Source organism: Somniosus microcephalus, unplaced genomic scaffold (assembly GCF_052327205.1).
Source record: "Somniosus microcephalus isolate GS21.2 unplaced genomic scaffold, FLI_Smic_1.0 unresolved_chr4, whole genome shotgun sequence".
In the NCBI taxonomy this organism is placed as follows: domain Eukaryota; kingdom Metazoa; phylum Chordata; class Chondrichthyes; order Squaliformes; family Somniosidae; genus Somniosus; species Somniosus microcephalus.
The window spans coordinates 11,691,114-11,763,202 of NW_028225182.1; the positions used below are offsets into that span (position 1 = coordinate 11,691,114).

Below are 72,089 nucleotides of genomic sequence, written 5' to 3' on the forward strand. Positions count from 1 at the left end.
TGGCGTATTTTGGATATAACATTAAACTGATGCCCGTCTTCCCTCTCAGGTGGCGTATTTTGAAGAAGAGTGTTTCACTGGTGTTCTGGCTAATATTGGTCCCTCAACCAATATCACTAAACCAGATTGTCTGGTCGCTATTTAATTACGAATATACTTTCCCTTCAGGAATAAAATCCCCACGGGAAAAGTGGTCCAATCATAGCTAAGCAGAGACGTAAAAGATAATATTCGATTAAAGGAAGAGGCTTATAATGTTATCAAAAAGAATAGCAAGTCCTAGGATTGGGAGGATTTTAGAATTCATCAAAGGATGGCCAAGACATTTATAGAGAGAAAATAGAATATGAGAGTAAACAAGCAAGAGACATAAAAAGCGATTGAAGAAACTTCAATAGGTATGTAAGTAGGAAGAGATTTGAGAAAGCAAATGTGGGTCCCTTACATCCAGATTCAAAATAAATTATAATGGGGAATAGCGAAATGCCAGAGTCATTAAACAGACACTTTGTATTTGTCATTATGGGGCAGGACACAGAAAACATTCCGGAAATAATGGGGAACCAAGTGTCTACTGAGAATGAGGATCTTAACGAAATTAATATTAGTAAAGAAATAGAACTGGAGAAATGAATGGGACTAAATGCCACAAATCCCCTGGAACTACATCGGTGGCTTTTAAAAGAGGTAGCTGCAGAGATAATAGAGGCATTGATTTGGATCTTCCAGAATTCTCTAAACTCTAGAATATTCCCGACATATTGGAAGGTAGCAAATGTAACCCCGCTATTCAAGAAAGGAGGGAGAGAGAAAAGAGCATGATCAACCAGTTAGCATGACAACAAAAGTAGGGAAAATGTTAGAATCTACTATTGGGGACTTGGTAAGAGGGCACTTAGAAATTCATAATATGATTGGGCAGAGTCAACACGGATTTCTGAAAGGGCGATCATGATGGACAAAATGATTTTAACTTGCGAGGTAGACAAGTGGAAAATAGTAGATGTAGTGTAATTGGATTCTCATAAAATATCCGATAAGATGCCACACAAGATGTTATTAGACAAAATGAAGGCTCATGGGATTGGGGTAATATAATAGCATGGATTGAGGATTGGTTAACGGATAGAAAACAGAGAGTAGGAACAAAATCTTCAGTTTGTGCTTGACAGGCTGTAACTAGTTGGATACCGCAAGGATCAGTTCTTGGACCTCAGCTATTAACAATCTGTCTGAATGATTTTGACGAGAGGAGCGAGTGTAATTTATCTAAAATTATAACAGAAAATGCTGGAAATACTCAGCAGGTCAGGCACCATCTGTAGAGAGAGAAACAGAGTTAACGTATTAGGTCGATGATCCTTCGCCAGTTCTGACAAAGGGTCATCGACCTTAAACGTTAACTTTGTTTATCTCTGTACAATTCTCTGCCTGACATGCTGAGTCTTTCCAGCATTTTCTGTTTTTAGTACAGATTTGCAGCATCCGCAGTATTTTGCTTTTGTGTGTAATGGAAATTACCGCACTCTGTAGTTACAAACTGAATTAACAGCTGCATTTCGAAAGCATAGATAGATATCTAAAAATAAATGATTAAATCTGGAAGTGGGCATTGAAACATCTCAGTGCCTTGCTAGGCCAATTCAGTTGGCATTTACGAGCCAACCAGGACAGTCTAGTACTGGAGTCAGATATACACCAGACAGGGTAAGGGCAACGTGTTTCCCTTCTTAAAGGACATCAATGAAATAGTTGGGTTGTTACCACAATTCAACAGCTTTTGTTCACTTGTACTGAAAACAGCCTTTGATTAGCATATATTTTTAAAACTGAATCCAAATTGTGAAACTGTCATGGTGGAATCTGTACTGACATTCTCTGGATTATCGATCTAGACCTTTGGATTATTAGTCTTGTTACATAACTCTCAAATTACCGCACCATATACATCTAAACCACCATATCCTACAAACTGACCACTATCATACCACATAACTCATACACTACCGTAAACTGTAACACTGATACTACCAAACCCTTTAACGCCTAAACTGACGTACTCTAAAACCATCCACAATCGTACCCTTAAACTCAGAAACTAACATTCCATATAACCCATATACTGACTTAACCTATAGCTCCAATAGTACAGTTCATGATATCCCATACAAAACCATAACCTATACTCCATGCACTTCTTTACTTTATAAACCATTCATTAATATACCCAATAACCCTTACACAACCTACATTATAAGCCCAACATGGTTGCACCCTACAAATGGACATTAGCATACCCTATAATCGCTACACTATCATACATTCTAACTGCTACATCACCGTACCCTATAACACCTAGAATACCGTACTCGCTAAACCCCTGAAATAACGTTCACTATAACTGTTAAAGTGCAGCGCCCTATAACCGCTACACTATGGTGCCCTATAACACTGACATTACTTTACCATATAACTTCTGCACATCCGTACCTCATTACTGCATCCTATATAGCAACATTAATGTAACCTATAACTACTACATTATTCACACTACAACCCCTATGCAACCATAGCTATAACAACTACACCACCGTTCATTGTAATCCTTACACTTCCGTACCTGTAACCATTACAATACATTACCTTATAACCCCTACTCTACCGTTCCCTATAACCCCTACACTACCATAGTGAATAACTCCTGCACTACCATACCATATAATCACTAGTCTACCATAAACAATAACCCCTACACTAGCATACCCTATAAAACCTACACTAACATACCATGTAACCCTTACACTACTGTACCTATAACCCCTATACTGCTGTACTCTATAACACCTACACTAACATACACTATAACCACCACACTGTCATACCCTAAAGCCACCACACTACTGTACCCAATAACCCCTACACTACCGTACCATTTAACCCCTTCATAACCATACCCTATAAACTTTACACTGCCGTACCCTGTAACTTAAACATTATCGTACACTATAAGCCCTACAAAACCATACCCTGCTGTACTCTATAATTGCTACAACACCGTAGCCGACAACACCGTAGCCTACATTATCGCACTCAATAACCCATACAGAACAGTACTCTCATACCCTACAACTGATACGCCATCGTTCCCTATAACCCCTACACTCTTGTACCCTATAACCCCTACACAACCGTACACTATATCCCCTACTCAACCGTACACTATATCCAGTACACTACCATACACTATAACCTCTACACTACCATACCCTATATCCCCTGCACAAACGTACCCTGTATCCCCTACCCTATTGTATAACCACAACACAACCATGCCTATATAAAACATACTGCTACATCAACATAGCCTACATTACTGTACTCAATAACCTCTACCTAACTTTAATCTATAACACGTAAACTACCATATATTATGACTCCTAAAGTAGAGCACCCTATTAACAATTAGCTACCATACCCTATAACCCTTGCAATAGCATACCCTATAAATCATCCATTGCCATACTTTATAAGACTTACAACGGCATGCCTATAACCATTAAAATGACGGCAGTACCTAATAAATACTAAACTATCGTACCCTATAACCAGTACATTCCGTACCATATAAGCCCGACTCTATCCCACCTATAACCATTCCACTGTCATGCTTTTAATAATTCTAATACAGTACACTATGTCCCTCACACTACCGTACACTATAACCACACACACCACCATGCCCTATAAGGCCGGCACTACTGTACCAAGAGGAAATGGTAGCTCATATTTGCCGATAATTTATTTTGGGCTTCTATCCATTGGCCACCAGTAATGTTGGTACAAGTTCGGCAGGAAGCCCCAGATATACGGTAATTGCTCGGAGCTGCTCATGCTTTGATTCCAGTCATTTTGTGCTACCGTCAATTACGCATTTATATCCCAATGAGATTTGGCAGGATCTGCCCGTATGGTACATCAAAGAAGGTCCTCTCCTCACCTGTTACCTGGCTCACTGACACGTGAGGCTGAAGTTCCTCCTGTCCTGTCCTGCTCTTAACTTTTGCCTTAACTTTGGTGAACGTTCGTTTACTCACTTAGATGGGGTTTCCATCGAAATTCCACGGAAGTTGTGGCAGCACAGTGGAAGAACCCCGAGAACATTCACCTCAATGGTTTGCGGTAGAGCTCACGTGGCAGCGGTTAGGGTTGTGTCAAGGGTCTGAATCCATTCTGCGCTTAGGATTAATTAAGGCCAAATCCATCAGCTACCACCAACCCTTTCGAATCCGCTAACTTCGGACAAGCCAGCAGTGAAACCCATGGCTTTCTGTGACTGTGCAACATATTAGTGCCTAACAGCCTGAACCTCCTATAGCGCCCAATGACCGGGTTCAGGAGGAGATAAAATTCAATAACTAAGGAATGCTTATGACACGGATACCAATCGAATCCAACACAATATTTAACACTATTTAACTAAAAGGAGCATTTCCCACACACACATATGCTGATATTGGTTTGACCTGTACAGATTTTGGAGAAACAAACAACCGGACAATGACAGCGAGTTCAGTGCCCAATGTCAGATTGAGAACTGCGCTACCGTCAGTTTTGGGGGGATGGAGTGCTGTTTGTTGCGCTACGGTTCTGAAGTGGATTTTTGAACGGAAATCAATGGCTTCTGCTGTGCAGTGTTAGTTTTGCAGACTTTGCTGTGATTTGAACAAAATCAGACAAAGAGAAGAACAGCAGAAATGCCCAACTCGCCTGATGATTTTTATACTTTTCTGCATTAATCCCGAAACTGCAAGAAATCTACAGCAGTTCAATCAGGGAGTGAAATATTACTGGAGAGACGGTTGTGCAACATCTTGAGTCAGTCCCTGTCTCCCGCAGACACCGACTGATAAACTCCACATTCTCAAGACACTCTTTTTATGTTACGATGCACAATTCCAAAGCTTTCCCATTGATCGTTTATTTTAGTCACGATAAACTTTTGGTTTTATTGAACCAGATAGGCCCAAAGCCTTCTGCTTATTAGTTGAACATAGAGTTGATGTGAAACATTAACGGAACAAATTTGTCGTTAACATAAGCCTACCCAACGCCTTAGATAATGAATATCAATTGAGCTGGCTTTAATTATCAATGTTATGAAAAGTGTCTCAGCCTCACTTCTTTCAACAATAGAAGTGGTATTGCCATAATAACATAGCATTGACAGAGCTACAATAAAACTTTGTTTAATTACTTAAAGCTGAGAAGTTTGTATATTCAAAAAGTATAACGTGCAGCGTGCTGTCCGATATAATATGGGATACTTTATTTTTCTTTTCATTCATGTGATGTGGCTCTGCTGGTAAGGCCAGCATTCATGGTCCATTCCTAGTTGCCCTTGAGAGTGCTGAAAGGCCTTCCCAAACTGCTGCAGTCCGTGTGGTGAGGGTACTCCCACAGTGCTGTTAGGGAGGGGGTTACATAATTTTGATCCAGCAACGATGAAGGAATGGCGATATGTGTCCAAGTCAGGATGGTTTGTGACCTGGAGTGGAACTTGGAGGTGGTGGCCTTCCCATGCACCTGCAGCCCTTGTTCTTCTAGGTGTTAGCGTTCGCAGGTTTGGGAGGTGCTGCTGAAGAAGCCATGGCAAGTTGCTATGGTGCATGTTGTAGATGGTACATACTGCAGCCACGGTATGCCGGTGATGTAGGGAGTGAATGTTTAATTTGATTGATGGGGTGCCAATCAAGTGGGCTGCTTTGTCCTGGATGGTGTCGAGCTTCTTGAGTGTTGTTGGAGCTGCACTCATCCAGTTAAGTGGAGACTATGCCATCACACTCCTTACTTGTGCCTAATGTCCTTTAGGGAAGGAAATCTGATTTCCTTTACTGATCTGGCCTATATGTGACTCCAGACACAGAGCAATCTGGCTGACTCTTAACTGTGCTCTTCAGTGGCATAGCAAGACACTCAGTTGCAACCAACTGCTACAAGAAACAATAATAAGAATAAAATCGGAGGGAGCACCCGGCATCAAACTCAGCAAAGCTATCGACAGGACAACGACACACCCAGCCCAGGCGACACTGCAAATTCCTCCTCACCAACATCTGGTAACTTGTGCCAAAATTTGTAGAGCTCTCCCACTGATTAGTCAAGCAACAGCCTGACATAGTCATACCCGCAGAATAATGCTATTACTCCAGTGTCCCAATCTCCTCTATCACCATCCCTAGGTATGTCCTGTCCCATGGGCAGGACAGGGCCAGCAGAGGTAGCGGCACAGTGGAACGCAGTCGGGAAGGAGTGGCCCTGGGAGACCTCAACATTGAATCCAGACCCCATGATGTAGCAAGGCTTCAGGTCAAGCATGGACAAGGAATCCTCCTGCTGATTAGCACCTACAGCCCTACATCAGCTGATGAATCAGTATTCCTCCATGTTAAACACAACTTGGAAGAAGCACTGAGAATAACAAGGACACATCATTTACACAGGGTGGGGGACTTCAATATCCATTAACAAGAGTGGCTCGGCAACACGAATACTGAGCGAGCTGGCTGAGTTCTGAACGACATAGCTGCCAGTCTGGGAGAGAGCCAACATGAGGGGAAAGTCTAATGGACCTCGTCCTCACCAATCTACCTGTCGCGAATGCATCCGTCTATGACAGCATTGTAAAAAGTGACCACAGCACAGTCATTGTTGAGACGAAGTCCCGTCTTCACACTGAGGACAACCTCCATTTTGTTGTTTGGCACTACCACCGTGCTAAATGGGACAGATTCAGAACAGATCTAGCTGCTCAAAACTGGGCAGCCATGAGGCACTGTGAGCCACAAGCAGCAGCAGAAATATATTCCAAATAAAACCGGTAACCTGATGGCCAGGCATAATCTTAACTCTACCATTACCATCAAACCAGGGGACAAATCCTGGTTCAAAAAGGAGTGTGGAAAACCATGCCAGGTGCAGCACCAGGCGTACATAACAAAGAGGAGCCAAACTGGGGAAGCTGCAACACAGGACTACATGCATTTTAAATAACGGAAGCAGCAATATATTGACAGGGCTAAGCGAACCCACGATCAACGAATTAGATCAAAGCTCTGCAGTCCTGCCACATAGAGTCGTGAATGGTGCTGGACCATTAAGCAGCTCACAGGAGGAGGAGTCTGCATGAATATCCCCATCCACAATGAGGGTGGAGCCCAGCACGTGAGTGGAAAAGACAAGCCTGAAGTGTTTGCAAATATCTTCAGCCAGAAACACCAAGTGGATGAAGGCATGTGCTCCAGAACTAGCCACGCATCTGGCCAAGCTGTTCCAGATCAGCTACAACACTGGCAGCTATCCAACAATGTGGAAAACTGCCCAGGTATGTCCTAACATAAGAACATAAGAAACATAAGAAATAGGAGCAGGAGTAGGCCATACGACCCCTCGGGCCTGCTCCCCCATTCAATAGGATCATGGCTGATCTGAATCTAGACTCACGTCCACTTCCCTGCCCTCTCCCCGTAACCCCTAATTCCCTTATCTGCTAGGAAAATGTCTATCTCCATTTAAAATGTATTTAATGTTACAGCGTCCACAGCTCTCTGGGGTAGCAAATTCGATAGATTTACTACCCTCTGAGTGAAGAAGTTTCTCCTCATCTCAGGTTTGAAAGGGTAGCCCCTTATTCTAAGATTATGCCCCCTAGTTCTAGTCTCACCCATCAGTGGAAACATCCTCACCGCATCCACCCGATCAAGCCCCCTCACAATCTTATATGTTTCGATAAGATCGCCTCTCATTCTTCTGAACTCCAATGAGTAGAGTCCCAACCTACTCAACCTTTCCTCATACGTCAACCCCCTCATCTCTGGAATCAACCGAGTGAACCTTCTCTGAACCGCCTCGAGAGCAAGTATATATTTTCTTAAATATGGAAACCAAAACTGCACGCAGTATTCCAGGTGTGGCCTCATCAATACCCTGTATAACTGCAGCAAGACTTCCCTGTTTTTATACTCCATCCCCCTTGCAATAAAAGCCAAGATTCCATTGGCCTTCCTGATCACCTGCATACTAACTTTTTGTGTTTCATGCACCAGGGCCCCCAGATCCCATTATACTGTAGCACTTTGCAGTTTCTCTCCATTTAGATAATAACTTGCTCTTAGATTTTTTCTGCCAAAGTGCATAGCCTCACACTTTCCAACATTATATTGCATCTGCCAAATCTCTGCCCACTCAATTCGCCTGTCTATGTCCTTTTGCAGGTTTGTTATGTCCTCCTCACTCACTGCTTTCCCTCCCATCTTTGTATCGTTGGCAAACTTGGATATGTTGCACTCGGTCCCTTCCTCCAAATCGTTAATATAGATTGTAAAGATTTGGGGTCCAAGCACTGACCCCTGTGGAACACCACTAGTTTCTGATTGCCAGCCCGAGAACGAACCATTTATCCCAACTCTTTGTTTTCTGTTAGATAGCCAATCATCCACCCATGCCAGTATATTACCCCCAATCCCGTGATTTTTTATATTGATCAGTAATCTTTTGTGTGGAACCTTGTCAAATGCTTTTTGGAAGTCCAAATACACTACATCCACTGGTTCCCCTTTATCCACGCTGTATGTTACATCCTCAAAGAATTCGAGCAAATTTGTCAAACATGACTTCCCCTTCGTAAAACCACGCTGACTCCATCCTATCAAATTATGTTTATCCAAATGCTCTGTTACTGTTTCCTTAATAATGGACTCCAACATTTTGCCAACCACAGATGTTAGGCTAACTGGTCTATAGTTTCCAGCTTTTTGTCTACTTCCCTTCTTAAATAAGGGTGTTACATTAGCAGTTTTCCAATCTGCCGGGACCTTTCCTGAATCCAGGGAGTTCTGGAAAATGAGCACCAATGCATCCACAATCCCTACCGCCACTTCTCTCAAGACCCTAGGATGTAGGCCATCAGGTCCGGGGGATTTATCCACCTTAAGTCCCATTATTTTACTGAGTACCATCTCCTTAGTGATTTTAATCGTGTTTAGCTCCTCGACCCCCATTGCCCCCTGTTTGTCCAGTGTTGGGTTATTTTTAGTGCCCTCTACTGTAAAGACTGATACAAAATATTTGTTCAGCATCTTTGCCATCTCCATGATCTGCACCACTAGTTTCCTGGTCCCATCCTCTGAGGGACCAACGTTGACTTTAGCCACCCTTTTTCTTTTTATATAGCTGTAGAAACTCTTGCTATCTATTTTTATATTTTTTGCTAGTTTACTTTCAAAATCTATCTTCCCTTTCTTAATTAATCTTTTAGTTATTGTTTGCTGGTTTTTAAATGCTTCCAAATCTTCTATCCTCCCACTAGATTTGACTAATTTATATGCCCTTGTTTTCAGTCGAATACTATCCTTTATTACTTTACTAAACCACGGATGGCTGTCTTTTCTTTTACTCCCCTTTTTCCTCAGTGGAATATATTTATCTTGAAAGATGTGAAATACCTCCTTGAATGTAGACCACTGCTCTTGTACCGTCTTACACTTTAATCTGTTTTCCCAGTCCACTTTAGTCAATTCGACTCTCATACCTTCATAGTCTCCTTTATTTAACCTTAGTACGCTGGTTTGAGATCCAACTCTCTCACTTTCAAACTGAATTTGGAATTCAACCATATTATGGTCACTCATTCCAAGGGGATCCTTTACTAGGACATTTTTTATTAATCCTGTCTCATTACACAGGACCAGATCTAAGATTGCCTGCCCCCTGGTTGGTTCAGTTACATACTGCTCAGGAACCCGTCCCTAATACACTCTATGAACTCTTCCTCAAAGCTGCCATGCCCAATTTGATTAGTCCAGTCAATATGAAAGTCAAAATCCCCCATGATTATTGCTGTTCCCTTATTACAAGTCCCAACTATTTCCTGATTAATACACCGACCAACAGATTTGCAACTGTTAGGAGGCCTATATAATATGCCCACTAGTGTCTTTTTCCCCTTATTATTCCTTATCTCCGCCCAAACTGTTTCACTATCCTGATCCTTTGAACCAATATCATTTCTGACGATTGCAGTGATTCCATCCTTGATTAACATAGCAACCCCACCTCCCTTTCCTTCCTGTCTGTCCTTCCTAATTGTCAAATACCCTTGTATGTTTAGGTCCCAGTCATGATTATCTTGCAGCCATGTTTCCGTAATGACCACCAGATCATGCCCATGTGTAGTTATTTGCACCGTCAACTCTTCAATTTTGTTACGAATGCTACGTGCATTCAGATAAAGAACTTTCAAATAAGTTTTCTGACAATTTATTCCTGCTTTTACCCCTTTTCCTACTTTACCTTTATCATTATACATTCTGTCCCTTCCTGACACGCTCTGGTTTTTAATTCCCCCACTGCTACCTTGCTCTATTGCCTTCTCCGCTGTCATTTTTATTTTTCGCTCTCTTAAATCCTCCCCCCCACTAATTAGTTTAAAGCCCTCTCTACAGCCCTAGTTATTCGATTCGCCAGGATTCTAGTCCCAGCACTGGCCAAGTGAAGTCCGCCCCAACGGAACAGCTCTCTCCTGTCCCAGCACTGATGCCAGTGTCCCAGGAAGCAAAACCCATTTCTCCCACACCAGTCTTTGAGCCACGCATTTAACTGTATAATTTTATTTACCCTAGCCAAATTTGCACGTGGCTCAGGTAGTAATTCAGAGATTATTATCCTTGTGGCTCAGCTTTTTAATTTGGCCCCTAGCTGCTCAAACTCCCTCAGCAGAACCTCCTTCCTTGTCCTATCTATGTCGTTGGTACCAACATGGACCACGACAACTAGATCCTCCCCCTCCCACTCCAAGTTTCTCTCCAGCCGAGAGGAGATGTCCTTAACCCTGGCACCGGGCAGGCAACACAGCCTTCGGGACTCTCGCTCTCAGCTGCAAAGAACTCTATCTATCCCCCTAACGATACTATCCCCTACCACTACAACATTTCTTTTAACTCCCCCCACTTGAATGGCCCCCCGCTCCACGTTGCTGTGGCCAGGTTGCTCATCCTCCCCGCAGTCCCTGTTCCCATCCTCACAGGGAGAAAGAGCCTCAAACCTGTTGGACAGGAGCAAGGGCTGTGGCTCGTCCAACACTACCTCCTGGATCCCCGTACCTGCCTCACTTCTAGCCACACCATCCTGACCCTGGCCACGGACTACATCTGAATTAATTAATCTAATTAGTGTGACTACCTCCTGATGCACAGAGTCCAGGTAACTCTCCCCCTCCCTAAAGTGTCTCAGTGTTTGAAGCTCGGACTCCAGCTCTTCAACACGGAGCCGGAATTCCTCGAGCAGCCACAACTTACTGCAAATGTGATCACCGTGAGCATCAATGGTGTCCACCAGCCCCCACATATTGCAGCAGCAACACATCACCTGATCTCCCATTCTGTGTAATTAAATATATTTATTAATATTATCTTTAAATACCCTCTGCCCCGATTCTAGATGATGAATATCGCACCTTAGGAACTATAAACCACAGAGTTTACGCTTAAAAAAGAGAGAAATACTTACCAACCAATCACTTACCCGCTTTCTGGTGACTTCACACTTGGATTACTTTTTACCTCTCTCCTTCCCTCCGAGTTCCGAGTTCGGTGACTGGTAAACCTATTTGGTCTCTGGGTCCTTTTATAGCCCTGCTCTGCCGCTCGAGATTCCCGCCGACGCTGTGAGGCCTTACCTGGCCTCTGGGGCATTTTATAGCCCTGCTCTGCCGCTCCAGATTCCCGCCGATGCTGTGAGGCCTTACCTGGCCTCTGGGGCATTTTATAGCCCTGCCCTGCCGCTCCAGATTCCCGCCGATGCTGTGAGGCCTTACCTGGTCTCTGATCCCTTTTATAGCCCCGTTCTGCCGCTCGAGATTCCCGCCGACGCTGTGAGGCCTTACCTGGTCTCTGGGGCCTTTTATAGCCCCGCTCTGCCGCTCGCGTTTCCCGCCGATGCTGTCAGGCCTTACCTGGTCTCTGGGGCGTTTTATAGCCCCACTCTGCCGCTCGAGTTTCCCGCCGACGCTGTGAGGCCTTACGTGGTCTCTGGGGCCTTTTATAGCCCCGCTCTGCCGCTCGAGTTTCCCGCCGACGCTGTCCACAAAAAGCAGGAGAAATCCAATCCAGCTAAATACTGCCCCATCAGTCTACTCTCAATCATCAGCAAAGTGATGGAAGGTGTCGTCGACAGTGCTATGAAGTGGCACTTATTGACCAATAACATGCTCACTGATGCATAGTTTGGGTTCCGCCAGGTCCACTTTCTGCAATTGCCGTGTAAGAATATTGTCAACACTCCTCAATGTTCTTCTGTAAATGGTTCATCATCAAATTAGCAGAGAATATTTAATCCACAAACTGGATGATTAATGCTACCGATTGTGAATGTGTGTACTTGTTACTGTAGCTGATGCAGAAAGACCCCGACAGAGGGAGAGTGAGATAGATATAACTAAGCACAGTGATAGATAGAGAGAGATAGCTGCAGAGGGTAGTAGTGAGAGGTATAATTGTGTGGAGCTTGCTGACAGAGAGAAACTAAAAGAGGGAGAAAGAGAGTTATAATTGAGTAGAGTGAGTGAAACAGAGATAGACAGGCTCCGAATTTTAAATCTAGGTGGATTCGCCGCTCAGACCTGAGTAAAAATTACATTCAAATCTCAATGATATCATTGAGCTGCAACATGTATATGTTAAGAAGGACACTGTTGGTTCCGGACACGTGTCTTTGCTGCTTGCTTAGGAGAGCAGCTGAAAATTGATGATGTTGCGATCATGGTGGCTTTCGGAGAGGTAGGAGTCAGGGCGCCTTTAACTGCCCTCCTACCAGGTTTCTGCTGAGCTAGTTGGTTAAAATGACCCCCACAATAACTGAGGGAGAGATAGGGAAAAGTAACAGAGTGCAGTGAGTACAGATGGACAATAACGGAGCGAGACAGAGAGTGGTCTAACTGAGTATAATGAGTGAGACAAAGTGACGTGTAAAGTTGAAGATAGAGAAAGCTGTAACTGTGTTGTAACAAGTGTAACTCGAATTACAGCACCTTCAATCACAGATTTAGACAGCGTAATACAAATCCATTCTGTCAGAGGCTGTTCAAAATCTTTTTGAAATTGGGAATAAAGGCAATATTCCCTCCAGTTGTATTTTGACGCCAACGTACACGGAGCAGAGCATTTTCTCCCATGGTGTGAAAATGTAACGCTGGGTATATTGTATTCTGTTTAACCCATAATCTTCAATCCAACATTCCACAAATCAGCAAAGCACGGGAGAAGTCTCCGATTGCCTAAGAGATGGATCAGTGTTTGGCTGGTGGAGGGGCGGTGGCAGTGATGGAGGTCGGCAATTTTGGGGTGTTCACTCTGCGCCGTTTAACTGCAGAGCCCAGTGTGGGACTGATGTTTGTTTCACAGCAGATCTTCACAGTCAGCAGAGAGAAGAATTTATCACCCACCAGTCTGATGTGTGTACATAAACAGAACTCAGATCTCACAAGGTTGTACACTGACCCAGTGATCCAGAGTCTCCAGATAGGTCCACATTTAGAGAACTATTAGCTGGGATTGGGTGTACACAATTTCAAAGCTTGCAGATGAAACGAAACGCGAACAAGTGATAAACAATGGGAAAGATTTCAGACTTCAGGAGGAAATAGGCAGACTGCTGAAATGGGCAGAGCCATGGCAGATGAAATCAAACGTAAAAAAGTGTAACATGAAGCATTTTGGAAAGAGGAATGAGGGGAGACATTATATAATAAATGCTACAATTTTAAAGAGGCGCAGGAACAGAGAGACCTGGGGTGTACATACAAAAGCCTTCCAAGGCGCCAGGGCAAGCAGAAAATGCTGTTACCAATTCATGCACGATTCTTGGCTTGATAATTAGAGTTGTAGAGTAAAACATCAAGAAATGATGCAAAATATTTTCAAATCATTGGTTAGGCCTCAACTGGAGTATTGTGTCCAACTCTGGGCACCTTACATAAGGAAGAATCTCAAAGCCTTGGTGAGGTTGCAGAAGGTTTTCACTGGAATGGTATGAGGGAGCAGGGAATTCAGTTAGGTGGAGAGAATGTCTTTCATGTCATTAGATCAGAGAAAGTTAAGGGGAAATTTGCTAGATGCTTTCAAAATCATTAATTGTTTTGATAGATTAAATAAGGAGAAATACTTTCCACTTACATGATTGCCGGCAACCAGTGGACACCGATTTAAGATCATTGGGAAAATTGTTAGAAGGGAGTTGGGGTATAAAAAAATTAAGTCGTGAGTTTGTATGATCTGTAATGGATTGTTTGAAATGATAGTTGCTGCAGGTTAATTAGTAATTTTCAAAAGTGAATTGGATAAATACAGGAAATGGAGAAAGTTGCAGGGCTCGGCTGAAAGAGCAGGATTTGGGTTTAACTGAATAGCCTTTTCAAAGAGACTTCACAGGCACGATGGGCAGAATTAGTAATTAAGCAGGTTTAATTGTCTTTGATTCTATTATTACAATGTAGACGCATCATTTACTGGTGAAGAACTAACTCATAGGTTTCTGTCAGCTGTCAGGACAGCTTTATATTTTTAAACACAAATCACCCTGAATCGTTTTCTTAGAATACCCCGGATGTTTACTGCCTTTTCTCTACCCCAGAAGGCAGTTACTGCACTTCACTGACTGGTTAAACTACTGAGCCTGATTTATTTACAATCAAATGAGTATATTGAAGTAAATAAAATGCATTAAAAATTTCTATTATAGAATAATAACCAATCGTATATATTATATTTTCTAGTCAGACAAATTATTAAATTAAAAAGACATGTTCAGAAATATTTCAGTTATTCTCAGCAATTAATTTGCAATACAATTCCTGAATGATTAATTATGCATAATGTAGGGAGACAGGTTTTTAATAGTTGAGACCTTAAAAAGCATCGATTTAAAATACATCACCTGGCTGGAACAGGGTGGAAACTTCTTAAGAACATAAGAACATAAGAAATAGGAGCAGGAGTAGGCCAATCGGCCCCTCGAGCCTGCTCCGCCATTCAATAAGATCATGGCTGATCTGATCCTGACCGCCAATCCACTATCACAGAACCATCTCCTGAATCTAACAGAATTAGACACACGAAATAGGAGCAGGATCAGGCTACACGGCCCCTGGGCCCGCTCTGCTACCCACAGGGCCATGACTGATCCGAACCTAGACTCATGTCCAAATTCCTGCCCGCTCCCCGTAACCCTTAATTCTCTTTACTTCTAGGAAACTGTCTATTTCTGTTTTAAATTTATGTAATGATGTAGCTTCTACATCTTTTTGGGGCAGCATATTCCATGGACCTACCACCCTCTGAGTGAAGTAGTTCCTCCTCATCTCAGTTTTGAAAGAGCAGCCCCTTATTCTAAGAATATGCCCCCTTGTTCTAGTTTCACCCATCATCGGGAACATCTTCCCTGCATCCACCCGATCCAACCCCTTCACCATCTTACATGTTTCAATAAGATCGCCTCTCATTCTTCTGAACTCCAATGAGTAGAGTCCCAATCTACTCAACCTCCCCTCATATGTCCATCCCCTCATTCCCGGGATTAACCGAGTGAACCTTCTTTGTACTGACTCGAGAGCACGTATGTCCTTTCTTAAGTATGGACACCAAAACTGTACGCAGTATTCCAGGTGCGGTCTCACCAATACCTTGTACAACTGAAGCAATACTCCCTATTTTTATATGCTATCCCCCTAGCAATGAAAGCCAACATTCCATTGGCCTTCTTAATCCCTTGCTGCACCTGCATACTAAACTTTTGAGTTTCTTGCACCAGGACCCCCAGATCCCTTTGTACTTCAGTACTTTCAAGTTTCTTGCCATTAAGATAATAACTTGCTCTACGATTTTTCCTGCCAAAGTGCATAACCTCACACTTTCCAGTATTGTATTCCATCTGCCAAATCTCTGCCCACTTACTTAGCCTGTCTATGTCCCCTTGAAGGTTTTTTATGTCCTCCTCACTCAGTACTTTCCCACCCATCTTAGTATCATCTGCAAACTTTGATATGTTACACTTGGTCCCCTCCTCCAAATCGCTAATATAGATTGTAAAGAGTTGGGGACCCAGCACTGACCCCTGCGGAACACCACTAGTTACTGATTGCCAGTCTGAGAATGAACCATTTATCCCAACTCTCTGCCTTCTGTTAGATAGCCAATCCTCTATCCATGCCAGAATATTACCCCCAATCCCGTGATTTTTTATCTTAAGCAATAATATTTTGTGTGGCACCTTGTCAAATGCCTTTTGGAAGTCTAAATACACTACATCCACTGGTTCCCCTTTATCCACCCTATACGTTACTTCCTCAAAGAGCTCCAGCAAATTTGTCAAACATGAGTTCCCCTTCATAAAACCATGCTGACTTTGTCCTATTAAATTATGATTATCCAAATGTCCTGTTACTGTCTCCTTAATAATGGACTCCAAAATTTTACCTACTACAGATGTTAAGCTAACCGGTCTATAGTTTCCAGCCTTCTGTCTACTGCCCTTTTTAAATAAGGGTGTTACATTAGCAGTTTTCCAGTCTGCCGGGACCATTGCCGAGTCCAGGGTTTTACACCAGGCCTGATTTCACTCCTCACTGGGGTTGAAAATCCCCAAGTCATAAGCGCAAAAATGGCGGCAGCAAATCAGGAGCCCGTTTTAAATCCCAGGCGATTCTCTATTCTATAGAAGTCAATGTAAAATTTTATGGGGGAATGTAGAACGGGTTGTGAATTTTTTACCGGTCGTATTGTGCTGCCGCCCAAGGCGACGTTCGCCCCCATTGTCCAATTGGATATAAAACCGGGCCTGGTGTAAAATGGGCTTCCTAACCTATGCAGCCCCATTCGTCCCAACAGGGTTTATTTAAATCGGGTCTTTGAGATTTGGACTGAATACCGTGAGGTATAACTGCACGCAGGACTAACAGAAAACTGAAGCTACAAGTGGAATGCTGCAATGTTATTTCTTTGAGATAAAAGCGGATTGAGGGGAATGAGCGACTTTGTTGAAATTCCCGTTAAAAGCAACCGTTTTGCTTCACTAAGTATTACAAGAACAGTTTGAACATAAGAACTGGGAGCAGGAGTTGGCCATAAGTCCCTTCTAGCCTGCTCTGACATTCAATAGGATCAGGGCTGATCTTCAACCTCAACTCCAGTTTCCCCCCATATAACTTAATTCCACTAGAATCCAAAAATCAATTTATCTCAGCCTTAAATATACTCAAGACTGAGCACACACAGCCATTTAGGGTAAAGAATTCCAAAGATTCACAACCCTCTGACTGAAGAAATTCCTCCTCATCTCAGCCCTAATTGTCCATCCCCTTATCCTGAGAATATGCCCCCTAGTCCTACACTCTCCAGCCAGGGAAGCAACCTCTCAGCATCTACCCTGTCAAGGTCCCTCAGAATCGGAGAGCCATTAAATGTTTGCATGTAAAATATGTCGTGGGTTATACAATTAATAAAGGTTTCTTTGCAATCCCAAGACTATTTCGATAATTACATTTAAATTATTCTAGAGCAAAATATTTTTTTAATTCATTCACAGGATGTGACCATTGCCGGCAAGACAGGCATTCAATGCCCATTGCCAACGTATTTTCCAAGGTAGCAAGCCAGATACTGTCATTCTATGTGACACTGGGTCCCTAAAAAAGAAAGATAGAGTCATGCATATATAGTAATATACAGTTCTAATCCATAAACATTATATCTGGATATCTGTATGTGTATGCATACATGAAATGTAGAAATTAGTAGCTATTGATACTAAATAGAGACAGAGAAAGATTTATAGATTATTATCTACTAAAAATATATATATCTGTTTCTCTGTTTGTGTGTGTAATTATAATATTTAGATATTGCTAGACCAATGAAGTCAATGGCCACAATGTTTACGGGGAAGCGGAGAGGGTGTGGGGGATGCACACAGAACAAAGAACCCGGTTAGACCGGGGACGAGGAGGTCTTTCTGAATTAAACAGCAGGTCCCCATTATAGTTTTTTCTCCCGTTTGTCGCCTTGTTACCGGTCAAGTAGACATCCTGGCAGAAGGCCGGGTGTGAAAACCAGCGGCAGGAGGTCACAGCCATGGACACTTGGCATCAGCCCCCGGCAATCTGGAGTGGGGAAGGTCAGTGATCTGGACCTGGGTGTTGGGGGTTAAAGAGAACATCGCGGGAGTGGGGACAGTCGGTGATATGTGCTTGAGGGGTAGAGAGACGGCAAAGCGGGAGGAGTAGGTCGGTAATCGGTGCTCGTGGGGTGGCGGTGGTTTGATGGGAGGGGTCGCCATCCGCTGGAGGGAGAAAGCTGCCATCGGGGCCGGAGAGGGGGGAAGGGTCGCCGATCGTGGCAGGTGGAGAGAGAGGTGGCAAACGGCAGAGGGAATGCTGACCGCTTCGTTGTGGGACCAGCGAGAGTCCTGGTCCTGCTGGCCCACAGGAAGTGCTGAAAGAGGCCATTACATTATGGAGCCGGCAGCTCCCGCCTCACTTTCACTGCTGGGATTCCCCACCCCTGTGAAACTCCACCAGCATCAGAAAACGTTAAATCCCTCTCCCAATTGCATTGTAGAAGCCCGATTTAAATATTTTAATTAAGTGTCCCAGCCCTCTACTGCCCGGGGTGTCACAAAACCCAGCACCAAACAGCAATGGTCGCCTTTTTTTCTTTTTTATGTACCCCGCTCGCACCCACCCCCCCACACTGCCCCGCCCCCCACCTTGCACCACAGACAACCTCCCGCCCGTCGTGGGGGGGTTAACATCGAGGCCAATGGAACTGAATATCGGGCAGAGCGCCTGACAGGCCAAAGAATGTAGGCTGACTTTTTTTAAATCCCCATCCAGCGAATTGCTACCCCCATAATATATAAACTGAAAAAAAAGGAATATGTATGTTCGGTTATATTTCAATTAAAAACAAACATATTTTTCCACCATTCTGAGAGACGCTTGCAAAAGCTCCAACACAGGCATCACATCCTCAGCATAGCGGAGAAAATGAGAAGTAGCGAACCCCGCCTCCGACAAACGGCACTGTTGCCTTTTACACCACCCCTGAACAACACAGCTTCACAGAAGCTGCACACTGATGGTGGAATGGAAGCTGATATCAGTTATGCAGAATTGAAGTTCTCGCAAACTTCTCGACAGCAACAACTTCCAGCACCTCCGTCCAGCAATGCAGGTACAGGAGCCGTTTCTTCAGTAAATAGCAACATAGCTTTAGGGTAACCAGGCAGTTACTGTTGTTGCTCTGTGGCATTGTGCCGACAGGTACGTCCCATTTTAATTATCACCTTTGAAATTTGTGTCTGTTTAACTCTTAGATACTTGAACGCTTTGGAGTTGCATCGAAGACATACAGTCCACAGGGGTCCAGGCACGAAGCCTGATCTGTTCAGGGTTTGCTGGTCTGGACACGGTCCTGACAGCCGCATATTAAGGATCTGAGGACTCTCATTTTAGCGGGGACGGTTAACGGGGGATTCAAGCTGCAGATTGCCATCCAGTTACTCTGTCCAGAAACAGTGGGCAAGAGGTTCTAATGGGAGCTGTATTGGACGGGATTCCCGTCCATGCTTAAATATCGTTTGAACTGGCCGGCTCCAACATGAACAATGAGAGCTCGGGCCAGTGACCAGAAACGTGACGGATATCAGTAAAACAATGTTTAGACTTTTTTGAGCTGTGCCTAAATGTTTTTTCTTCTGAAGGAGGGACTGGGGTGGGGAGTATATTGGAAAAATCATGGATTGTTCTATAAGCAAATGCATTTATATGTATTGTAACTCAATCTGGCAATCTCTCTATGTATATATATGTGTGTGTATATACATGTGTATAGTAACTCAATGTGGCACACTCTCTCCCTCAACATATATATCTGTATGTGTGTGGGTATGTGTGTGAGATTGTGTGTGGGTATGTGTGTGTGTGTGGGTATGTGTGTGTGTGTGTGTGTGGGGGGGGTATGTGTGTGTATCTGTAATACAATCTGCACTACATTTCAAGCAGTGTAAATTCTCAGTGAGCCAAAGTTCACTGCTGTCTCTAGGCAGCCTACCATGGCGGTTTTTCAATTCTGCACTGCCAGGAACAGCAGCAGGAGATTTTGATGAATGAAGTAGACCATTTTTTGTTGAACTTCATGTTTTTGAATTTTATTTATGTACAGAACCAAGCTATTGCGGGCATTAGTATTTCCGTTATTTTCTAAAGTAACTTCCTGATTTGATTACATGTTCACCGTTCACAACAGCTGTTTCCTGTGCATCCGGAGACCAAAGGGAAGTTGCAATATTTTTACTGCAAAGTTGTTTTTATACCAAATGTTTATTTCACAACTGGTTCGTAAAAAGCATATATTTTCCCATAAGATTTAGAAGTATTGCTGCCCCATTATTATCCAGTAAATGCACTGTCCGAAATGGTACTGAAAAATACTGGTTACAAGGTGAAGCATACAGGATAGAAAAATGAACTCAACAATTAAGCAGGTGCCATAGACAGATGGAAAGGTGTACTACATAGGTGAGAAGATGAAGTGGAGATGAGAGAACCTGAAATGACAAGTGAGGAAGAAAATGCTACAGATGAAGTAAACCGATCAGAAGGCAAACTGGACAGAAAGAATGATCCAGACAGGAGGAACAGTGAAATAGACAGCTGACTCGGCGACCCAGACAGAAAACACAGTGACCTAGGTCGATGACATGGTGCATTAGACAGATGACACAGTGACTAGTCTTGGGACAGCATAACCTAGCCAGGTTAAGTGTAGAACTAGACAAGTGATACAGTGACCTAGACAGGTTACACAGAGAACTAGACAGGGGATATGGTAACTGGGACAGGTGAGACTGTGACGTAGGCCTGACACAGTGATTAGATAGGTACCACAGTGATGCAGACTGGTGACACAGTTAAATCTACAAGTGACACAGTGAACGAGAACTGTGATAAATTTACCTAGACAGCTGACACAATGACGTCGACAGGAGCCACTGTGAACTTGACAGATGACATAGTGACTAGGTCCTGTGACACAGTGACATAGGTAAATGACACATTGACCCACACAGGCGTCTCAGTGAACTAGACAAGTGACACAGTGGACTACACCTCTGATACTGTATCCTAGGCAGGTGACACTGTGACCTAGACCAGTGGCACAGTAAGCTAGACACGTGAACATTAACGTAGACAGGTGATCCAATAACCTAAACAAGTGACACAGTAACATAGACAGGTGACAAAGTGATCTAGACCAGTGACACAGTAACCTAGACACGTGACACAGTAACCTAAACAAGTGACACAGTAACATAGACAGGTGACAAAGTGACCTAGCCCAGTGACACAGTAAGCTAGGCACGTGACATGGTAACCTAAACACGTGTCAAATTAACCTACACAGGTGACAAAGTGACCTACACAGATGACAGCATGACCGGGACCTGTGATACAGTGACGTAAACCTGTGACACCGTGAGTTAGACAGGTGACAGAGTGAACTTGACCTATGACACAGCGACTTAGAGAGGTGAGACTGTGAAAGACACAGGTGACAAGGTGACCTATATCTGTGACGTTGTGAAATAGACCTGTGACACAGTAACTTAGACAATTGATACAGTGAAATAGACAGGTGGCACAGTGACCTCGACAGGTGTCAAACTGACCTAGACCAGTGCCACAGTGACCCAGACAGTGGGAATTTTTAATTAGTTAGGTGAATGGTGAAGGATTCAGGTGAGACAATGAGCGAGATGATTGAAAGATGAAATATTATGGTAATACGTTACGCAGGCAGGTGAGACGATGAAAGATGTGAGAGATTAACAAATCAGGTGGGTCGGTGAACGAGGTCGAGGAAATAATACCGATTCAGGTTACACGGTGACCTGGACAGGTTTGACAATGAAAGAACCATTTGATTGTGCGGCGCACACAGATGAGAAGGTGATTTATACATGTGACAAGATGAACTTGGTGGGAGATAACGTTAGATTGAAAAGTGAGAAGGTGGATTAAAGAAGTGCGAAAGCACACAAAACGGAATAGTTGGTGAACTAGATTAACTAAGAGTGTGAACTTTGACTGGTGAGTAGGTGAACTAAACATCTGAGACAATACAGCAGGTGATCACGAAGATGATTGTAGCATATTCATTCAGCACGTCGGTACATCGCCAACTCTCATGCTCTCTGCGCTCGTCATGCTGAAGGTCAGGATATTCTGGGGCCTGAGGTCAACTGTAACGGTGAGAGAGCCAATTGCTTCTGCTTATTATTTTATCATTTCCAGACCATCAAGCCACAGGTTGCAAGTATCGTGGAAATGCTGTGTGCAGTCCATACTTGTCACGTGCCCTTAATGACGGCTCGGAGGTCAACTTTCTGACCTGAATATTGGTGACGTAGCCACATCTCCGAATATGGTGGTTGCAGCAGTGATGCGATTGGAACACTGGATCAATTTGGGCCTGGTCTGCATGCGAGACAGTTCATATCTCTGATGTATCCAGGATAATTGGATTGATGCGCGTTTTATAAAGGACAAGCTTTGTTGGAAGCAAGGAATACGATGACCAAAATTTGTTGTCCACGTTCAGCTTTACCGAGCACCTTCGGGCAATTCTGTATCGTAGTTCAGGAAAGATTGAACATGACTCCTGGCTCAGAGATCCTAGATTTGTAAACCGCTTCACGCAAGCCACAGTTTTACCTGCATTCTCCAGATTAGACGGATGCGAGAGAAAGCTGCTGAGTGAATGGATCAGTGTCTTTTTTCAGTTAACTGGTATGCCTCAGGGGCCAATTATAAAGTCAACTACATAAGTCAAACGCTTAACTAGACAACTGAGAATGTGGACTAGTCAGTTAAGAAGCTGGACTACACAAGTGATAAGATTAAATAGGTATGTGAAAAAGATGAATAAACAAGTGAAAGGTGAAAGAGGCAAGTCAAAACATGAAATAAGCAGGTGAGCTGCTGAACCAATAGTAGAGTTTGTGAACTGTTGTGGTAAGAAGATTAACCAAACGGGTAATAGAGGAATTATCAGGTGAGATGGTTAAGAAATTAAGTGGGATAGTGAACAGGGCAGTTGAGAAGGTGAATGTTAGCGTTGCGTTTATAGCGAAAAGTTAGCAGCCCGGAGATCATGAATTGAAATATCACCAGGATAATCTGTTTAAACTCAATTTGATCAAGCTGGTAATTTGAGCAATAGGTGCAGAACGAGTTTGCTTCCATATTGTCGTAAAAATGCATCACAAAATGTGTAGTAGACGATGGAGAAGCAGGCCGATACAGGTCAGATATTGAACTATGTAAGTGAGAAGTGGAATTGGAGAGGCCGGAACCTGAGCAAAACAAGTGAGAAAGTGAATTACATAGTTAGGCAGTAGAAATAGATAAATGAGGAGGTGAGCTACTTAACAATTGAGAATATGAGATACACAGATGAGAAGATTGAAGTATACAAGCCAAAAGTTACATGGAAAGGAGACGTAGATAAGTGAGCAGGTGAACTGTTTAGCTGATGAGGTGTGCCATAAAAGTTCAGAAGGTGAAATAGACAAGCGAGAATATGAACGAGACAGATGAGAAAGTGAGTGGCCAGGACAGAAGGTGAACTGCAGAGGGGGAAAGTTGAAGTTCACAGATGAGAAAGTGAAATGGAAAGGTGAGCAGGTGAAACAGACAATGAAGAAGGTGAGCTGTACTGATTAGAAGGTGAAATAGAGATCTCTGAAGGTCAACTAATACAAGAGAGAAGATAACCTAGGCAGAGATGAACTGGTCAAGTGACAATGCTCTTTGGCAGATGAGAAACTGAACTAGACGAATGAAGTTGTGAAGTTGAAAGGTATGAAGATAAGCAGATGTGCACAGCTTGGAAGGAGAACCAGACAAGGGAGAGCATGAAATTTACAGTTTTCGAATTGAAATAGAAAGGTAAGATGGTGAACTACGAAGGGGAGAAAATGACCGAGGCAGTTAAGAAGGTTAAGCAAAGAGAAGAGATGTGTACTACACTGGGTGGGGTGGGTTAAAACCACCACAAATCTACTGCTGCCCAGTCGTATAGCGTGAACCTAGGAACATAGGAAGGATTTTGGAATATAGGACAATAATCGGCCTCTTGAGTATTTGCGCGAGTCAATTGCATCATGTATGATCTGTATCTTAACTCCATCAATCCGTATTGGTTCTGTAACGCTTAATACTATTGCCTAACTAAAATCTGTTGACCTTAGCTTTGAAATTTGCAACTAAATTAGCCTCAAAATCTTTTTGGGGCAGGGAGTTCCAGATGTGCACTACTCTTTGTGTGCCGAAGTCCTTTCTGACATCACTCCTGAACGGCCTCGCTCTAATTGTAAGGTTAGGCCCCTTTGTACTGTATTATACCACCAGAGGACATTGATTCTCTCTATCTGCCCTATGAAGAACTTTACCGATCTTAAAAAGCACAATTAGTCCATCCATTAATCTCCTTTAATCAAGGGAATACAAGGATAGTTTGTGCAATCTGTCCTCATAATGTAACACTTTAAGCCCCGGGAGAATTCCAGTGAGTCTGCACACCACCCTCACCAAGTCTAATATATCCTTCCTGAGGTGCTGTGCCCAGAGCTGAATGCGATACTCCAGATGGGGTCTCACCAGAGCTCTGCACAGCTGTAACATAACTTCCATCCCTTTGTATTCCAGCCCTCCTGAGATAAAGGCCAACACTCCATTAAATTATTTTTTGGTACCTGCCACTATGTTTTAGTGAATTCTGTACTTCGACCTTTGAATCTAGCTGCTCTTCCACAGATCATAGCTTCTCGCCATTTGGTAAATTCTCTGATCCCTCTTTCTTCAACCTAATGTGGTTGACTTCACACTTTCTCACGTTAATCTCCATCTGCCGCAGTTTTTCTCACTCACTTATCCTAACAATTTCCCTTTGCAACGTTCTGCTCCTATCTACATTATTTCCAGCGCCACCTTACTTAGCATCGTCGACAAGCTTAGGTATACTGCTCTCTATTACTTCATCCAAGACATTTATAAAAATAATGTAAACATGCACCTCAGTACAGATACCTGAGGGCACCACATGGCTCATCTTGCCAATTTAAGGAAATATCCATTATCCCCAATCTCTGTCACACACCACCGAACTTATTCAAGCCTATAGATTGCCTCCAATTCCATGCACTCTAATTTTTGTTAACAATCTATTAAGGAAAACCTTGTCGAATGCCTTCTGGAAGTATATATTCATAACCTCCATAGACAGTCCCTTATCTACAACGTCAATTAGCGCCTCAAATAATTCAGCTAGCTTCGTTAGACATGACTTACCGTTTACAAATCCAAATGTTCAGTCACTCTGTCCCTAATAACAGATTCTAGATACTTCCCCATAGCGGAATTTAGAGTCATGGCCTTATATTTTCCGAGTTTCTTTCTTTTACCCTTCTTAAATTTTGGAGTGACATTGGCAAATTTCCAAAGCAAGTGCGCGCTTCCTGAATGAGAGTCTTTTGGAAGATCTGACTAACGCACCAGCAATTCTCAACCTACTACTTACAAGTCATGGGCTGGAAAACATTGGGTCCTGGAAGTTTGTCTATCCTTAATCTCCTTAATTTCTCCATCAACATTTTTTAAACTTATATTGAATCTATTTAGTTCTTCCCCTTGATGTATTGTTGGATTTCCTTGCATCTCTGGTATTTTATCCTCATCCTGCACTGCGAAGACCAATACAGATTCATTATTTAGTAAGTCTGCCATTTCCTGAATTGCAATTAGAATATTACCTGCAACTATCAATCATAGAAACAGCCCAATATTCAATCCAATGAATTCAGATTTACACGCAAATGGCACATTGAAAATGTTACGAACAAATTAATTAGGAGCAGGAGAAGGTCACTCGGTGCCTCAATAACATTTCACCCCCTTGCTTATCAAGAATCTATCTACCACTGCCTTAAAAATATTCAAATACTCTGCTTCCACCGCCCTCTGAGAAAGAGAGTTCCAAAGACGCTGGAACTGCGGTGAGAAAAATAATTCTGCTCAACTCTGTTCCCTATATCTGGCTGGGAATTTTAAAATCCAACAATGATGTGAAATGTACGGGTGTATAATACGTGGTGTATCCAATATCACCACTTTTTTAAACTGAACAAATGTAAAATTAGCCCTCAGTGTTTTTCTTTCTAATGAGAGCAAGCCCAGAATCCCCAGTACTCCCGAAAACATAAACACTTCACAGGCAACAACTTTAACAGTCTATCATAAAATGGTTAACAAACCTTTCCTGATTACCATTCAATATTCTTAAAATTATAAATTCATTGCTCTGTACCTTCCTTATACAGATGTTACGTGATGCACATCACCAACAAATTAAATTTGTTGCAAATGATTTCAGTTACTCTTGAATGTATCGCAAACTCCTCTGATTTCACTGATCAGCCCAGAGCCACATATATTCCATTCTTTTGTTTCATTTTCGTTAATTCGCCAAACAATTTCTCATTGCAGATACCAAGAAATCTGTCGTCTGGAAGGCGCTGGCAATAGTCCTCCTGGTCACCTGTTGCGTTCTAATTGCTACACTTGTTTCGCAAGTAATAACTGGTCAGTAAAATTAATTTGATTATTTTCCTCTTAATAACTTCATTTTATCTCATCCTGGTTCACGTTTGAGACACAACAGGCAGGAATAATTTTTAATGCTTTCTTCGTCCTATCAAAATAGTCCTAGGAAAGGTACAGCACAGGTTATATAGAGATTAAAGCACCGCCACGCCGACCCATCAAACACAATCAGGGATGTTGCAGCACAGGTAATATAGAACATAAGAACATAAGAAATAAGAGCAGAAGTAGGCCAATTGGCCCCTCGAGCTTCTCCACAATTCACTAAGTTCATGGTTCATCATCGACTTCAACTCGACTTTCCCACCCGATCTCCATATCCCTTGATTCCCCTAGACTCCAAAAATCTATTTATCTCAGCCTTGAATATACTCAAAGACTCAGCATGCTCAACACTCTGGGGCAGAGAATTCCAAAGATTCACAAACATCTGATTGAAGAAATTCCTCCTCATCTCAGTCTTAAATGGCCTAACCCTTATCTTGAGTCTAGGCCCCGTCGTTTTAGATACACCAGCCAACTGAAACAACCTCCCAGCATCTACCCTGTCATTCCAATTCAGAATCGTTTATGTTTCAATGAGATCACTTCTCATTCTTCTAAACCCCGGAGAGTATAATCCCATTCTGCACAATATCTCATCATAGGACAGCCCACTCATCCCCGCAATCAATCTAGTGTGCCTTCATTGCACCGCCTCCAAGGCAAGTATATCCTTCCTTAGATAAGGAGACCAAAACTGTACACATTACTCCAGGTGTGATCGCACCAAGGCCCCTTGCAATAAAGGCCAAGATAACATTTGCCTTCCTTATTGCTTGCTGTACCTGTATGCTAGCGTTCAGTGCTTCTTGCACGAGGACACCCAAATCTCTCTGAACACCAACATTTGAAAGTTTCTCACCATTTAAAATATTCTGTTTTGCTATTCTTCCTACCAAAGTGAATAACCTCACATTTTCCTACACTATAATCTATCTGCCAGCTTACTGCCCACTCACATAGTCTATGTATATACCTTTGCAGACTCTTTGTGTTCTTTTCTCTGCTTACTAACTTTGTATCATCAGCAAACTTGGATACATTACAGTTGTTCCCTTCATCGAGGTCATTAATATAGATTGTCTATAGCTGAGTCCACAACACTGATCCTTGCGGCACCCCACTAGTTACAGCCTGCCAACCTGAAATAGTTCCGTTTATCCCTACTCTCTGTTTTCTATCCGTTACTCAATCCTCTATCCATGCTACTATATTGCCCCCAAGCCCATGAGCCCTAATCTTGTGTAATAACTTTTTATGTGGCATCTTATCGAATGTCTTTTAAAATCCAAATATACTAGATTCAGTGGTTCCCCTTTAACTACCCTGCTAGTTACATCCTCAAAAACTCTAATAAATTTGTCAGACACGATTTCCCTTTCATAAAACCATGTTGACTCTGCCTAATCATGTTACGATATTCTAAGTGCCCTGATACCACTTCCTTAACAATGGATTCCAGCATTTTCCCGACGACTGACGTCAGGCTAACTGGCCTGCAGTTCTCTGTTTTCTCTCTCCCTCCTTACTTGAATAGCGGTGTTGAATTTGCGACCTTCCAATCTGCTGGGATCATTCCAGAATCTAGGGACTTTTGGAATATCAAAACCAATGCAACCACCATCTCTTCAGCCACTTCTTTTAGAAGCCTAGGATGTAGGCCATCAGGTCCAGCAGATTTGCCGGCTTTTAGTCCCATTAGCTTCTCTAGTACCTTTTCTCTAATTATATTGATTACATTAAGTTCCTCACCCTCATTTGACCCTTGATTCCCCACCATTTTTGGTACGCTTTTTGTGTCTTCTACTGTGAAGACAGATACAAGATATTTATTAACGTTTCTGCCATTACCTTATTCTCCATAATCATTTCTTCTGTCTCAGCCTCTAAGGGTCCAACGTTTACCTTTGCTGCTCTCTTCCGTTTACATGCTTGTTGAAGCTCTCACAATCTGCTTTTATATTTCTTAGTAGTTTTCTCTCATATTCTATTTTTGTCCCTTTTTTTATTTTTTGTTGAATCTTTGCTTCTTTCTGAAATTCTCCTAATCCTCAGGCTTACCGTTATTCTTTGCAACATTATAAGCTTCTTCTTTCAATCTAATGCTATTCTTAACTTCTTTAATTAGCTAAGGTTGGCTCACTTTTCCCGTAGAGTTTTTGTTTCACCATGGAATATATTTTTATTGAGAATTATGAAATATTTGTTTAAACAGTAGCCACTGCTTATCTACTACCATACCTTTTAATCTATTTTTCCAATCTACCTTAACGAACACGCCCCTCATACCTATGTAATTGGCGTTATTTTAGTTTAAGAGTCTAGTTTCGGACTTAGACATGTCACTCTCAAATTTAACGTGAAATTCTATCATATTATGATCACTCTGCCCCAGACGATCCTTTACTTTGAGATTGCTAATTTACCCTGTCTCATTACCCGATAAAAGATCTAAATAACCTGTTCCCTGGTTGGTTCCATGAAATATTGCTTGAGGAAACTGTCCCGAATGCATTCCATGAACTTGTCCTCCAGACGACCTTTGCCAATTTGATTTGTCGAGAATATATGAATTTTAAAGTCCCACAAGATTATTGAACTACCTTTGTTGCAAGCTCCTACTATTTCTTGATTAATATACTGTCCAACTTTTCATCTACTGTTAGGGGGCTATATACTACTCCTGCCAGTGTTTTCTGCCCCTCGCTATTCCATATCTCCATCCATACTGATTCTACTTCCTGATCTCCCGAGCTGAGATCCTTTCTTGCTACTGTCCTTACGTCATCCTTTATGATCAGGTCTATTCCCGCTCCTTTTCAATTTTGTCTGTCCTTTTGAAAGGTCAAGTACCCTGGAACATTTATTTCCCAAACTTGACCACCTTGCAACCATGTCACTGTAATGGCTAATAGATTAATCCCATCTATCTCTTTTTGTGCCACGAGTTCGTCTACCTTGTTGTGAATGCTTCGTGCATTTAGTCAAAGGACCTTTAATTTACATTTTTAACACGTTTCCCTTCTTTGAGCTGATTCTCTGTTGCACTGCTACCTTTAAACTTTCTGTCCCTTCCTGTTACACTCTGCTTAATTTTTATCCAAATCTTTACACTGCTATATTGCCTTGTTGTTTCTCATTAGCGTTCTTAATGTAGCTTCACCTGACCCCTCCCTATCACCCACCCCCTATTTTTTTAGTTTAATGCCCTCTCTTCAGCCCTCATGATTCGATTCGCCAGGACGCTTTCCCAGCCCTGTTTAAGTGGAGCCCATCCCGACGGAACAGCTCCCTCTTTCCCCAGTCATGGTGCCAGTGCCCCATGAATTTTCACCTCGTTTCCCACACCACTCTTTGAGCCACGCATTTAGCTCTCTGATCTGCTTTAACCTATGCCAATTTGCACGTGGCTCAGGTAGTAATCTAGAGATTATTACCATTGCGGCTATGCTGATTAATTTAGACCCTAGCTCCTCAAACTCCCTCAGCCGAACCTCATTATTAGTTCTCCCTATGCCGTTGGTTCCTACATGGACCACAACAACTGGATCCTCCCCCTCGCACTCTAAGTTCTTCTCCAGCCATGAGGAGATATCCTTTACCATGGCACCAGGCAGGCAACAAAGCCTTCGGGACTCTCTTTCGCGGTTGCAGAGAACAGTATCTATCCCCACGACTATACTGCTCCCTACTCCTACCACATTCCTTCCATATCCCCCCACTTGGATGCCCTCTGTAAGGGAGTGCCGTGGTCAGTATGCCCATCCTTCCTGCAGTCATTTTTCGCATTCATAGAGGTATAAAGTACCTCGTACCTTTTGCCAAGGTCGGGGACTGAGTCTCCTCCATCAAAAGATCTTGACTCGCAATCAGAGAGTAAAGCTGCTCCGCACTGTCACGTCAATATTTCTCAGGTTTGTAGAACACGGGTAAGGTACTGAGTAAAACCTCGTGTGAACAGTCGCCTACGGCAGGTACATCAAAAGTTATATCGAGAATAAAGCTCCTAATAAGCTGGACCCTCAAATACTCCCGGGGCAAGTACAGGACGGGTTAGATACAGTTTAACGCTCTCCATACACTGTCCCATCAAACATCCCAACAGCGCACTTGAGTTGCAAACGCTCCCAGTGGAGCACGTTCCAGATTCATTCACTTGAGATTTAATGTGGAATAAATTTCCTCAACAATCTCTGTAAATTATGATGTTTTTCCATGTGCATTACAGTATCCCATAAAGCAGGTTGGATGCAACGTAAAGACTAAATGTCCGTTGTCCCCACAATACTTTCCAACTGTATTGCTATTGCATTATTGATATTCATAAACAACTATCAATATTTGTGATTTTATATAATTTTCAAAGGATTTCAGAAGCAGTGAAGCAATATATCTTAGAAACAAAGAAACATAGAAGATAGGAGCAGGAGTAGGCCATTTGGCCCCTCGAGCCTGCGATATCCATGATGTCCTCAGCATCACGAAGGCTCAAGTATGTATCGATTCGCAGCTCCAGTGCCGCAATGCAGTCTGTCAGTAGCTGCAGCTGGATACACTTCCAGCACACATGATCGTCAGGGGCACAGGAAGTGTCCCTCATTTCCTACATAGTGCAGGAGGAGCATGCCACGGGGCCGAGCTGTGCTGACAGGATTTACCCTTCAATTAATTTCAGCCGTGATTGATAGTTTGTCTTAATTTATCAGATTAATTGATGTTGTAAAAGTTTCACGTATTTTAAGGATATTTTCTTCGCATGGAAAATGATGAGCAACTTACGACCCTGGAGAAACTGCATCGTAATGTTACACATCTCCAGGAAAAATACATGGAAATCTGGAGAAGATTTTGTGATCAATTGGTCGCTCCTGGTATGTATAATAAAGATTAACATTTCAGGAATATATCCATCCGTCCAACTGTTAACATAGCCACCCACTCATCCATGTCACAACCAATTAATTCTGAGATCCATTTGTACACATCTATATCTATCTATCTAGCTATCTCGCTATCTATGTAGCTATAGATCGATCTATCAGGTAAACTGGCTACAGCAGATTGGCCGCCAGCCCCTTATTGAGGTGCAATGAAGGACAATCGTGTGGCCGATCATCTGCCATCAGTTTTGCGGACATGCCAAATTTGAGTTTTAAACCATATGTATCCATATTCTGTCTCTAATTATCATGTTTTCTATCCAGTGTCACATTTATATCTCCATCCATGCACCCAGTTATTTATTAGTCTCTCTGTTATTTTTCTAGCTGACCATCTATTTAACTATCTATCCATCGATCTACATAATACATTTATTTCTGTATTTCTACTGAATTATGTGAACAATCCCTTTTGTCTTTCAGAGTGCGATGCTGTAATGTGTTCAAACGAATGGAAGTTTTTTAATGGAAGTTGTTACTTTTTTTCAACTGTTAAACGGAATTGGATTTCAAGTGCGAACTATTGCATTGGGAATGAATCCCATCTTGTGGTGATCACTAGTAAACATGAAGAGGTGAGATTTCATACTAGTGTCAAAATCTAAACTCGATATCAATTTAATAAGCGCAAAGAGTATGGGGATGAAATTTCCAACCTGCACTCGTCCATCAGTGATTTTTGCTCCCATTAAATACATGGAAATAGAATGTTGTGCAGTCGAGCAAAGAAGTGTTTTTAAGGCGTGTTCGATCTACACCATAGAGTCCCTTGGCATGTTTTTATTCGTTCATGGGGTGAGGGCATCTCTGGCATGGCCAGCATTTATTGCCCATCCCTAATTGCCCTTGAGAAGGTGGTGGTGAGCTGCTTTCTTGAACCGCTGCATTCCCTGTAGTGATGGTACTCCTACAATGCTGTTAGAGAGGGATTCCCAGGCTTTTGAAACATCGACGATTAATGAACGGTGATAAAGTGCCAAGTCAGGATGGTGTGTGATTTGGAGGGGTAGTTGGAGGTGACCATGTTCCCAGGTGCCTGCTGCCCTTGTCTGTCTATCTCGCGGATTTGTGAGGTGCTGCCGAAGAAGCCTTGGCGATTTTATGCAGTGCATCTTCTAGATGGTACACAGTGCAGCCACGGTGCGTTGCAAGTGTCGGGAGTAAATGTTTAAGGTGGTTTATAGGGTGCCAAGCAAGTGGGCTGCTTTGTTCTGGATTGTGTCGAGCTTCTTGAGTGTTGTTGGAGCAAGTGAAGAGCATTCCAGCAAACTCCTAACCTGTGCCTTGTAGATGGTGGAAAGGCTGTGCTGAGTCAGGAGGTGAGATTCCTGTCCCAGAATACCCAGCATCTGACCTGCTCTTGTAGCCACAATATTAACGTGGCTGGTCCAGTTATGTTTCTCAAAATGCTGACAACCCAGGATGTTGATGGTGCAGGATTCGGTGATGGTAATGCCATTCAATGACTAGCGGTGGTGGTTAGACTCTGTTGTGGGAGAAATTCATTGACTGGTAATTGTGTGGCGGGATTGTTACTTGCCACTTATCAGCCAATGCCTGGATGTTGTCCAGGTTTTGCTGCATTCGGGCATGGACTGTATCATTATCTGAGGAATTGCAAATGGAACTGAACACTGTCCAATCATCAGTGAACATCCACACGTCTGCCCTTATGATGGAGGGAAGGTCATTAATGAAGCAGCTGAATTTGTTTGTGCCTTAAACACTGCCCTTAGGATCTACAGCAGCGTTGTCCTGGGGCTGTGATCATTGGCACACAGTCACAGTCACACACACCCTCGCAGTCTCACACAGACATACAAAGACAGAGGTGCACAGTCACCAACACCCACATGCACATGCTTAGAAACAATGTCACAGACAAAACCCACATAGACACAGACACAGACACACACACACTCGCACACATACAGAAGAATCTCAGACACAGACAGGCACAGAGACACATGGCTGAATGTAAGCAGCCCCACTGCGTTGGAGTCTGGTTAGGAATGAAAATTTAAAAATCTGAAACCCCACCACATCCTGCCTCCAACCTACTCACTTCTGTTTTTATCAGAGGCAGGACAAGCGGTGGGAGTTAAGCCCCTCTGAGGAGACGGGTACACAATTCAAATATATTAATGAGGTTGCCAACCTGTTTTAACCTACTTTGCCGGTTTTATAAGTGGCTGGTCGGGTTTCCCAGGCCTCGTTAAACCAAGCAGCTGAAGCAGGTGTAGAGAGTTTAGGCCAGTTATGTGCCTTTACAGCACTGCTTGTGGGCCAAGCAGAGCCGGAGTGCTTCCCCGGAGCCCAGGCTGCCCCACCATCAGACCCCCCCATAAAATACACACCAGACACCCTGGAATCGAATACCCTCAGCGATCGAACTCCACCCACCCAGATCCTCGCTGCCCCTGCGGCCTGCGACAGTGTCCTCCCCGCCCGAGTGCAAGCCAATTAGGTCAATCAGGCTGACCTCCTGGTGGGGCACGTGTCAAATACAAAAATCTCACGCTGTGGAGATAATACGCAACAGCATGCTGGGAAACCCGGTCTTACGGATTTCCCGACCGATTCTCTGCCCCCGCAATATGTAACCCACCCCAGTTCATGTCCAGGTTATAGAGACATGCCCAGACGCAGGCAAACAGAGGCTCTCACGCACACATACATACAGTCACAGACAATAGTGCAAGTGTCAAGCCCGGAATGACAGATGCAAGTAAAGTGTACAGCAATGTTCATATTCAACTACAAAGCATGTAACAATTTTCACTTGATATTCAATGGCACAACCTTTACCGAATCCCCCACCTTCAATATCTTAGTATCACCATTGACCAGAAACTCTACTGAACAAGCCATATAGATGCCGTGGCGAATAGAGCAGGACATAAAGAAGGTATTCTGTGGCGAGTGGCTCACCTCCTAACTCCCCAAGCCTGCTTACAAACTACAAGGCACAAATCAGGAATGTGTTGTGATTATCTCCACTCTCCGGGATGGGTGTAGCTCGAACAATGCTCCTAAAGTTCGAAACTATCCAGGTAAAAGTAGCCCATTGAGCAGCACCCCATCCATTGGATTATAGATTAACTCCCTCCTCCTCCACCAGCCCACCGTGCCTGCAGTGTGTGCACTATCCACAGGAGGCACTGCAGCAGGTCACCAATGTATCTTCAGAAGCATCTCCTGAACCCAGGACCTCTACCACCTAGAAGGACCGGGGCAGCAGGCGCATGGGAGCACCATCAGCTCTAATCCTCCCTTTAAGTTACATGCCATTCTGAACTGGACATATTTCGATATTCCTTCATTGTCTTGGACGAAATCCTGGAACTTCCTATCTAACAGAATTGTAGGAGCATCTTTACCGCAAGAACCACAGCAGTTCAAAAAGGCAGCTAACCAGCATCTTCTCAAGGAATCTAGCATTGGACAATAAATGTCAGCCTGTCCAGCAAAGCCCTCATCCTGAGAATAAGCAAATAAAAACAATCACACACACACACACACACACACACACACACACATACACACATACAGAAACATACAGAGACGAACACAGATACACACACACTCACTCACACAGTCGCAAACACTCACATGCTGGTTTTCTAACAAATGAAGGGGTTTGCAGTCGGCTATTATCTGATAAAGAGGCCATTCGGATGTAAAGTCTATCTGTCACAGTCTCTTTTTCTGTCTCCTTCGCTATCTCTGTCTATCTCTGTGTTGCTGCCTTTCTTTTTTCTTCTACTTTAGCAAACTTTTTTCGAATTTTCAGCATTGGAACTTACATCCCTTGTTCCTATTACCTTACTGCCCTATACATTTTTTCTACCTCCGCTCCATGAAGCCGCATTGCATTTAAATCCAGTTTCCTCACCACCTTCAATCTATGCTCATTGTCCACAAGATCTAAATCCGTCAATTCCTCAGCTCTCTCCACCTTTTAGTTGCCACCCTTGGTTTAGTGGTATCACACGCATGGGTTCAAATCCCGCGCCATTGACTTGAGCAGCTAATCCAGGCTGGCTATTCTGGGCCCCACTGAGGAAGAGCTGCACTGTCAGAGGTGACGTATTTCGGACAGAATGTTAAACCGAGGATTGTCTGCCCTCTCAGGTGGACTATGTTGAAGAAAAAAAGGATAATTTCTGTTTAATATTTATCCCTCAAACGACATCAATAAACTAGATTATCTGGTCACTATCTAATTACGAATATAAATTCGCTTAAGAATAAAACCACCACGGGAAAAGTGGTCCAATCGTAGCTAACAAGAGATGTTAAAGATAGTATTGGATTAAAGGAAGAGGCTTATAATGTTGCCAAAACGAATATCAGGCTAAGGATTGGGAGGATGTTAGAATTCAGCAAATGATGATCAGGAAATTGATAAAGAGAGGGAAAAGAGAATACGAGAGTAAAGAAGCAAGAGACATAAAACAGATTGTAGTAGGTTCTATAGGCATGTAAAAAGCAATAGATTTGCTGAAGTAAATGTGGATCCTTTACAGGCAGAGACAGGATAAATAATGAAGGAAAATAACGAAATGGCATATTCATTAAACAAGTACTTTGTATCTATCATCATGGAGCAGGACACAGCAAATATTCCAGAAATAATGAGGAACCAAGGGCCTAGTTAGAATGAGCAACGTAAAGAAATTAGTATCAGTAAAGAAATAGTACTGGAGAAATGAATGGGCCTAAATGTCAACAAATCCTCTGGACCTGATGACCGACATCGGTGGCATTTAAAAGAGTTGGCTACAGAGAAAGTGGAGGCATTGGTTTCGATCTTCCAAAATTCCATAGATTCTGCAAGGGCTCCCGTGGATTGTAAGGTACCAATTGTAATCACACTATTTAAGAAAAGAGGGTGAGAGAAAATGGGGAACTAGAAATCAGTTAGACTGACATCAGTAGTCTGAAAATGCTGGATTATATTAATAATGATGTGGTAACAGGGCACATAGAAAATAATAATAGGATTGGCAGAGGTAACACGGATTTATGAAAGGGAAATCGTGTTTGACCAATCTGTTAGAGATTTTTGAGGTTGTAACTGGCAGAATAGATAAGGGGGAACCAGTAGATGTGGTGTATTTGGATTTTCAGAAGTCATTCATAAGGTGCCACACATGTGGTTGTTAAACAAAATTAGGGCTAATGAGATTCAAAGTAATATACTAGCATGGATTGAGGATTTGTCAACGGACAGAAAACAGAGATTACGAATGAAAGGTTAATTTTTTGGTTGGCAGTCTGTAAATGTTGGTGTACAGCAAGCATCAGTTCTTGGGCCTCAGCTATTAACAATGTGTATCAATATCTTAGATGAGAGGACCGAGTGCAATGTATCCAAGCTCGCTTCAGATACAATGCTAGGTCCATATGTAAGTGGTGAGGATGATGCAAAGTGGCAACAAAGAGATACAGAGAGGTTAAGTAATTGGGAAGAACATGACAGAAGGAATATAAGTTGTGTACATATAAAGTTATCCACTTTGGTAGGAAAATAGAAAATCAGAATTTGTTTTAAATGGTGGGAGATTGGAAATGATGGTATTCCGAGGGACCTGGGTGCCCTTGTGCATTAATCACCGATAATTAACATGTTGGTACAGCGAGCAAGTTGGAAAGCAAATGGTATATTTGCCTTTATTAGAAATCATTGGAGCATAAGAGTAAAAAAGTCTTCCTGCAATTATATAAGGCCTTAGTTAAACGACACCTGGAGTACTTTGTGCAATTTTGAAAGAAAAAGAAAGAATTTATACAGCGCCTTTCACGACCACCGGACGTCCCAAAGTGTTTTACAGCCAATTAAGTACTTTTCGAGGTGTAGTCACTGTTGTAATGTAGGAAACGCAGCAGCCAATATGGGCACAGCAAGCTCCCACCAACAGCAATGTGATAATGCCCAGATTGTTTTTATATGTTAATTGGGGGATAAATATTGGCGAGCTCATCGAGGTTAATTCTTGCTCTTCATCGAAATAGTACCATAGGATCGTTTACCTTCACCTGAGAGAGCAGAGGGTTATTGGTTTAACGTCCCATCCGAAATATGGCACCTCTGACAGTTCAGCGCTCCCTCAGTACTGCCCCTCCGACAGTTCAGTGCTCCCTGAGTACTGCCCATCTGACAGATCAGCGCTCCCACAGTACTGCCCCTCCGACAGTTCAGCGCTCCCTCAGTACTGCCCATCTGACAGTTCAGCGCTCCCACAGTACTGCCCCTCCGACAGTTCAGTGCTCCCTCAGTACTGGCCCTCTGACAGTTCAGCGCTCCCTCAGTACTGCCCCTCCGACAGTTCAGCGCTCCCTCAGTACTGGCCCTCTGACAGTTCAGCGCTCCCTCAGTACTGCCCCTCCGACAGTTCAGTGCTCCCTGAGTACTGCCCATCCGACAGTTCAGCGCTCCCACAGTACTGCCCCTCTGACAGTTCAGCGCTCCCTCAGTACTGTACTGGTGTGTCAGCCTAGATTTGTTGCTTATGTCTCTGGAGTGGGTTCGATGAACCCACAACCTTCTGACTCAGAGGTAAGACTGCTACCAACTGAGTCACAGCTGACAATGTTTTGATCTTCTAACCTAAGGAAGGATATACTTGCCTTAGAGAGAGTGCAACAAAGGTTCATTGCATTCATTCTGGGATTAAGAGAATTGTCCTATGAGGAGAGATTGTTTAAATAGGATTATATTCCCTAGAGATTAGAAGAATGACACGTGATCCTATTGAAACATAAAAATGCTTAAGGGGCTTGAAAAAGTACAAGCTGGGAGGTTGTTTCATTTGCCTGGGGCGTCTAGAACTAGGGGGGTTACAGTCTCAGAATAAGCGTTCGGCAATTTAGGAATGAGTTGAGGAGAAATTGCTTTATTCTAAAGGCTGTGAATCTTTACAATTCTCTACCTCAGAGAGCTATGGATAGTTAGTCATTGAGTATATTCAAGGCAGCGGTCGATAAACATTTTCAAACTCAGGGAGTCAATGTATATGGACGGGAAGGTAGAGTTTAGGTAGAAGATCAGCCACGATCTTATTGAGTGGTAGAGCAGGCTTGAAGGACCGAATATTCTTATACTGAGATCCCGCTGTGCTCAAACTGGCTGCTGTGTTTCCGCTCATTACATCAGTTGCTAAAGTTCTTCATTGGCTGTGAAGCACTTTGGGACGTCCTGAGGTAGTGAAATGCGCTATAAAATGCAAAGCCTTTGTTCCGTTCATTTGTTGTTTCTTTCTTTATATCTGTATTTGTTTCATTCTGTTTTTATATCTCTTCCTTCACAATCAACTTACTTCAAAAAACTGTTTAACGTCACTGCTTATTATGTTGCCTTGTCTCCTTCCTCACTGTTTATAACCAATGAGCAGTGCTACAGAATCAGCGACGGCCCTGCAACCAGGTTTTTACAATTAATAATAGTAACAATAATAATCTTATGAATTGTGTAATATTTTCATTCCATGAAGGATTTTGTTAAGGACAGAGATGATGATCACTGGATTGGGATGACGGATGAGGAAAACGAAGGCACCTGGCAATGGGTGGATGGTGCAGGCCAGCTCTCTGAGCCTAAGTGAGTACCGAGAGGTGTGAGTGAATGGACAGGATGCAGAAAAACATTCCAAGGAATCTGGGTGATGCAGTGGCCTCGGGACAGATCGGATTCCTGGAATAAAATCATGTTAGTCTGCACAGCCTGCCTGTACAAGAAACACTATGGAGATCATTTTAACTTACGTCAAAAGCGTAAAATTGTCGGTATCAGACCGCCCGTGAATTCTACATCTCGACCAATTTTCCTTTCCTGTTGCCTTTGCCAAGCTGTTACAATTACCCTCTGGGATCAGGTTGTATCCTTAAAAAGCTTTCTAGGGTGAATATTTACTTTTACCGCCAGAATAAAATGGGCTCCGAGGATTGGCCGGTGGTTTTAGTTTCTGTACATTTTTCATTTCAACTGATTTCAATGTTAACCAATAACGGACAGGCTGTAAGGCGGCGGCTGATCTAAGAACGCCCGTTTTCCATCGGGCTAGAAGAAGGGAAATGAACCGCACTGCATGTAGATCCATACGGAATTAGCAACTGCAATTAGAAAGCCTAAATCTTTATCTAATAAGAGATTATTACATTTTGATGTGGGTATATGTTGCCTCATGCTAGGTACCCTGAGATGGTGGAGAACATTCTTTTCCTAATTGTAGCAGTTTGATGCATCTCAGTAGCTTGCTAGGCCAATTTAAAGGACATTTAAGACTCAACCAGCTCAGTGTCGGACTGGAGTCCGATATACACCAGACAGGGTAAGGGCAGCGTGTTTCCTTCCGTAAAGGACAGCAGTGAACCTGTTGAGTTGTTACCACAATCTAACAGCTTTATGTTCACTTTTTCTAATAACAGCCTTTGACTAGCATATATTTTTCTCAGATTTCAAATTCTGAAACTGTCATGGTGGAATCTGAACTCACATTCTCTAGATTATCGATCTATGCCTTTGGATTATTAGTCCAGTCATATAGCTCTCAAATTACCGCACCCTAAAACACCAAAACCACCGTATCATATAACCTGTACACTATCGTATCATCTAGCTCCTAAACTGCAGTAAATTATAACCTATACACTACCTTACCCTTTAACCCCTAAACGGTCGTAATGTAAAACCCATACACTACCGTAACTTTTAACACTGACACTAGCATACCATATAACTCAGACACTGATGTAACCTATATGCCCTTTAGTACGGTTTCCAATATCCCATACACTATCATAACCTATAATCCATGCACTCTTTACCTTATAACGCATACACTAACGTACTTAATAAGCCGTAGACTATCATACCATAAAAAACCAACAGGGCTGCACCCTATCACCTGAACATTAGCGCATCCGATATTTGCTACACTAGGATACACTATAATTTCTGCATCACCATACCCTATAACCGCTAAACTACCGTCCTCGACAACCCCCTGAACTATCGTTCACTATAACTGCTAAAGCACAGCACACTATAACCGCTACAATATGGCGTCCTATACCCCCTACACCACTTTACCATACAACCACTACACTGCCGTACTTTATACCCCTACACCTTTCCATCCTATATCAGTTACACTAACATATCCTATAAGCTCTGTGCTATTTATTCTATAAACCCTACACCACTGTACCTGTAACCACTACACTACCGTTCATTGCAATCCTTACACAATCTTACCTAAAACCATTAAAATACATTACCTTATACCCCTACACTACCGTACCATTTAACTCTTATTTTATCATGCCCTATAACCCCTACACTACCGTACCCAGTAACACATACACTGCCATAATCTATAACTGCCAAAACACATTAGCCTACGTTACCAGACTCAATAACGCCTACACAACTGTACTCTATAACACCTAAAATACCATACAATATAAATACTAAGGTAGATCACCCTATTACCCGTTAGCTACCGTACCCTATAACACCTGCAATACCGTACCCGATAAATAATACACTACCATACCCTATAAAGCCTACACTACTGTACCAAGAGGAAATGGTAGCTTATATTGACTGGCAATTCCCCCTGAGGTTCTACCCATCGTCCACCAGTAATGTTGGTAGAAGTTCGACAGGAACCCCCAGATATGTGGGAATTGCTCGGAGCAGAGCCTGAGTTGCTACCAGCCGGTTTCTGTTACTGTCAACGGCGCAGTTTTATCCCAGTGACCTTTGGCAGCCTCTGCCCATAGGGCACATCAGACAAGATCCCCTCCTTGCCTGTTAAATGGTCCACTGATATGAGGGGATGAAGGTCCTCCTAGTCTGTCCTGCTCTTCATTTCTTGCCCTAGCTTAGATGGGGCTGCCATCGAAATTCCACGGAACTTATGGCAGCCCAGTAGAAGAAGCCCGAGAACATTCACCTCAATGGTTTGCAGTAGAGCTCACGTGGCAACGGTTAGGGTTGGGTCAAGAGTCTGAATCCATTCAGTGCTCAGGAATAACTGAGGCCAAATCCTTCACTGGTTCCTACCCTTTCAAGTCAGCTAACTTCAGACAAGCCAGCAGTGAAAAACAGGGCCTTCTGTGACTGTGCAGCTTATTAGTGCCTAACCCCACGAGCCACCTAGAGCTCAGAATGACTGGGTTCAGGAGGAGGTAAAATTCTGTAACTAAGGAATGCTGATGACCCGTATTCCAATCGGAAACAACACAATATTAACTTTCATTGAACTAAAAGGATTTTTCCCACTCACACGTATACTGAAATTTGTTTGTTCTGTGCAGATTTTGGATAGACAATCAACCGGACAACCACAATCACCAGATTGCCCAATGTCAGGCTGAGAACTGCGCTACTGTCAGTAGTTCGGGCTGGAACGACTATTGCTGCGCCCTGGATTGCAAGTGGATTTGTGAACGAAAATCAGCCGCTTCTGTCTTGTAGCGTTAGTTTTGCGGAATTCGCTGTCATTTGCACAGAAGCAGACAAAGTAAGAAGGGAGGAATTGCCCGACTCGCCTGAGGATTTTTGTACATTTCTGCATTAATCCCGAAACTGCAAGGAATCTACAGCAGGTCTATATTGGGAGCGGAATGTTACTGGAGAGACCCTTCCAGAACATCCTGAGTCAGTCACTTTCTTCCACAGACACCGACTGATAAACTCCACATTCCCAAGACGCTCTTCTTATGTTATGATTGCACAATCCAAAGCTTCCCCTTTGTTTGCTTATTCTAGTTGCTATAAGCTTTCGGGTATATTGAAGCCGATTGGCTCAAAGCAGATCACATCTCCTTATCAGTTGAATATAGGCTGGTTGTGAAAGATTTCAGGAACAATGTTTTAGTTTCCAGAAGTCTACCCAACGCCTTAGATAATGAATACTAATTGACTTCGACTTAATGATGAACGTTTAAAGAAGTGTCTCAGCCTCACTTCATTCATAGATTTAAGTGGTATTGCCATAATAACATAGCAGTGACAGAGTTACAAAAGATCTTTGTTTCATTACATTAAAACCGAGCAGTTTGTATATTCAAGAAGCATAATGTGCAGCGTGCTGTCCAATAAAATATTGATTACTTTCTGCAAACGCATTGTTAGAATATCCTAAAAACCCGCGAATGTTCTTCTGTAAATTGTTCATCTGTCAAATATCAGAGTATATTTAATCTAGATGTTGGTGGATTAATATTGCCAACTGTGAATCTGTGTACTTCATACATTACCTGATGCAGAGAGACACCGACTGAGGGAGATTGAGATAGAAATAACTGAGCACACTGAGTGATAGAGAGAGACAGCAGCAGAGGGTGATTGAAATAGAAATAACTGAGCAGAGTGAGTAATAGAGAGTCAGCAGCAGAAGGTAATAGCGAGATGTATAACTGAGTATAGCGTGTTTTACAGAGAGAATCAAACAGAGGGAGAAAGAGAGTTATAATTGAGAAGAGCGAATCACTCAGCGGCCCCGATTTTAAATCCAGATGGATTCGCCGCTCAGGCATGAGTTAAAATTACAGTCAGGTCTAAATGATGTCATCAGGCCGCAACAGACATATATAAACAAGGACCCTGTTTGCTCCGAGTGCATGTCCTTGCTGCCTGCTCAGGACAGCAGGTTAAATTGCAGATGTTTTGATCAGGGTAACTTTAGGACAAGTAAGTGGCAGATGGATATTAACTGCCCTCCCGACAGGTTTCTGCTCAGCAAGTAGGGTTGAAATGACCCCCACGCTAACGGGGGGAGATACAGAGACAAGAACTATTGTACATTGAGTATTGAGGGACAACTGGGGGAGATGGAGAGTTGTATAACTGAGCATAAAGAGTGACATAGAGAAGCGCCTAAAGCTGAAGATAGAGAAAGATGTAACTGTGTTGTGACAGGTGTAACTTGAATTACAGTACCTTCAACCACAGGTGTAGACTGCGCAATACGACCCCATTGTTTCAGAGGCTGTTAAAAATATTTTCAAAATTGTGAATAATGTAATTATTCCCTCTAGTTTTATTTCACTGCCGACATACATGGGCCAGAGCAATTTTCTGCCATGGTGAGAAAGTGTAATGCTGGGGTTACTGTATTCTGTTTAACCCACAATCTTCGATCCTACATTCCCTAAATCAGCAAAGCACGGCAGAAATCAGCGTTTGTCTAACAGAAGGATCAATATTTGGCCGGTGGAGGGGCTGTGGCAGTGGTGGAGGTCGCCGATGTTGGGGTGCTCCATCTGCACCGTTTCACTGTCGATCCCAGAGTGGGACTGAAGTTTGTTTCACAGCAGATCTTCAGAGTCAGCAGAGAGAATAATTTATCACCCACCAGCTTGATGTGTGTCCATAAACAGGACTCAGATCTCACAAGGTTGTACACTGACCCAGTGATCCACAGTCTCCGTCTGGACATGTCCACATTTAGTGAACTATTTTTGGGTTTGGTTATACATAATTTCAAAGTTTGAAGATGACAGAAAACACGAACAAGTGATAAACAATGGGACATATTCCAGGCTTCTGGAGGAAATAGGCAGACTGGTGAAACGGGTAGACACCTGGTAGATGAATGTTAACATAGAAAAGTGTAACGTGATGCATTTTGGAAAGAAGAATGAGCGGAGGCAATATAAACTAAATGGTAAAATGTTAAAGGGGCGCAGTAACAGAGAGACCTGGGGAGTCTGTGCAAAAGTCTTTCAAGGTGCCAGGGCAAGTAAGGAACGCTGTTAACAAGTCATGCGCCATCCTTGGCTTGATAAAAAGAGGCATAGAGCAATTAATCAAGGAAATTATCGTAAATATTTACAAATCATTTGTGAGGCTTCAACTGGAGTATTGTGTGCAATTCTGTTCACCATATTTTAGGAAGTATGTCAAGGCCTTGGTGAGGTTGCAGAAGAGTTGCACTGGAATGGACCGAGGGACCAGGGACTTCAGTTACGTGGAGAGACTGGTGAAGCTGGCATTCATTTCCTTACGTCAGAGAAAGTTAAGGGGAGATTTGCTATTTGCGTCAAAATCATTCATTGTTAACAAAGAGACACAATTTTCACTGACAGGAGTGTCGGTAACCAGAGGACACCGATTTAAAGTAATTGGGAAAACAGTCAGGGAGGAGTTGGGGATACAGAATAATGATGGAGTGACTTTTTATGATCTGTAATGGACTGGTAAACGATAATGGACGCAGATTATGTTACAATGTCCAAAAGGGAAATGGATAAATACTTGAAGTGGAGAAAGTGGCAGGGCGATGCTGAAAGAGCAGGGGAGTGGGTTTAATGGGATAGCTTTTTCAAATAGCTGGCACAGGTACGATGGGAAGAATCACTTCCTACTGTGTTTTAATCTTCATCGATTTTATGGTAACAATTTAGACGCATCCTTTACTGGTGAATAACTAACTCACAGGCAGCTCTCTCTCCCACATGGCAGCTGTCTCTCATTCTGCTGGAACATTTCACACCTAATCTAGAGCCGTCTTTTGTCTCCACTAGTCCTATCACCATCTCGTCTCGTTTTGAATACCCCTCTTCACTTCTTTTGTTCTCTCCCAGCCCTGCCTTTCGATCTATTTAATTTCCTTTCCAGTTTTGAAAAAGGGTTATACCCGAAACGTCGACGCTATTTTCTCTACACGGATGTTGTCTGGCCTGCAGAGTTTTTCCAGCATTTTCTGTTGTTATTTCGGATTTCTAGCATCTGCAGTATTTTGCTATCGTAACACACAGATCTCTGTCAGCTATCAGGACAGCTTTATATTTGTCAACAACAATCACCCGGAATCGTTTTCTGGGAATACCCCGGATGTTCATCACCTTTTCTGTACCCCACTGACTGGTTAAATTAGTTACTCTGATTTATTTACATATAAATGAATATATTGAAGTAAATAAAATGCATTAATGGTTTCTATCGTATTAGAATAACCAACGGTACATATTATATTGATTATTCGGGCAGATTATTAAATCAAAAATAGAGGTTCAAAAATAACTTCAGTTGGTTTCAGCAATTTACTGGTAACACAATTCCGGGATGGTAAATTAAGCACGATGCAGGGAGAAAGGTTTTTAAGTACTGAGACATTTAAAAAATCACCGATTTAAACTACATCGCCTGGCTGGAACAGAGTTTAATCTTCTTGACATCCTGTCTTACACCAGGCCTGATTTCTCTCCTCACTGGGGTTGAAATTCCCCGACTCATAAGCGCAAAACAGCCGGCAGCAAATCGGCAGCCCGTTTTAAATTACAGGTGATTCTCCATTCCATTGAAGACAATGTAAAATTTTATGGGGTTGTGTAAAATGGGTTGTCGATTTGTTATGGCCCGTTTTGTGCTGTTGTCCAAGGCGACTTTCACCCCCATTGACCAATTGGAAATAAAAGCGGGCGTGGTGTAAAATGGACGTCCGACCCTAAGTAGCACTGTTCACACCAGCTGGGTTTATTTAAACCGGGGCTTTGAGAGTTGGTCAGAATATCATGACGTATAACTCCGAACAGGCCTAAGAGTGAACTGAATCTACAATCTAATAGAGATCTGCAGCTACACGTGGAATGCTGCTACGTTATTTCTTTCAGATAAAACGGTAGCTGAAGAGAATGACTGACTTTGATTAAGTTTACACGTTTATATCAACTGTTCTGCATCACCTACGTATTGCAAGATCAGTAGGAATCAGATTTTGCTGTGATTTTTGACACCTGACTGAAATGATAATTCACATATTGGCCATAATAAAACTCATTGGATGATAGTTAATTTTAAGTTCAGCAGACGGCGGTAAGCTGACGGGATCGGGTAGAACGATGGGTTTACACCCGCTCGATTTTCCATCACTGGAGAAGTCAGTGGAAAGTAAAATCTGGAGAGCTGTAAAGCCAGCATTCAACCCAATCCCGTCAGTTACCCGCCAGGCAGTTTGGGTTAAAATGATCCAGTTATCCCAGCTGTGATTCAGAAAGAGTCTATTGTCTGCGCTACAAGGATGGAAACCACAATGAAACCCGATTTCAGACAGAAACCTCCTGTATACTACAATATGGATGAGGGAATTTATGCACCAAGTTACAGATTTATTCACCCACTGACTAACCTGAACACTGTCTGGTTCTTCGGTGAGAGGCTGTTTGAAGACATTTTCATTAGGATTTGCCCGAAGCACCAAAAATTAGATCAAATAGTCGCATCACCAAAAGCAAGTTATGCAGTGGAGTCTCCTGCACATTGTTTGTGGGATCGGGTCTGACGTATTAATTAGTGAATCTATAATCAAACATGTTGGTATCTTCTTCTTAATATTTCCCACGGAGAGGCCTGGTGTGTCCGCTCAAAAGTATTTCAAGTGCCAGGGCAAGTAGAGAACGCTGTTAACAAGTCATACGCCATTCTTGGCTTGATAAAAAGAGTCATAGAGAAAATAATCAAGGAAATTTTCCTAAATATTTACAAATCATTGGTTAGGCCTCAACTGGTGTATTGTGTCCAATTCTGTTCACCATATTTTAGGAAGTATGTAAAGGCCTTGGTGAGGTTGTAGCAGAGTTTCACTAGAATGGTCAGAGGGATCAGGGACATCAATTATGTGAAGAGACTGGTGAAACTGGCATTCATTTCAATATATCAAAGCAAATTGAGGGGAGATTTGGTAGTTGCGTCAATATCATTCATTGTTAGAAATGAGACACAATTTTCACTCACAGGAGTGCTGGTAACCAGAGGACACCGATTTACAGTAATTGGGAAAAGAGTCAGGGAGGATTTGGGGATACGGAATAATTATGGAGTGAGTTTATATGATCTGTAATGGAATGGTCAAACGATAATGGACGCAGATTAATTTACAATTTTCAAGAGGGAAATGGATAAATACTTGAAGTGGAGAAAGTGGCAGGGCGATGCTGAAAGAGCAGGGGAGTGGGTTTAACAGGATAGCTTTTTCAAAGAGCCGGCACAGGCACGATGGGAAGAATTACTTCCTGCTGTGTTTTAATATTCCTCGATTCTATGGTAACAATTTAGATGCATCATTTACTGGTGAATAACTAACTCAAAGGTTTCTGTCAGCTATCAGGACAGCTTTATTTTTGCCAACAGCAATCACCCGGTATCGATTTCTGGAAATACCCCGGATGTTCACCATCTTTTCTCTACCCCACAGACTGGTTAAACTACTTACTCTGATTTATTTACGTATAAATGAATATATTGACGTAACTACAATGCATTAAAGGTTTCTATTGCAGTAGAATAACCAATGGTATATATTATATTAACTATTCGGACATATTATTAAATTAAAAAGACAGGTTCAAAAATAACTTCAGTTGGTTTCAGCAATTTATTGGCAACACAATTCCTGCATGGTAAATTATGCACGATTCATGGAGAAAGCTTTATATGTTTTGAGACCTTTAAAAATTACCGATTTAAACTACGTCACCTGGCTGGAACAGGGTTTAATCTTCTTGATAACCTGGTGGTGAAAATCCCCGGCTCATAAGCTCAAAACAGGTGGCAGCAAATCGGGAGCCCGTTCTAAATTCCAGACGAATCATCTATATTCCATTGAAGACAATGTAAAATTGTATGGGGGAGTGTAGAACGGGTTGTCGATTTGTTATGGCCCGTATTGTGCTACCACGCAAGGCGACTTTTACCCCCATTGACCAATTGGAAATAAAAGCGGGCGTTGTGTGAAATGGGCGTCCGACCCTAAGTAGCGCTGTTCACACCAGCTTAGTTTATTTAAATCGGGGCTTTGAGAGTTGGAGGGAATAACATGATGTATAACTCCAAACAGGCCTAAGAGTGAACTGAACCTACAATTTAATAGAGATCTGCAGCTACACGTGGAATGCTACAATGTCATTTCTTTCGGATAAAACGATAGCTGAAGAGAATGACCGACTTTGATTAAATTCGCGTTTAAAGCAACAGTTCTGCATCACCTATTGCAAGATCTGTTGGAATCAGGCATTACTGTGGTTTTTGACACCTGAATGAAATGACAATTCACATTTGGGCAATAATAAACTTCATTTAATGATACAGTAAATTTTAACCTAAGCAGACGGCGGTTAGCTGAAGCGATCGAGTGGAACAATGGGTTTACACCCGCTTGATTATCGATCACTGGAGAAGTAAGTGGAAAGTAAAATCTGGAGAGCGAAAAACCAGCATTTGACCCAATCCCGTCAGTTACCCGCCAGGCGGTTTGGGATAAAATTACCCAGTAATCCCAGCTGTGATTCAGAAAGAGTCTGCCGTCTGCTTTACAGGGATGGAAACCACAATGAAAACCGATTTCAGACAGAAAATCCTGTTTACTACAATAAGGATGAGGGATTTTATGCACCAAGTTATCGATTTATTCACACACTGACTAACTTGAGCACTGTCTGGTTCTTCGGTGAGAGGCTGTTTGAAGACATTTTAATTAGGATTTGCACGAATCACCAAACATTAGATCAAATAATCGCATCACCAAAAGCAAGTTACGCAGTGGAGTGTCCTGCACATTGTTTGTGGGATCGGGTCTGATGTATTACTTTGTGAATCTATAATCAAACATGTTGGTATCTTCTTATTAATATTTCCCATGGAAAATATAAAAATAGCTCCAATAGATGTGATCCCTCTGAATGTGCCTGCTCCGTAATTTCCATATTTTTAATCATTCATGCGATGTTTTCTCTAGCAAAGCCAATATTTAATGTCCATCTCTAATTGTCCTTGAGAAGGTGGTGGTGAGCCACCTTCTTGAACCTCTGCAGTCTGTGTGGTGAAGTTACTCCCACAGTGCTGTTAGGTATGGAGTTCCACGACTTTGATCCACTGACGATGAAGGGACAGCGATATCTTTCCAAATCAGGATTTTGTTTGATTTGGACGGTAACTAGTAGGTGGTGGTGTTCCCAAGCACTTGCTGCGCTTTTCCTTCCAGGTGTCAGTGATCGCGGATTTGAAGAAGATGGGCGAGTTGCTGCAGTGGTTTTTGTTGATGGTACACACTGCATACATGGTGCGCTGATGGTGGAGGGAGTGAATCATTAAGGTGATGGATGGGGTGCCAATCTTCACATTGCCTCTTACACAATAAGATTAGGGGCGTTAGTCTGTTCTGATTAACGTTACTTTATCCGCTCTTGACCTACAGGAAATAAACTGCCCTCCGCAGCCGGAGCCCACAACTGGTGACTCAAAAATTGGAATGGATCCACAGCCTGCCTCAGCTGGATGCCGAATCTGGTCCAAATGATGAAGCAGGAATATCCATCACCAAGTCCATACAAAACATAATTTATCATCCTTCGTTTGAAAACTGCAAAATCAAAATTAACTTCAAGGTAGTCGGTTGTGTGTGTGCAATCACAGTATCCAGTTTTTGCAACGATTGGTCTTATAACTGATGGTCCCACGTCATGTTATTCTTTAGCTAGATTTTGGCCATTACAATTACGCTCCAGTTAACAGGGAACACTGCTTCCACTTGAAGGAGTTTCCGGTTACACAGAATCTAATGAAATCTATAGAGAGGGCAAACATTATAGATTGAAATAAATAGAAGTCAGCATGTGGAAAAAATCAAGTTTCAAATCGGTATTGTTGGAGCCAATAAGCAACAAACAGGAGAAATACATATGGAAGTAGTTTATAGGCCACCTAAGAGTAATCAAAGTGTTTGACAGGGTATAACTGAGGAAATTAGAGGATCAAGTAACAAGTTCATACAATAATCGTGGGGAACTCTGATCTTCGTAATGTCTAGGCAAGCGGAACTGACAAAAATAGCTTGGGGGATTAGTTCATGCAGTGCATTCGAGACAGTTGGCCAGAACAATATTTCGAGGAACCAACTAGGGAACAGGTTATATTAGATCGGGTATTGAGTAGTGTGACAATGTTGTTTATAATATTTTAGTAAAGGTTCCTCTAGAGTGACTGATCATAATATAATAAGTAACATTTTAAATTTGCGAGGGAGGAGGTTAACTTCCAAACTAGGGCCTTAAACTTAAACAAAGCCAATTATGGTTATATGGTGGTTGGGGGGGGGGGAGTTTGCTAAGTTAGATTGGGACACGTGACTTCAAATATGATGGTAGATAAGCAATGGCAAACATTTAACAAATTCATAATACTCGACGAAAACACATTCCCTTTAGGAATAAAATTTCCACTGGAAAAGTGGTACAACCGTGGCTAACTAAAGAAATTAGTGATAGTATTAGGTTAAAAAGGATGCTTACAATGTTGCCAAAAAGATTAGTAAGCCTGAGGATTTGGAGGGTTCTAAAAATCAGCAAAGGATTACCAAGAAATTGATGAAGAGGGAGAAAATAGAATAAGAGAGTAAACTAGCATGAAATATAAAAACGGATAGTTAGAGCTTTTACAACTATGTAATAAAAAGAGGTTAGTGAAAGTAAACGTGGGTCGCTTAAGAGGCAGAGGCAGGAAATACTGTATGGAGAATAAGGAAACGTTTGAGACGTTAAACACATATTTTGTATCTGTCTTCACCTTAAAAGAGACAAAGAACATACAGGAAATACCGGGGAACCAGGGGTGTAATGAGGGTGAGGAATTTAAAGTTAATAATAATATTAAAGAAAAAACACTAGAGAAATTAATGGAAAAAATAGCCTACAAATCACCTGGAGCTGAGCTGATGGCCTACATCTTAAGGTTTTAAAAGAGGTGGCTGTAGAGATAGTGTCTACATTGGATTTGATCTTCCAATACTCCCTCGACTCCCGAACGGTCCCCGTGGATTGGAAGGTAGCAAATGAAAGGAGGGAGGGAGAAAAGAGGAAACTGTCGGGCAGTTTGCCTGATTGTAAGGAACATTTTAGCATCTATTATTAAGCACGTGTTAATAGGGCATTTGGAAAATCACAAGATGATTAGGCAGAATCAACACGGATTTACGAAAGGGAAATTATGTTATGCCAAATCTAGTAGAAGATTTTGAGGGTGTAAATAGCAGGTTAGATCAGGGGGGGACCAGAGGATGCAGAATATTTGGTTATTCAGAAGGCATTCGATAAGGCTACCTATTAACCCACCGAGCAGATGCTTGAGACACCATATCCGGTCCATCACCGCCACCAGAACCTATTCCTGCTTCATTCCCTTCTCTTTCCCATCGATCTCCCCTTTCTTCATCCCTTCCATTCCTTCTGCCCTAACAACACTGAATATCAATGTTAGATTGTGGCAACTGAAGTTAATATTCATACTAATAGTGTCAAAAAGGGATAAAGAAATGCCCAGAGGACTGGTTGTTGATCCGGCTTTAATTTCTTGTGCTGATCCACAGTATTAGAGGATTGAACGATCAGAAAATATTGAGAAATTTCAATTATTGAGGCTTAAAATGTGATATTATTCAGGTACAGAAGAAAGCTAACATAATATAAATCATAAATCCAGAATATTACTTTCAACATAAATTCAAGATTATGAGCTGGATTCACAAGTTCAAACTAGTTATGGCAAACTTAGGATTGTCATCAGGAAAATATTCTTGACACCGAGGGTTCACTTTTAACTTTCATGGCCTACCATTAATCATCATCAACAGCAGCAATGTGTATTCATTTAGCGCTTTTAACGGTAAAACGTCCCAAGGCGCTTCACATGAGATTTCAAAGGTGAGCAAGAGCGGCTGGAGAGCGCAAAACCTTGGGAGATTTCAAAGGTGACCGCAAAACCTTGGGAGATTTCAAAGGTGAGCGAGACTGGCTGCAGAGCGCAAAACCTTGGGAGATTTCAAAGGTAAGCGAGAGCGGCTGGAGAGCGCAAAACCTTGGGAGATTTCAAAGGTAAGCGAGAGCGGCTGGAGAGCGCAAAACCTTGGGAGATTTCAAAGGTGACTGAGAGCGGCTGGAGATGGCAAAACCTTGGGAGATTTCAAAGGTGACCGAGAGCGGCTGCAGAGCGCAAAACCTCGGGAGATTTCAAAGGTGAGCCGGGTCTACAACGGACTGGTGAGAAACATAGAAACATAGAAGATAGGCGCAGGAGTAGGCCATTCGGCCCATCGAGCCTGCTCCGCCATTCAATGAGATCATGGCTGATCATCCAAATTCAGTACCCTGTTCCTGCCTTCTCTCCATATCCCTTGATCCCTTTAGCATTAAGAAATATATCCAACTCCTTCTTGAATATATTTAATGAATTGGCCTCTACGGCCTTCTGTGGTAGAGAATTCCACAGGTTCACCACTCTCTGGGTGAAGAAATTCCTCCTCATCTCTGTCCTAAATGGCTTACCCCTTATACTTAAACTGAGACCCCTGGTTCTGGACTCCTCGACCATCGGGAACATCCTTCCTGCATCTAGTCTGTCTAGTCCTGTTAGAATTTTATAAATTTCAATGAGATCCCCTCTCATTCTTCTAAACTCCAGCGAATATAAGCCCAATCGACCCAATCTGTCCTCATACGTCAATGTTGCCATCCCAGGTATCAACCTGGTGAATCTTCTCTGCACTCCCTCCATGGCAAGAACATCCTTCCTCAGGTAAGGTGATCAAAACTGCACACAATACTCAGGATGTGTTCTCACCAAGGCCCTGTAAAACTGCAGCAAGACATCCTTGTTTCTGTACTCAAACCCTCTCCCCACGAAGGCCAACATACCATTTGCCTTCTTAACAGCCTGCTGCACCTGCATGCTTACCTTCAGTGACTGGTGCACAAGGACACCCAGGTCTCGTTGCACTTCCGCTTCTCCCAATCTATTGCCATTCAGATAATAATCAGCCTTCCTGTTTTTGACACGGAAGTGGATAACCTCGCATTTATCCACGTTATATTGCATCTGCCATGTTTCTGCCCAATCACGCAACCTGTCCAAATCATACTGGAGCTCTCAGCATCCTCCTCATTGCACAGATGCCCAAGCAGCTTTGTGTCGTCTGCATACTTGGAGATATTACATCTAGTTCCCTCATCTAGATCATTAATATATATTGTGAATAGCTGGGGTCCAAGGACTGATCCCTGCATTACCACACTAGTCACTGCCTGCCACTTGGAAAAAGACCCGTTTATTCCAACTTTTTGCTTTCTGTCTGCCAACCAGTTCTCTGTCCAAGTCAATACCTTGCCCCCAATCCCATGTGCCTTAACTTTTCATGCTAATCTCTTATGCGGGACCTTATCGAAAGCCTTTTGAAAGTCCAAATACACAAAATCCACTGGTTCTCCCTTATCTATTTTACCAGTTACATCCTCAAAAATTTCCAGTAGATCAGTCAAGCACGATTTACCTTTTTTTAAATCCATGTTGACTTTGTCCGATCCTGTCGCTGTTTTCCAAGTGCTCTCCTATTACATCTGAGTGTAAAGAAGTAAAAATTAATCGAAGTGTGACATCACCAGAAAGCAGGTAAGTGATTGGTTGTTGAGTGTTTATCTTTCTCGCTTTTTCCAAACTTAATAATTGTGGTTTGTAGTTTATTACGTCCCAGTTGTGTAGCGGGAGTGCAAGTAAACACGGGCCCTTGAGTATATCATTTAATTGTAGTGTAATTAGTGGTAATGATTTGATTTAAATTAATTTGATTTAATTAGAGGTTAAGTCATGGCAGCACAGCTCAGCTCCGTGGCATGCTCCTCCTGCATTATGTGGGAAATTAGGGACACTTCCTGTGTCCCTGATGAACAAGTTGGCATTAAATGTATCTAGTTGCAGCTATTGGCATACCGCATTGCGGCGCTGGAGCTGCGAATGGATACATACTGGAGCATTTGTGATGCTGAGGAGGTCGTGGATAGCACGTTTAGGGAGTTGGTCACACCGCAGGTAAAGACTGCACAGGTAGTGCAGGGGTCCCCTGTGGCCATCACCCTCTCAAACAGATATACTGCTTTGCATATTGTTGGGGGAGATGGCTTATCGGGGGAAGGCAGTAGTAGCCAACTTCCTGGCACCATGGATGGTTCTGCTGCACAGGATGGGAGGAAAAAGAACGGGAGAGCTAGAGTGATAGGGAATTCTATTGTAAGGGGAATAGGCAGGAGTTTCTGCATCCGCAAAGGAGACTCCAGGATGGTGTGTTGCCTCCCTAGTTCAAGGGTCACGGATGTCTCGGAGCAGATGCAGGGCATTCTGGAGGGGGAGGGTGAACAGCCAGTTGCCATGGTGCATATAGTTACCAACTATATAGGTAAAAAACGGGACGAGGTCCTAAAAGCTGAATATAGGGAGTTAGGAGGTAAATGATAAAACAGGACCTCAATGGTAGTAACCTCAGGATTGCTACCAGTGCCACGTGGTAGTCAGAGTAGAAATAGAAGGATATTTCAGATGAATACGTGGCTAGAGGAATGGTGCAAGGGGGAGGGATGCAAATTCCAGGGATATTGGAACTGGTTCTGTGAGAAGTGGGACCAGTACAAACTGGACAGTTTGCGCCTGGACAGGACAGGTACCGTTGTCCCAGGGGGAGTATTTGCTCGTGCTGTTGGGGAGGGTTTAAACAAAAATGGCAGGGGGTTGGAAACCTGTGCAGGGAGACAGAGGAAAGGAAAGCAAGGATAGAAACAAAAGAGAGGAAGGATAAAAGCAAAAGTGGAAGGCAGATAAATCAAGGGTGTAAAGCAAACAGGGCAACAGTAAATAATATTTCTAAAAGGACTAAGAGTGCTAAAGAAATAGCCTGAAGGCTTTGTGTCTTAAAGTGAGGAGCATTCCTAATAAGGTGGATGAATTAACAGCACAAATAGATATAAACAGATATGCTATTATTGGGATTACAGAGACATGGCTCCAGGGTGACCAAGGCTGGGAAAGCAACATCCAGGGGTATTTAATATTCAGGAAGGACAGCCAAAATGGAAAAGGAGCTGGGGTAGCATTGCTAGTTAAAGAGGAGATTAACGCAATAGTAAGGAAGGATATTAGCTCTGATGATGTGGAATCTGTATGGGTAGAGCTGAGAAATACTAAGGGGCAGAAAACTTAGTGGGAGTTGTATACGGACCCCCAAGCAGTAATGCTGAGTTTGGGGATGGCAATAAATGGGAAATTAGAGCCGCATGCAATAAGGGCACAGCAGTTATCATGGGTGACTTTAATCTACATATAGTTTGGGCTAACCAAATAAGTAACAATATTATGTAGGAGGAATTTCTAGAGTGTCACCGGGTTAGACCAATATATCGAGGAACCAAATGAACTGAGGCCATCTTAGACTTGGTGTTATGTAATGATAAAGGATTAATTAGCAATCTTCTTGTGCGAGGCCACTTGGGGAGAAGCGATCATAAAATGAAAGAGTTCTTCATTAAGATGGAGAGTGTAGTAGTTGACTCAGAGACTAGGGTCCTGAATTTAAGTAAAGGAAACTACGATGGTATGAGGCGTGAGTTGGCTAGGATGGATTGTGGAACGTTACTTAAAGGGTTGACAGTGGATAGGCAATGGCAAACATTTCAAGATCGCGTGGATGAACTACGGAAATTGTTCATCCCTGTTTGGCATAAAAATAAAACGAAAAAGGTCACTCAACCGTGGCTAACAAGGGAAATTATGGATAGCATAAGATCCAAGTAGAGGACATCTAAATTGGCCAGAAAATGCAGCAAACCTGAGGATTGGGAGCAGTTTAGTATTTAGCAAAGGAGGGCAAAGGGATTGGTTAAGAGGGGGAATATACAATATGAGATTAAGCTTGCAGGGAACATAAAACCTAACTGGAAAAGCTTCTATAGATAAGTGATGTGAAAATGATTGGAGAAGTCAAGTGTAGCTCCCTTGCAGTCAGAATCAGGGGGATTTATAATGGGGAACAAAGAAATGGCTGACCAATTAAATACATACTTTGGTTCTGTCTTCACAATGGAGGACACAAAACCCTCCCAGAGATGTCGGGGAACATAGAGTCTAATGAGAGGAAGGACCTGAATGAAATCAGTGTGTGTAGGGAAATGGTGTTAGGGAAATTGATGGGATTGAAGGCCGATAAATCACCAGGGCCTGATAATCTACATCCTAGGGTACTTAAGGAAGTGGCCCTAGAAATAGTAGATGCATTGCTGGTCACCTTCCAAAATTCTATAGACTCGGACAGAGTTCCCATGGTTTGGAGGGTAGCTAATGTAACCCCACTATTTAAAAAAGGTGGTCGTGAAAAAACGGTGAATCATAGACCAGTAAGCTTGACATCGGTAGTGGGGAAAATGCTAGAGTCCATTACAAAATATGTAATAGCAGAGCACTTGGAAAACAGTGACAGGACCGGACAAAATCAACATGGATTTACCAAATGTAAATCATGCTTGACTAATGTACTGGAATTTTTTGAGGATGCAACTGGTAGAACAGATAAGGGAGAACCAGTGGATGTGGTGTATATGGACTTTCAGAAGGCTTTCGATAAGGTCACGCATAAGAGATTAGCGTGCAAAGTTAAAGCACATGGGATTGTGGATAAGGTTCTGACTTGGATAGAGAACTGGTTGGTAGACAGGAAGCAAAGATTTGGGATAAACGGGTCTTATTCCGAGTGGCAGGCAGTGACTTGTGGGGTACCGCAGGGGTCAGTGAACATACGAACATAAGAACATAAGAAATAGGAGCAGGAGTAGGCCAATCAGCCCCTCGAGCCTGCTCCACCATTCAATAAGATCATGGCTGATCTGATCCTAACCGCCAATCCACGATCAAAGAACCATCTCCTGAATCTAACAGAATTAGACACACGAAATAGGAGCAGGATCAGGCTACACGGCCCCTGGGCCGGCTCTGCTACCCACAGGGCCATGACCGATCCGAACCTAGACTCATGTCCAAATTCCTGCCCGCTCCCCGTAACTCTTAATTCCCTTTACTTCTAGGAAACTGTCTATTTCTGTTTTAAATTTATGTAAGGCTGTGGCTTCTACAGCTTTTTGGGGCAGCATATTCCATGGACCTACCACCCTCTGAGTGAAGTAGTTCCTCCTCATCTCAGTTTTGAAAGAGCAGCCCCTTGTTCTAAGACTATGCCCCCTAGTTTTAGTTTCACCCATCATCGGGAACATCCTCCCCGCATCCTCCCGATCCAACCCCTTCACAATCTTATGTTTCAATAAGATCGCCTCTCATTCTTCTGAACTCCAATGAGTAGAGTCCCAATCTACTCAACCTCTCCTCATAAGTCCATCCCCTCATCCCCGGGATTAACCGAGTAAACCTTCTTTGTACTGACTCCAGAGCATGTATGTCCTTTCTTAAGTATGGACACCAAAACTGTATGCAGTATTCCAGGTGCGGTCTCACCAATACCTTGTACAACTGAAGCAATACCTCTCTATTTTTATATTCTATCCCCCTAGCAATGAAAGCCAACATTCCATTGGCCTTCTTAATCACTTGCTGCACCTGCATACTCACCTTTTGAGTTTCGTGCACCAGGACCCCCAGATCCCTTTGTACTTCAGTACTTTCAAGTTTCTTGCCATTAATATAATAACTTGCTCTACGATTTTTCCTGCCAAAGTGCATAACCTCACACTTTCCAGTATTGTACTCCATCTGCCAAATCTCTGCCCACTTACTTAGCCTGTCTATGTCCACTTGTATGTTTTTAATGTCCTCCTCACTCAGTACTTTCCCTCCCATCTTAGTATCATCTGCAAACTTTGATATGTACACTCGGTCCCCTCCTCCAAATCGTTAATATAGATTGTAAAGAGTTGGGGACCCAGCACTGGCCCCTGCGGAACACCACTAGTTACTGATTGCCAGTCTGAGAATGAACCATTTATCCCAACCCTCTGCCTTCTGTTAGATAGCCAATCCTCTATCCATGCCAGAATATTACCCCCAATCCCGTGATATTTTATCTTAAGCAATAATCTTTTGTGTGGCACCTTATCAAATGCCTTTTGTAAGACTAAATACACTACGTCCACTGGTTCCCCTTTATCCACCCTATATGTTACTTCCTCAAAGTACTCCAGCAAATTTGTCAAACATGACTTCCCCTTCATAAAACCATGCTGACTTTGTCCTATTAAATTATGATTATCCAAATGTCCTGTTACTGTCTCTTTAATAATGGACTCCAAAATTATACCTACCACAGATGTTAGGCTAACCGGTCTATAGTTTCCAGCCTTCTGTCTACTGCCCTTTTTAAATAAGGGTGTTACATTAGCAGTTTTCCAGTCTGCCGGGACCTTGGCTGAGTCCAGAGAGTTTTGGAAAATTATTACCAATGCATCCACAATCCCTACCGCCACTTCCCTCAAGACCCTAGAATGTAAGCCATCAGGTCCAGGTGATTTACCCGCCTTGAGTCCCATTATTTTACCGAGTACCACTTCCTCAGTGATTTTGATCGTGTTTAGCTCCTCCCCCCTTTAGCCCCCTGTTTGTCCAGTGTTGGGATATTCTTAGTGTCTTCTACTGTAAAGACTGATATAAAATATTCATTCAGTGTTTTTGCCATCTCCATATTTCCCACCATTAATTTCCCGGTCTCAGCCTCTAAGGGACCAACATTTACTTTAGCCACCCTTTTTCTTTTTATATAACTATAAAAACTCTTACTATCTGTTTTTATATTTTTTGCTAATTTACTTTCATCATCTATCTTCCCTTTATTAATCAATCTTTTTGTTATTTTTTGCTGTCTTTTAATGTTTTCCCAATCCTCTATCCTCCCACTAGATCTGGCTACCTTATATGCCCTTGTTTTTAGTCGAATACTATCCTTAATTTCTTTACTTAGCCACGGATGGCTGTCTTTTCTTTTACACCCTTTTCTACTCAGTGGAATATATTTTTTTTGGAAGTTGTAAAATAACTCCTTAAATGTACATCACTGATCATGTATCGTCTTACCCTTTAATCTATTTTCCCAATCCACTCTACTCAATTCCGCTCTCATACCTTCATAGTCTCCTTTATTCAAGCTTAGCACGCTTGTTTGAGATCCAACCTTCTCACCCTCTAATTGAATATGGAATTCAACCATGTTATGGTCACTCATTCCAAGGGGATCCTTTACTAGGACATTTTTAATTAATCCTGTCTCGTTACACAGGACCAGGTCTAAGGTTGCTTGCCCCCTGGTCGGTTCAGTTACATACTGCTCAAGAAACCCATCCCTAATACACGCAATGAACCCATCCTCAAGGCAGCCCTGCCCAATTTGATTTGTCCAAATAATATGATAGTTAAAATCCCCCATAATTATAGATGTTCCCTTATTACAAGCCTCAACTATTTCCTGATTGATACTCCGTCCAACAGAGTTGCCACTGTTCGGAGGCCTATAGACTACGCCCACTAGTGTTTTTTTCCCCTTATTATTCCTTACCTCCACCCAAACTGCTTCATTATCCTGATCTTTTGACCCAATATAATTTCTCTGTATTACAGTGATTCCTTCCTTTATTAACATAGCCAGCCTACCTCCCCTTCCTTCCTGCCTGTTCTTTTTGATCGTTAAATAACCTGGTATGTTTAATTCCCAGGCATTGTCAGCCTGCAGCCATGTTTCTGTAATGGCCACATGATCAAACCCATATGTAGCTATTTGTGCCATTAACTCGTCTATTTTGTTACGAATGCTATGTTTATCCAAATTCTCTGTTACTGTTTCCTTCATAATGGACTCCAACATTTTGCCAACCACAGCTGTTAGGCTAACTGGTCTATAGTTTCCAGAGTTTTGTCTACTTCCCTTCTTAAATAAGGGTGTTACATTAGCAGTTCTCCAATCTACCGGGACCTTTCCTGAAACCAGAGAGTTCTGGAAAATGATCACCAATGCATCCACAATCCCTACCGCCACTTCTCTCAAAACCCTAGGATGTAGGCCATCAAGTCCGGGGCATTTATCCACCTTAAGTCCCATTATTTTACTGAGTACCATCTCCTTAGTGATTTTAATCGTGTTTATCTCCTCCACCCCCCCCCCACCCCATTGCCCCCTGTTTGTCCAGTGTTGGGATATTTTTAGTGTCCTCTAGTGTAAAGACTGATACAAAATATTTGTTCAGCGTCTTTGCCATCTCCATGTTCCCCACCACTATGTTCCTGGGCCCATCCTCTAAGGGACCAACGTTCACTTTAGCCACCCTTTTTCTTTTGATATGGTTGTAGAAACTCTTGCTATCTGTTTTTATATTTCTTGCTAGTTTACTTTCATAATCTATCTTCCCTTTCTTAATTAATTTTTTAGTTATTGTTTGCTGGCTTTTAAATGCTTCCCAATCTTCTATCCTCCCACTAGATTTGGCTACTTTATATGCTCTTGTTCTCAGTCGGATACTATCCTTTATTACTTTACTAAGCCATGGATGGCTGACTTTTCTTTTATTCCCCTTTTTCCTCAGTGGAATGTATTTATCTTGAAAGATGTGAAATATCTCCTTGAATGTAGACCACTGCTCTTGTACCGTCTTACACTTTAATCTGTTTTACCAGTCCACTTTAGTCAATTCTACTCTCATACCTTTATAGTCTCCTTTATTTAAGCTCAGTACGCTGGTTTGAGATCCAACTCTCTCATCCTCAAAATGAATTTGGAATTCAACCATATTATGGTCACTCATTGCAAGGGGATCCTTTACTAGGACATATTTTATTAATCCTGTCTCATTACACAGGACCAGATCTAAGATTGCCTGCCCCCTGGTTGGTTCAGTTACATACTGCTCAAGGAACCCATCCCTAATACACTCTATGAACTCTTCCTCAAGGCTGCCATGCCCAATTTGATTAGTTCAGTCAATATTAAAGTTAAAATCACCCATGATTATAGCCCCAACTATTTCCTGATTTATACTCTGACCAACAGAGTTGCAACTTTTAGGAGGCCTATAGACTACGCACACTACTGACTTTTTCCCCTTATTATTCCTTATCTCCACCCAAACTATTTCACTATCCTGATCCTTTGACCCAATATCATTTCTGACTATTGCAGTGATTCCCTCCTTGATTAACATAGCAACCCCACTTCTGTTTCCTTCCTGTCTGTCCTTCCTAATTGTCAAATACCCTTGTATGTTTAGTTCCCAGTCATGATTATGTTGCAGCCATGTTTCCGTAATGGCCACCAGATCATACCCATGTGTAGTTATTTGTACCGTCAACTCGTCAATTTTGTTACGAATACTGCGTGCATTCAGATAAAGAACTTTCAAATATGTTTTCTGACAATGTATTCCTGCTTTTATCCCTTTTCGTACTTTACCTTTATCATTATACATTCTGTCCCTTCCTGACACGCTCTGGTTTTTAATTCGCCCACTGCTACCTTGCCCAATTGCCTTCTCCGCTGTCATTTTTATTTTTCGCTCTCTTAAAACCTCCCTCCCACTAATTAGTTTAAAGCCCTCTCTACATCCCTAGTTATTCAATTCGCCAGGACTCTAGTCCCAGCACTGGCCAAGTGAAGTCCATCCCAACGGAACAGCTCTCTCGTGTCCCAGTACTGATGTCAGTGTCCCAGGAAGCAAAACCCATTTCTCCCACATCAGTCTTTGAGCCACGCATTCAGCTCTCTAATTTTATTTACCCCAGCCAAATTTGCACGTGGCTCAGGTAGTAATGCAGAGATTGTTACCCTTGTGGTTCTGCTTTTTAATTTGGCCCCTAGCTGCTCAAAGTCCCTCAGCAGAACCACCTTCCTCGTCCTATCTATGTGGTTTGTACCAACATGGACCACGACAACTGGATCCTCCCCGTCCCAATTCAAGTTTCTCTCCAGCCCAGAGGAGATGTCCTTAACCCTGGCACCGGGCAGGCAACACAGCCTTCGGGACTCTCACTCTCGGCTGCAAAGAACTCTATCTATCCCCCTAACGATACTATCCCCTACCTCTGCAACATTTCTTTTAACTCCCCCCCACTTGAATGGCCCCCCACTCCACGGTGCTGTGGCTGGGTTTCTCATCCTCCCCGCAGTCCCCGTTCCCAGGCTCACAGGGAGTAAGAGCCTCAAACCTGCTGGGCAAGAGCAAGGGCTGCGGCTCCTCCAACACTACCTCCTGGATCCCTGTACCTGCCTCACTTCTAGTCACACCATCCTGACCCTTATTGAAGTGAAATAAAGAAAACTTATAGAATAAGAGAGAAGCCGCTGTAGACCTTTTGACAAGAGAATAATCTCACCATACATGTGCTCAGTTATAACGATGGTTAATTGACCTGAAAGGTTCATTCTGTATTTTCATCCACAGATACTGCCCGACCTCTTGATAATTTCCAGCATTTTCCGTTTCTATTTCAGATTTACAGCAATTTTTTTTTGTCCTTCAGAATAAACCCGCTGGCTGTTCATCCACAGCAAGTTTAAACATAATGTTCCACGCCCGGGCTCCTTCCATATATAAAGCGAACGTGATAACCACTACACTACGGCAACCGCTGCACACATACCGTCAACAGAGGGGAACTGGCCAGTGAACTCCCTCTGTGCTGATTGGTTCACCTTAAACAGCATCACTCAATATAAAGGATGAGCTCACAAAACCAGCCGCAGTGCAGTCTGGTCAACGAATGCCCTCCTTTCTTTATCAAAAGAGGAAGAACAGACATGAACGGAAGTCAGACGCCACAACATTTAATTAGAGGCACAAATACGAGTAACACATACTTCCACATCATTTCACTAAAAAATTCTTTCACTTGATGTAAACGTTGACTGCATTGCATCTGAAAATGAGCACCGTGTGATATTTTGTTCACTATTGATTCTATTCTCTGCGAGCAGTGACGTAGAGTTTTTCGTAGTGTAGCGGTTGTCACGTTCACGTCAGAAGCGACAAGTACCCGGTTCGACTGCTGGCGGAAAAGTTACATTCTCCAGCAGTTTATGCTGTGCATTGACCAATCCTGTTAATTTTATAAAAAGATGCACCAGATTTCTGCTTTCATAAGCAATGAATATTTTAAACGAGGTTCCGAAAATACAATGTGCAAAATGAAATATGGTAAACAGTTCATTACTTACAAAGGGTAAAATGCGTTATTGAAGTGTGTTTCGCCTTTCTTTCATTCTGTAAATTATGGTAATCGGTAATTTAATGGTGATTGCAAAAGATTCAACTTCCAATAGTGGCGGCAAAACGAGCGCTCCTTTGTGATTTGAACCGCGGGCTTCTCGGAAATTTAAACAACCACCGAAGCGAAAATCGGACCCGAGAACGTTGGTTCCAACCTAGTCGAGTGAGGATCTAACCATTGATAAAAGAATTTGTGTGTGTGGATATTCTTCATGATCAGAGCATTGAGACGAGAAAGTGTCTTTGCCTTTTCGTCCTGTCTTCTGAAGCGCCGCCCGGTCCCACTCCTACAGTTAATGAGCTGTTCGGACGTTAATGTATCCGGGCTTCAGGAGGCCGCCCCAGGCACAGCAGAGGGGTCCCGGCATTAGTTCTGCGTGGAAACAGTATTTTCCCCTTCTCGCTTCCTCTTCTCTATATCCATGTGCATTTAATTCTCTATTTCTACTCCCGTCTCAGTTTCCTGAATCATAACATGGTGCGGACATTTTTACAGACGGGCTTTTCTATTACTTATTGAAAGGACACACAGTTGGAACGTTTGAAACTGCAATTTGAACCCTGTCGCTGACCTTGTGTTTTCCTATTAATCTTTATTGTTCTGCTTCCACATTCTGAATGAGAAACTTTTCAGCCTCAATTTTTAAATAAAATATGACCGACCTCTTTAGTCAGTGACACGCAATGGGAGATTCCCTAAATCAGTGCCAACTTTCCCCAAATCCTCCTTAAAGACCCGCTATCGGTGTCCTATATGGGAAATATCATTGAGAATTACTTCACTCACTGTAACGCTGCCATTTAAAAGGTATAAGTCGCCTGTCAATGCGTATTTTATTTATACTGAAACAAACATGCAAATTATTCCAGTTTTCATATTTACCAAACTTGAATGGAGAAGAGGCATTAAATTGCCTCCACCCACTTTCGAACTGCTGACTTTTCATGTGTTAGCGGAATGCGATAACCGCTACACACTGGAAACACTCCAGCACGCGGGTGCATTGCATTGCATCGACTCCATAGGAACAGGAGGAGGCCATTCAGCACCTCGAGCCTGTTGCGCCATTCAATTAGATCAGGTCTGGGCTGTATCATCACTTCATTTACCCGTTTTTTTTCCGTAACCCTTTATACCCTTATCCACAAAAATCTATTGACAGTATCAGCAATCTTGAGACTAAACGCGCTCCTCTCCCGGATCCAGACAGAAAAGGTTTCTTACTGACGGCCACCCTGCAGATTAATGAATTACATTTCTGAACTTCAGGGCATCAGAGATTCCAGGGATTAAAAGGGAACAAAAGATGAAATGGGCCTCACTGTGTGTCAGTTTTCGCTCACTCAAATGTATCTGATTAGTGAAGTGAAATAAAGAGAACTTAAAGAATAAGAGAGAAACCGCTTAGCCCTATTGACAAGAGAATAACTTCACCATACATCTCTCCCGCTTCACAGTTCTAATGATGGTTAATTGAACTGAAAGGTTCACTCTGTATTTTTATCCACAGATACTGCCTGAACTCTTAATAATTTCCAGCATTTTCCGTTTCTATTTCAGATTCACAGCAATTTTCTTTTGTCATTCGGAACAAACCCGCTGGCTGTTCATCCACAGCAAGTTTAAACATAATATTCCCGCCCAGGCTCGAACCGGGGACTTTTACACATTGAAAGCAAACGTGATAACCACTATACTACGGGAACTGACTACGTGCATATTTTTAACAGGAGGGAACTGAGCAGTGAACTTCCTCTGTGCTGATTGGTTCACCTTAAACAGCATCATTCAATATAAAGGATGAGCTCACAAATATCAGGCGCAGTGCAGTCTGGTCAACGTCAGCCTCTCCTTTCATATTCATCAGACGAAGAAGAGACATGAACGGGAGTCAGACGCCAGAAACTTTAATTAAAGGCACAAATACGAGTAACACATACTTCCAACTCGTTTCACTGAAAAATTATTTCACTTGATGTAAAAGCTGGCTGCGTCGAATCTGAAAATGAGCACCGTGGGATATTTTGTTCACAACTGATTCTATTCTCTTTGAGCAGTGAAGCAGAGGTTTCCGTAGAGTAGCGGTTATCAGGTTCGCTTCCCACGCGAAAGGACAAAATGCATTATTGAAGTGTGTTTCGCCTTTCTTTCATTCTGTAAATTATGGTCATCGGTTATTCATTGGTAATTTCAAAAGAAGCCTTTTAATTTGGAATCAGATGCGCTACCGTTGCGCCACGAGATCTAGACAGCTTTCTACCCATATTCAGGATTATATATATATACAAATATGATAGCTGGTCCCTGGTGGTCGACTGGATTTCGCCCGGTTTCGATTCTCAATCAAGGAACTCATTTTGACAAAAGATTTGGGAACAGTTCAATGCATAAAAAATAATTCAAGTCTGTGAGACGATTATTAATTGCTTTAATCACCGTTAATGAACCCATTACATTCTGTTACAGATTTCAGTTACAGACTCGCTTTGAGGGACACTTGTTCCGTTTTATTTTTACAAATTGGGTGAGATCGCTGATGGCGGGGAGACACGAGGAGCCTCAGCGGCCCCACTGTGAGGGTGTGGAAGAGAACTCGTTAGTGAGTGTGTGGGGGAATAAGTGACATTATTGTAATGGGCAGAGGAGGAGAAGCATTTAGAGCATTTAGTGTGGGACAGAAGTGAGGCAACACATTACTGATCAGCACAGAGGGAGGTCACTGAGTCAAGTTTCCTCTCTGCTAATAATATAGAGCAGGCGGTTTCCACAATGTAGCGGTTATCACGTTCGAGCCCGGGTGGAAATATAAATTGTTAAACTTGCTGTGGCGAACAACCAGAGGCGAGTTTCATCTCCTGGAAAACTGTAACAGCAGCTTCTCCTTCATTCTTTAATTGGCCTTTATTTCACTTCAATGAATAGATAACTTTGAGTGAGAGAAAACTGATCCACAGTGAGGCCCATTTCATCTTTTGTTCCATTTTAAACACTGGAATCTCCGAATCCCTGAAGTTCACAAATGTAATTAATTAATCTGCAGGGTGGCTGTCAATAAGAAGACTTTTCTCTCTGCATCCGGGAGTGGAGCTTGTTTCAGGCTCAAGATTACAGATACTATCGATCGAGTTTTATTTGGTAAGGGTATTGAGGGTTAAGTATCAAAGCGGGTAGATGGAGTGAAGTTACAGACCAGACTAATTGAATGGTGGAACAGTCTCGAGGGGCTGAACAGCCTCCTCCTGTTCCTATGTAACAGGCTCGAAGGGCTGAACAGCCTCCCCCTGTTCCTATGTAACATGCTCGAGGGGCTGAATGGCCTCCTCCTTTTCCTATTGAGTTGCTACAATGCAATGCACCCGAGTGCTGGAGGGTTTCCGGTGTGTACTGGGGAGACACATGAAAAATCAACTGTTCGAAAGTGGGGAAAGGCAATATAATGCCTTTTCTGCATTCAAATTTAGTAAATATGAAAACTGGAATAATTTACATGTTTTTAGCATAAATAAAAGACGCATTGAGAGGCGAATTATGCCATTCAAATGGCAGCGTTACAGCGAGTGAAGTCATTCTCAATGATATTTCCCGTATAGGACACAGTTTGGGTTGTGGTACTCTAAGGGGGATTTGGGGAAATTTGGTGCTGATTTAGGGAATGACCCCCTCGCGGATCGCTACTTGAAGAGGTGGGCCTTATTTTATTTAAAAATTGAGGCTCGGAACTTTGTGACTGAGAATGTGGAAGCAGAACAACATAGGTGAATAGAAAAACACAGGGCCAGCGACAGGATTCAAATTGCAGTTCAATCGGTACATCTGGGTGTCCTTTCAATAAGTAATAAAAAGCCGCGTCTCTAAAAATATCCCCACCATGTTATGATGCAGGAAACTGAGACAGGGGAAATAAATAGAGAAATAAATGAACAGGTATGTAGACAAGAGGAAGAGAGAAGGGGAAAGATACGTTTTCCATGCAGAACTAATGCAGAGACTCCTCTGCTGCGCCTGGGGTTGCCTCCTGCAGCCCGGAGACATTAAGGTCCAAACACCTCAATTTAACGGTAGGAGTGGGACCGGGCGGCGCTCAGAAGACAAGTCAAAAAGGCAACGTCACTGTCTCGGTCTCAAATACTCTGCTCGTCAAACAAAATAAATGGTTCTACAATGGTTATCTCTTCTCTCCACTAATACCAGCCAAGCCGCTGGTTGGTCTAGGGGTATGATTCTCCTTTCGGGGTTATTGGTTGAATTTTGCGACAGATTCCGGACGAGCCCTAATTTAGCCCGTGTATTTTGAAATGTAATTGAAACTGTTGCAAAGAAAGTCTTGCATTAATAACCGCTTTTCACGAACTCAGGGCATCCCAAAGCACTTTACCACCATTGAAGTAAATAGATATGGATCAGGTTTACGAACAGTTGGAGGCCATTCAGCCCTTTGACCCTTTTCCAACGTTCACTTAGATCATGGTTGATCTGAACATCAACTCAAGTGACCGCTTTCCATCTACATCCCTTGGTACCCTTACATAACAAATCGACATCAGTCTTGAATGCTCCAATTCAGCCCGGCATGCACAGCCTATAATTTTAAGATTGTGCCCCTTTTTTATTGATCTCAACAGCAGAGGAATTATTTCCGCTGGATTTAGCCGATCGTATATTTTTCACATTTCACAAACTTCAATCAGATCACACCTCAAACTGCTGTACTAGGGAATACAAGCCAGATGTAAGCAACGTGGCTTCATAATATAACTTCTTTAGCCCTAATATCATTCAGTAAATCTGAGCTGAATCCCCTCCAAAACCAACATATCCTTCCTCAGATGCATTGCGCAAAACTGAAGCAGTGCTTCAGATTGGGTTTGACCAGCATTCTATACAACTGTAGAATGACTTCCACTCTTCTGTATTCCAGCGCACTTGAGGTAAAGTCCAACATTCCATTATCGTTTTTGATTGTTTTCTTACCTGTCGACAAGCTTTTAATGGTGTGTGCTCCACTGCAGATCATATTTTCTCAATGTTTGGAAAATACTCCTTTTTATTTTTCTTGGGTCCAAAGTGGATGACCACGCATTTAACCACTTTGAAACCCATATATCATAGTATTGCCATCTCACTTAATCGGGTTAATATAACGTTGCAACTTTCTTCTGCTATCTGCACTACTTACTGTCCCTCCTAACTGATTGCCATCTGCAAACGTGAGAGCACCCAGTGCATGCGACACATCATATCCACCATTGCAGAGCCGGGTGATAGTGCAGCTGCAAATAGTACCAGACCAGATTGAGATCTTGCATTGAGTGCTTTTCAGTTTTTAATTATATAACAATAAAATCAAAGGGATATTTTAACAGACTCTTTAACTCATCTCTGAATTTATGCCGTTTCACGGCATAAATGAAAGTGTTTGTGCAGCAACCCATGAGTTGCAGGATGAAACCTAACTCCCGTATGAGCACAGGTGGATACACAGCCTCGTAGCCCAGGTAACCCATTCGCCAATAAATACAATATATCATGTATAGCGCCCATAAGAGTATGAATTTCCCTGATATAGCATACAGTACAATCATGGATTTCCTGCGGTTCAACATCTCTGGGTCATTGGGACTCTCCCCACTGACGTGACTCCGGAATCTGCTGCGGGCTCTATTTGTCACTAAAATGTACCTGACGGTTAAAGCATTGAACAACAAGACCAAAATAAATGAAATGCATGGAGTTAAAATGTAATGAAAGAATTCAACTCCATACTTTTGACTCTTCAATAATAGGTGTTATATAGCAATACCAGGCTTGATTGATGACCAGTATTTACTCGTGTAAATAAAGTACCACAAAGTATTTTTTAAAGAGAAAATCACAGTAATTGTTGCTATAACCACAATCGCCGTTTTCACATTTAGGTTTCAGCTCCTGGTAGCAAAAGGTTACATATCGATCAAAGGTGAAACTGACCGTGAACCAGACAGAACGGTCTGTGACTGTGTACATCAGGATGGCGTGGATATTACACACTGGGATGGACCTCACGAAATTGAGCTCTACATAATAAACTGTAAGGATATGTCTCAGTATCTGATCAATGATAACGACCAGCAGATCCGCTGCTGCCATGGCCACCAGGTAGCGAGTCATACATTTGGAGAGACTGCACTTTCCCCGAGACTGGATCACAATCGTCACCACGTTACCTGTACGGGATAACAATGGAAAGGATCAGAATCAGAGTGAAGGCGCTTATTTGCTGGAGTTACTGGGGGGAAAATTGATATTTTGTTATTGAATTCATTGATACAATCTAATTATTTTGCCCATGTAAAGGACTGGTTTCTGGAGATATTATATTTATCATGAAATAATCAATAGAATATTTAATTAAATAAATGGGCCACATACACCATAACTTAGGAATACCATTTTAAAAAGTTTCAGAAAACGAACTGTGATAAATAGGGGAGCCTGACCTCATTCAAATTGCTCAAAGCAACGTGACTTGTAACAGGGATCCGAACAGTACTGGAATGCGCCAAGACAAGTGCTCGGAATGTGTTGAGTTTGCAGTCCTAGTGATTTACTTGGGCTCAGTGACCATGGATTGGTGATGGTAGCTGAGCCCTACATCCTACTCCTGATAATAAAGAGGCGAACAGCCAAGGTTTCAGCCACTAATCATTATTCAATGAACCCAGGTTATGGAGGAGGAACAGTCCATGTATTAGCTCCAGTGCATTGTTCAGTATCTGCTCCTGTAAAGTAGGTGTGCAGATTTTAGGTGAGAAAACGATCGGGTCAGCTGCAATGAGCATCTTCCAACACTACCCATACTCACACTTTAAGAATAGGGACTTGTACGTGGCTGAATAAGCGGCACATGCATTCTCAGCAAGAGTCAGAAACTTTAGTTCATATCATAGATTCGATGATTCTCACACCACAGAAGGAAGCCATTCGGCCCATATTTCCTGTGTCAGCTTTTTAAAAAAATATATCCAATTTGTCACACTCCACCGCTCCTTTCCGATTTCCCTGCAATGTTCTCCCCTCAAGTGTTTTCCAATTCCCTTTTGAAAGTCACTGTTCAATCTGCTTCCACCAGCCTTTCAGCCAGTTTACTCCATAAAAACTCGCAGCTTAAAAAAATCCTTTACTCTCCTCATGCTCTTTTGCCATTTAACTTAAATGCGTGTTTTTTGGTTAGCGACCCTCCTGCCAGTAGAAACCGTTCCTGCTGATTTAATCTACCAAATCCCTCCATGGTTTTGAACTATATTACATCTGCTCTTAAACCTTTTCTGCTGTATGGGGAACAATCCCAGTTCATTTAGCCTCTCCAACTAAAGCAGAACGGAAAGGAACCCCAATGAATTGAAACTGCTGCTTTAAAATTGACCTGCTGAAGATAGTTATAAATTAGTTGGTAATTATGGGAAGTGGCTGACAGAGGAAGTCTTGAAAAGCAGCGGATGATGGAACAGCGTTAGGAGCTGTTGGAGAGGAGCAGTATCGATTGTGATACAAGCTCAGTTTGTTAGAGAGCAGCTTGAGTATCAACAAGATAGGCAGAGGGGGAAACAGTTATACAAATAAATACCAGAAATAATTGATAAAATAAATACTCATTCGATAATCTATCAATTTCATTATTGAAAATGTATTCACTAATTGTTGCATGTTCAAATCATTTTTACATAAAGCACGAAATGCACATATTTTGCTGCAAACTGTCCAATTACACCACAAGACCCTTTAACTGAACGTTTACTACTTTACAAAACTGACCACCCTACCGAAATACCACATTAGCTGTAAAGCGATTTGGGTGTTGCCGAAGTCATGAACGGCGTCATTAACATGCAAATTCTTCCCTTCACTTCTTTCATCAGTTTAGATAGTTTTATATTTTGAATCACAATTTCCAAATATCACGAGGGTTTCATAAACAACAATACGCTCAAACATTCCGTGACATTTCACCCGTCTGTGAGTGATTATTGAGTGCTCAATTGATTCTGGAACATGATCTTAAAATATAGAAATAATAACATTCTAGACATAACAAACTGGGACCATTTACATTAAAGTAAAGCAGGCGATAACAGAAGGTTGTAGTTTCAGTTAACTGTGCTATATGGACATTGGATTTAATTTAGAAGCAACGATATTAAATTTAACCACCGATGTTTAACTGATTTGCTGACCGCAAACTAAACTTGAAACCATTTCCAAATCACCCAGAAACACGAGACAGTAACAAGGAGTG

The 72,089-nt window shown here is 42.5% G+C and overlaps 1 protein-coding gene across 1 annotated transcript; it reads left to right on the forward strand.

The window, feature by feature from the left end:
* The first annotated feature begins 19,011 nt into the window (after positions 1-19,011).
* Positions 19,012-42,896, forward strand: LOC147089573 (C-type lectin domain family 6 member A-like). Its single transcript, XM_085977185.1, has 6 exons — positions 19,012-19,277; positions 26,651-26,746; positions 31,552-31,680; positions 32,173-32,324; positions 39,246-39,352; positions 42,076-42,896. The coding sequence occupies exons 1-6, from the start codon at positions 19,091-19,093 to the stop codon at positions 42,233-42,235; spliced, it is 831 nt and encodes a 276-aa protein (XP_085833311.1). The 5' UTR covers positions 19,012-19,090; the 3' UTR covers positions 42,236-42,896.
* Positions 42,897-72,089: the final 29,193 nt, after the last annotated feature.

Excerpts from the sequence above, each read along its gene's own strand:
- LOC147089573 (XM_085977185.1), top strand. The coding sequence starts at position 19,091 with ATGAGAAGTAGCGAACCCCGCCTCCGACAAACGGCACTGTTGCCTTTT. Across the intron at positions 26,747-31,551 it reads TGTTTCGCAAGTAATAACTG|GATATTTTCTTCGCATGGAA; the intron begins GTCAGTAAAATT and ends ACGTATTTTAAG. Across the intron at positions 39,353-42,075 it reads GGCCAGCTCTCTGAGCCTAA|ATTTTGGATAGACAATCAAC; the intron begins GTGAGTACCGAG and ends TGTTCTGTGCAG.